The sequence below is a fragment of the Astatotilapia calliptera genome, chromosome 18 (assembly GCF_900246225.1).
Source record: "Astatotilapia calliptera chromosome 18, fAstCal1.2, whole genome shotgun sequence".
Taxonomy (NCBI): domain Eukaryota; kingdom Metazoa; phylum Chordata; class Actinopteri; order Cichliformes; family Cichlidae; genus Astatotilapia; species Astatotilapia calliptera.
The window spans coordinates 16,784,435-16,845,932 of NC_039319.1; the positions used below are offsets into that span (position 1 = coordinate 16,784,435).

The 61,498-nt window shown below is 38.6% G+C and overlaps 4 protein-coding genes across 7 annotated transcripts; 1 reads left to right on the forward strand and 3 right to left on the reverse strand.

Moving 5' to 3' along the window:
* Positions 1-20,434: 20,434 nt before the first annotated feature.
* Positions 20,435-26,903, reverse strand: irf4a (interferon regulatory factor 4a). Of its 2 annotated transcripts, none has more exons than XM_026149622.1 (9): positions 26,741-26,903; positions 25,857-26,063; positions 25,468-25,654; positions 24,593-24,678; positions 24,323-24,494; positions 23,717-23,764; positions 22,959-23,351; positions 21,441-21,553; positions 20,435-20,629 (listed from the first exon to the last, which is right to left on the reverse strand). In XM_026149622.1, exons 2-9 carry the CDS (start codon positions 26,052-26,054, stop codon positions 20,477-20,479), a joined length of 1,350 nt encoding a protein of 449 aa, XP_026005407.1. In that variant the 5' UTR covers positions 26,055-26,063; positions 26,741-26,903; the 3' UTR covers positions 20,435-20,476. The 2 variants fall into 2 exon arrangements, with proteins under 2 accessions (XP_026005407.1, XP_026005406.1); XM_026149621.1 differs by having other exon boundaries at positions 23,717-23,797.
* Positions 26,904-27,521: 618 nt separating this feature from the next.
* On the reverse strand, positions 27,522-32,522 carry dusp22b (dual specificity phosphatase 22b). Of its 2 annotated transcripts, XM_026150875.1 has the most exons (7): positions 32,310-32,522; positions 31,846-31,879; positions 31,659-31,741; positions 30,717-30,766; positions 29,182-29,256; positions 28,078-28,249; positions 27,522-27,929 (listed from the first exon to the last, which is right to left on the reverse strand). In XM_026150875.1, exons 1-7 carry the CDS (start codon positions 32,328-32,330, stop codon positions 27,789-27,791), a joined length of 576 nt encoding a protein of 191 aa, XP_026006660.1. In that variant the 5' UTR covers positions 32,331-32,522; the 3' UTR covers positions 27,522-27,788. The 2 variants fall into 2 exon arrangements, with proteins under 2 accessions (XP_026006660.1, XP_026006661.1); XM_026150876.1 differs by lacking the exon at positions 29,182-29,256.
* Positions 32,523-34,891: 2,369 nt separating this feature from the next.
* Positions 34,892-45,553, forward strand: ripk1l (receptor (TNFRSF)-interacting serine-threonine kinase 1, like). 2 transcript variants are annotated; one of them, XM_026150671.1, is made up of 11 exons: positions 34,892-35,130; positions 35,408-35,570; positions 36,689-36,845; positions 36,990-37,127; positions 37,209-37,440; positions 37,542-37,691; positions 38,450-38,526; positions 38,691-38,766; positions 38,922-39,518; positions 39,650-39,799; positions 43,220-45,553. In XM_026150671.1, exons 2-11 carry the CDS (start codon positions 35,410-35,412, stop codon positions 43,516-43,518), a joined length of 2,037 nt encoding a protein of 678 aa, XP_026006456.1. In that variant the 5' UTR covers positions 34,892-35,130; positions 35,408-35,409; the 3' UTR covers positions 43,519-45,553. The 2 variants fall into 2 exon arrangements, with proteins under 2 accessions (XP_026006456.1, XP_026006455.1); XM_026150670.1 differs by lacking the exon at positions 34,892-35,130 and adding an exon at positions 35,143-35,214.
* Positions 45,554-47,266: 1,713 nt separating this feature from the next.
* On the reverse strand, positions 47,267-56,208 carry opn7a (opsin 7, group member a). The gene is made up of 6 exons (XM_026150078.1): positions 56,156-56,208; positions 53,789-53,876; positions 52,157-52,319; positions 51,936-52,063; positions 50,398-50,732; positions 47,267-48,869 (listed from the first exon to the last, which is right to left on the reverse strand). The coding sequence occupies exons 2-6, from the start codon at positions 53,874-53,876 to the stop codon at positions 48,228-48,230; spliced, it is 1,356 nt and encodes a 451-aa protein (XP_026005863.1). The 5' UTR covers positions 56,156-56,208; the 3' UTR covers positions 47,267-48,227.
* Positions 56,209-61,498: the final 5,290 nt, after the last annotated feature.

Here is a 61,498-nt window from a genome sequence, read left to right on the forward strand (position 1 = left end):
AGGGTTTAGAGTCTGTTGCTTACCTTTGACCCAGACCTATGGGCCAAAAGAAGAGTGAGAGAACCCTGAGGCTTGGACAGAGAAATTAAACAGGCAGATGAAGACAAACAGCACATCTTTGTGATGTCGATGTTGTTCTTTATCTTAAATCTGTTAATATATTTACAAACAAGTAGTAAAATGTGCCTGTTCAACCTTTAAACAGGAAATCAGCGTTTTATAGTATTTATCATAACAAGACGTAAACATCATACCTCAAATTTGTAATAAATATTCAGTGATACTGCGCTCTTTACCTTATAATGATCTGGGAACTCCATCAAAAAGTGTGAAGCCCATAAACACAATGGAGGCCTAGAGTCAAAGAGGCACACACACGATGAAAGCATTTCCTGTCCATTGACCTCTTCTCATTCCCAGACTGCTGTGTTATGTAGGGAGATCAAAACAAACTTTGAAATCTGATCCTCATTTAGCATCAAAAAGCCACTACCAACAAAGAAACAAATGATGAAGTAAAAGGGTTCAAAAAATAGCTGGAGAAAGGGCCGTAGCACAATGCTATTGTAAGTAGTTAAAAAAAAAAGAGGGAGAGACTGGCATTTTGTTTGCTTTGTGGTCAGACACACCTTTGTTTTTTCACAAACACTGTTTTGATCATTTGGCAAACACTGAAATAACGCAGTCAAATATTCCCAACAGTGCAAAAATTTACATCTGGAAAACAACCCAGAGATCGAGTTACAAAGAAGCTAAGAAGCAATACTTGGAATAGCCGAAATTCCATAAACCACAGATGTAAAGTTAGTGTGAAAAAATCTACTCTCCTTAAATCGTCCTTTGACATATTCAAAATGTAATTTAAAAAGTATTAAATTACATGTGAAGTATGTTTGGTGATTTATAGCCCATGTGATCCATGACTCTGATTACTTTCTCTATAGCTAAACTTTGTAGCTTATACTCCTGACAGGTCAAAAGATTCCGTCTTTAATGATTGCAAAGGCCAGTGTTTACTTCAGGGCCAAACGAGTCCAGCTCCACCTCTCTGTGGTTTGCTCTAGGGTGGGGGTGTGAATGGAGTGAGAGACGGAGCCTGACTTGGCTGGTGTCTCAATCACAGTTTAAAAATCAGCAAGCACTCCCTGAAAATATCAGATGATGATGTACATTCGGAAAAAAAACATGAACGCCGTTTAAGTCACCATGACGCACGAGGTAACAGCAGAAAAACATTTTTCAGTTGCTTCCATTTGCTAGCAAGCCATTCAGAAATTATCAGGAAGACCACTGTTTTGAGACATGCTGTATAAAGAAAAAAACAAGAGCAACGTGAGCAGCATGATAAAAGGAGCGAAATATCAAGTCCTGATTATGCGAAGTGGGTGTATACAGATTGTAATTGTTAAGGTAACATAAAAGAAGTAACAGGCAGATAATACTACCTTGAAGAATCACAAGATAAGCCCAGTTTCAGAGTGTAGGCCAAAAGCGGGCCTGTTATACATGTCACATATGTTACATGGTGATATGAACCTAGAAAAATGCACTTTTTGAAGTTTTCTTCAGTGCTTGTTTGTGTTTCTCTATATTGGTGATGTCAAACTAATATAAACTAGACTGGCGAAAATCCCCCTTTAAAGAAGTTTAATTGCACATGAGAGGAAAAAAGTGCAATTTATACAACAACAAGTCTCAGGTTTAATACTCGATAAAGAAGTGCTGTGGTAGTAATGAAGGAAATGTATATGTATGTGTCTTTGAGCTTAAATTGTTAGAAATAAATGTGTAAAATCAGAGGGAAATTTATGAAAATACAGTCCAAATTTATGCTCTCCTTTACATTTTCCAAAAACATTTAGTAAACAACATTGGTATCTTTGCTGGGCCGATTCTGACCCCTGCTCTAGACTTTAAATCATTTACTTTGGCTATTGAAACAATGACCTCGCTCATGATATTTACGTTCACGTTTGGTCATTAAAAATAATTCCCAGCAAAGACAAGATTTTGGCTCAGATTGTGACACATGCAGTGATAATATGCCGAACTAAAAAGTTTAGACCCACACTTATTTTAAGGGCCTTCATATTGTGACCTTAAAATTTTGCATGTCTTCATTAAATATACAGGGTGGGCCATTTATATGGATACACCGTAAACATTACCAATAAGTTTGATATGTCACATGGCCCTCTTCCTATTGAAAAAACAAAAGTTGTATCCAAGATGGCCGACTTCTAAATGGCCACCATGGTCACCACCCATCTTGAGGAGTTTGCCCCCTCACATATACTAATGTGCCACAAACAGGACTTTAATATCACCAACCATTCCCATTTTACTACGGTGTATCCATATAAATGGCCCACCCTGTACTTCAGTTTAATTTAGCATTTTCTCTCTTTCTTAAATGGTATTTGGCGCTTCTTTGAAAAGTTGTTGTTGTTTTGTTTTGAGGTTTTATGATCGGCAACAACAGAAAGGTTTGCTGTGGTAGCATCACAGCTACTGATTAGCAGAGGCAGTTTATGTCCCAGGGGTATCATAAAAAATGCCGGTCATAGGACAGCAATCTCTCTGGCATACACCACAGGATGTTCTCAGCTGCTATCACATACAGTAACAGGTTATATTGTCTGCCAGTTATTTCTGCTGTGTCACCATACGATCTTTGAAAGGGTTTATGGTGACAAGACACTGTGTCAGAGGATACCATATTAACATATGAATATAAATAAATGTTGTTTTATAACTGAATTTTTTTGTACTTAAGAAAGACAACATTAGGGGTAGTTCTAAGCTCTATCTCCTTTATTACTCCTGTTATCGCTTTATTACTCCTGTTTTTAACACAGTTTTGTTTGTTTTCAAGGTGATATGTTCACAGTGACCCAGAATCATAAGGTGCATAAAATGTAATAAGTCTGACTCCTACTACTCCAACACTTTGCTTCATGCATCCCAACTTTTTCTTATTAATTTCCTAGTTCTCTCAACTGTAATTATTTAAGTAAATAAAGCAGAGAAAACTTTATTTTTTAAACAGCTGCATTAACTAGAAGAGGAGGACCATAAAGATGAACATTTGTTTCAATGTTTTTATGTCATTAAGGAGTTTTCTTTGTGTAGGCCTTTAAAGACATTTTGTGTGCACTTACTTTTTGGAAAAACTGCCCAACTGGTTCATTTTTACAGCCCCATTAGATTCATCTGTAATAACTGAGTCATGTTTGAAGGTCTTAGATCTGAGAGAGACACATCAAACCACTTTATAAACAAACTTTAAAAAGAAACCGAAAAAAGCATCATCAATGTCATATTTAATAAATGCAAAAAAATGCTTATTTGGTATCCAGATTTGTCAGATGTTCATGATACAGTCAAAATTATTTGTAAAATTGCCCCAAATTCAAAAAAAATCCAAAAGTTTTGTGCGATTTTTTCTCAGGAGGTAGAGCAGGTCATATACTAACCAGAAGGCTGGTGGTTTAATCCCCGGCATGCACTATGCCAAAGCATCCTTGGGTAAGATACTGAACCCCAGGTTGCTCCTGATGCATTCACCTAAATGTGAATGTTACAGAAGGTAGAAAGCATAGAAGACGCAGAAAAAAGTCTCGATGCATGCTCAATCATCCTGGTAAGTAAATCTCAAAAGGTTGATTCTGTTCATCTGGCTAGTCCAGCTCCTCGTAGTCTTAATATAAATATATAGATCTGCTTGTATGAAAAAAATCAATGGAATCAGTTTTCCCAGTGTGTATGAGACGCAGCATTTAATCACCATATGGTTGTCATTTGTAGAGCGATTATTAAAGAGTAAAATCTAGGATTATTGTTTTTTTCAATAAAAGGTGTGTATCCTTGGTTATATAATCACTGAGTATCAACTTCATATAGGCATATCTGTTTTAAAGGTTATATTATGTCTACTGCCCAGGGACAAAACAAAACATGCAAAACATTATTGCAAAACAGATGGATATGATAGCCAAGACTATGCAATGAGACCAAAGTTATAATAAACTGGAATTTTCCTTAAAAATAAAGAAACATGCAGTGCCACAATCACTAAATGTTTGATCGGTAATGCATGTTTATTTGGGAGAGTTAGAGTATGAGTATTTGGAAGGGAGAGTATTAATGAGTACTATACAAAGCATAGTATCAGGGTGGATGTTTTTTCTTTCCCGCACAGTAATGTGATGATTGTAATTGTACAACATCAGTGTCTGTGTAATAACGGCTCTTTGGAAACTTAAATCACTGCTATGTCTGAACAACAAATGATGTTTTATCACTGTTTTTAAAGACATACAAAGTTAAACATGAGCTACCAAGAGACAATGCTAAGTTGAACTTAAAAGACATTAGGTTAACTATAGTTATGAAAAACATCTTATTAACATTTTGGCAAAGGCTGACTGTAATAAACACACCCTTTTAGCATGCAAGGCTATATTTGGCGTGCCATGGTTACTAGTTTTATATTTATAGACTATAAAAAAGTAAAATTATTGTCCAATAAAATCCCTCAGGTGCAGATTTCAGCGGTAGAAGTTTGAAGTTTGCATGCCAGTCAGGAAAAATAAACCTGTCTTACACTTGAGCACTGACATGTGTGGTGACAGAGAAACACTTCAACAACAAAAGCAGCATTGCTTGAATGAGGGCTGTCAGTTGGGGTGAGGCCCAAATCTAAGCAATCGGATGAGAAGCAGTGAGGAACACATATACAAACAGCCCTAAAATTCCTCAGTGTTATTCTTCTAGGGATTTTAAAGCTTACTTAATAAGCTTACTGATGACTAAGACACACAGTAATGACACAAGCAGTGCCTATAGTAAACAGTAATGACTAATGTCTCTATGGAAGGGAATTCTAAGCTTTGGGTTTGGTGTTGACATGGATGACTGCTGTCTGGCACGCGATGTGGGATTAAGGACATAAACAAGTGTTGTCTGACTCTGCCCAGGACTCATAGGCCCAACTCTCTGGCAGGAATGATCTGCCAGGTCCACACAGAGATTGGTTCTGTGTACAGTTCACCTGACACCCCCACTAGTCCAAATGCTTTACTTTTATGGCCTTATCTTCATAGTTTCAGTTCACTGACCCTCCACTTCTCAACTGCCTTTAGCTCAAAAATCTCACTGTTTATCTGTTTAGTGACTCACTTGTTAACATAGTAAATCTTTTAACAGCAAGAGAGACAGATAGCATCTACAGATACTTATAGAGCACAGCTTACGTGCATGAATATTGGATTTACACACTCCAGGTAATGCAATAGTCATAGTATACAATATTATAATACATCAGTGTTTTAGTCAAATAATCAAATAATATATTAATAATATATTAATGATAATTAGCATAGTTAAATAGCATGACAGTGTGGTGGTCAGCACCATCATCTAACAGTTTTCCTCTTGTGTTCACGTGGGCTTTCTTCAGATGCCCCAGCTGCTTCCCACAGTCCAATGACAAGCACATAAAGTAAACTGGTGACTCTAAATTGGCCATAGATGTGAATATGAGTGTGAATAGTTGTTTGTTTCTCTGGGTATAATATAAAATATATATATACAATACATGTCTCCTATTTGTTGTTACCCAAAACCCAGAAGGGATCGCATATTTTCTATTTTAACCTCCTAGGACCTGGCGTCCACATATGTGGACATCACATTTTGGGTTATTTGGACCAAAATACTCAATTTTGCTCTACAAGGGCCTGATATCCACTTACGAGGACATTATACTGCAACTGTTCTACTGAAATTTTAAACGAATGTCCTCATTTGTGGATGTCATTTCTCTTAGAAACAAAAATTAGGTAAAAAAAATAAAATAAAATCTGATCTGGTAATTCTTTATTTTTACATTCATCGGGTCCCAATCAGCCCAAATATCAAAGAGAAATTAAAAATGCATGCCGTGGAAGAGTACGGGTCTTAGGAGGTTAATGATACCTGATATATAGTCATTCTTTCCGCTACTTCTTCCTTCCCTTCACATTGTATCATAATGTCGGGTAATGCTATCTTATCAAGCTGTTGAACTAAAATGGGCAGTGCCTTGGTTGAACATTAAGCACATTCACTTTATACTGGAAAGTAATTAGGGCGTTATTGCACTCTATGGTACAGCAGTTGGGAAACAATATTTCTTTTGTTGCCATGTGTGGGATTTTAACAAGACATGTCCTGGTTAAACTTTGGCTGTTATGTAAAGTGTTTCATTTATTCCCTTACATACAAGCGGTGACCCTACATAAGCAAAGAGCATTCATGTATTCAAACAGAGCCTTCACTGTTTTTTCCTTATTGCTGAATCCTAATCCTTTTTAGCTGCAGATTGAGGATAGTTTAATTTTCAGCTGCATTACCTCCACCAGTTTTGCATATTACACTGTGAACTTCTGTGTCATTTTATGCTTCCTGTTATCTTCTTTCTTATTCTTATGAAAGTAGCAAATGTTTTGCTCGGATGCATGTGATCGTTCTGTTTTTAAACACGATAGTGCAAATATTTTTCAATTCAGAGTGTGGTCATGTTAACAGTCAATTTAAACTTGGCTTACATCCATGAGGACTTAGAGGTCAACCTGATGATTTATTGGTCACAAACTGACCCAAAAGAAAAAAACAAACTAAACTTGTAACTTAGAAACTCTGATTCTTACATGTGGTGTGTATTCTGAACATACAGGAAGGGCCAGGTTTAAAGATTTAAAATATTGTGTCACAGTTGACCTTTGACCTCTCCTTCAAGGTCAATAGATTAATCTGAAGGTCAGTTTTTTGGGGGCAACACTTTGTCCGCTTCATATTTATTACTAAACAAATGTACTAAACAGTGAATGAATGCTACACATGCACCGTATCCACATAAAAAAATATATATCTATATATATTTTTCTCAAAAGTATGTCAAATATGTAAAAATGGGTTTTAACAAAGTAGATAACAAAAGCCTGCACTTTGCACTTAATTTTACTGTACAAACTTTTTAAAGTTAAATGAAAAAGAACAAAGAAAACAAGATGAATATGTAGAAAATGCAATGCTATTCCCTTAAAAGCAAATACTGCCCGGAGAGTGTGCTGCCTTGGTGGAGGTTTGTGGTTTTGAAGCACTTCTTGTTTTATTAAGCAAATGCAATAAGCTACAGCTAGTATCATGTTTCATACCCTTTTCAATTAGCTGTTGTCAATGTATATGTTAAGCAGACAGAAATAATAGTAACGATATTTAGGTTTTATGTTGTGGGCACCTGCTAAAATAGGCTCTGAATACATCAGGCTAATCTCATTTTATTAGACCATTAGTAATGTTTTGTGTTAAATACAACTTTTTATTGCAACCTGTTACATGATCAGGACTTATTCATTGACAGACAGAAGTCCCAAGATATAATATAGAAACAACTCTTTGTGTGTCTGCGATTGTTTGTGTGGATCTGTGTGTGTGTGCGTGTGTGTGTGTGTGTGTGGGTGTGTGTCTGTGTGTGTGTGTTAGTGTGTTTGTGTGCAGCCTCTTGCTAACTGTTTTTGCAGCTGATGACAGCAGAGAGGCCTTTCCACACATCTTGACAGCTGTGTTGTGCTCAGTCACGCTATAGAGGCACTGCAGTGGGCTGCACTTCTGACTACAGAGCCCTCTAGAGTTGGACATATAAATTAAGAGTCCCAGAATCTTGAACTAAATCCTGCAGATAGAATATTTAATAAAACCACAACAAGGTAAGGTGTAAACCTCACCTCTAACTTTGTTCTTTTGTTTCATTTATAAATGAAACACTGACAAGAAGCAAAACAGGACTGTTGGGATAATTAATGCATGGCTTAGATTGATATTTTAACAGGGAGGAGAGAACATTTTTGTCATTGTTATCAAGTTAAAACACTTGTTGAATTAATGATCCACCTACTGCATTTGATAACCCTATTAAAAGATACTTACTAGTTAAACCCAAGCCCGCTACTTTTTTTCTTACTATATTTTAAATACAATAGTATAGTTCTTATAGTACTATGAGAACTTTACATTAACAATGATTAATAATAAATGATTAATCAGGCTGCTTTAATCAAGACTGAAAAAGCAACAACAGAAGATAAAAACAGGGAGCTGTAGGCTGCAAACCTGGTTAAAAACTATGAAACAGTCAGTTCAATATATGACCAACAAGCACGTTTTGATGCTGTTTCACTTTTTTTCTTGGTCCTCTAAGGTCAAAGCTTCATGTAGAATGTCTCAGCAGAAATCACAAAAAAGTCTGAATCCCTGACGTTAATTTGGACTTTAAGAGTATAAATATTAAGGTAAGAAATGCTTTGAATGTTGTCAGAATATCAGAAAGATACAGCAGAAAAGTAAGACCAATGGTCAACAACCAAACAAACAAAACAAAAAAGAAAACGAACAGTAAATTGAGTCATAAGTCACGTGAGTTCATGATATTATTTACCATTGTGGGAGTTTTTGTTATAAAAGGGTGTGAGTTATTTAAACATTTATAGTACAATTGATATGGACAAAGGCAATTTAGTGACTAGTTAGTGCAGTATGAAGGTGAGGCTCAGAGATGCGTCATGGAGGATTTTATGTACATGTGGTTAAATGTTTTTGAATTGATGTTGCATAATGACTTTGACTTGACATTGGGTGACAATAGCAGCTCCTATTATTTGATCTACCACTGTAGTCAGTTTGATATGAAAGGCTGTTTGCACATTAGTTGTTCTGTTGTGGTCAGTATTCATCAGTCAGTTTATTTGTAGCTTGTTTAATTTGTTGTGAACAGAGTGAAATCAGTTAGTCAACCAATAAATCAATCAATCTCTGCTTCCAACCTCAGTACCTGAGGTTACATTTTTTCCAGTGCTAGTATCCCTAGAAACTGTCCATAGATCATACTCTATGGATGACTGTGTTACATTTCTATATTTACAAAGACGGGGTTCCTTCTAAATTCTGGTTTAGTTTAGTTTTTTGTTTTTTATCTTATCGTACATTATGTAAAGTTAACATGTGCACTAGTACAGCAACTAAACTCAAAAATGGATTGTCACTGTGGAAATGTGTTCTTACTCAATAAGATGAACACTTCATATAAAACTTGTAGTGTCATGTTGAACGCAATATGTGTTATAAAACTTATGTGCTCTAAAGACAGAGTTTCTTCCATTGCTTGCTTAAGAAGGGATTTGTTGAGCTAGCACAGGGGGATTTTTAAATTGACAATAACCAGGAGGCATTTGGAAAAACGAGAAATAGTGCACAAGAACTTTCACAGTAAATTCTGGAGTTTAGTCGATGTAAGTGTAAGGTTAGGGGGAGATTGTGACCCCAGTAGGGTACAGATAAGCTTTGTTTGTGCCACAGCAAGGCAGGCAGGGACACAGTGGGAAGATCAAAGGTCCAGTGTTGTGTCCAAACTGAAGTGGCATACTGACTCTGTCACACCCACACATACACTTGCACTCCCACCACTATGGAAAATTCATATGCTCTTTCGGCTCCATTTGTTTGTATGGGCAGGACAAACATCCCATATTTTGTGGTGTAGTGAACGTCATTTATTGTGTACATCTAATTAACGTCTGATATTCCATTGCCTGCTGTACCCAGAAATGGGGAAAAAAAACCAAAAACGTATGTCCATCCTTTTCAAGTAATTCTCTGAATGACATTCAGGGAATGAGGCAAAGAATATGTATGCCTATTTTTCGTGATTTAAAACCAAAATTATGCAGTATGTTAAATTCCATGTTTAAATAGTTTAAAATGATGTGTTAAAACATGCCCCCTGCTGGGCACAATGACAGCCTTGGAAACTGCATACAGTTGGTTTGTCTAGTTTAAGATCAAAAGTGTCCCTTGTTGTAGCTACCTTTACACTGCCTTATCTCACAAAGAGCCAAGAACAGCAGAAAGCAGTTTTTCAAAATTTACTGTAACTCAAATAATAGCTGATCTTGAAACAATCAAGTCAGACTGCATCAAAATGTTGCCATTGTACACATTATATATTAAAACAATAATAAAATGTAAACGAAAGAGCAATTTTTTACCCTTTTTGAAAATGTGTAACCATATACCTACGAAACAAAAAAGGAAAAATGTTATTTTGTCAAGTTTGTTATACTTCTGACTTGGAAAATTGTGAAATTTGGAAAAGTCTAACCACATAGCAGTTATTAGAATTATACAGTATAAACAGTCCACCTTAAGTTATGAACAGCCCAGAAGTAAAACAAGTTGCACAGTTCACCTGTTATTACAGTAAATGTCTCGTTTACTTTACTGAATTAAAAGAATAAACTGCCTTAATGCATTAACCAAAAATAAATATACATAACACTTCTATTCCAAATCTTACAAGTTAAAAATATATTAAAACTGCTATTGTTACCAGTAAGCAATCAAACCTGTATTTAGTCATGTAGGGTGAAAAAACAAACAAATTCTAAGTACAAAGGAAAAACTGTTAGTGTGTTTCATGGCAGACGTGTCAGTAAAGTATTTCTGCTTCTCTGGACTCTAAGTTGGCTGCATGATAATAATTTTTTTTTTCTCTTTTTAAGTGTAACTGAACCATTGTAGGTAACTTTGTGTGCATTAAATTGAATCAAGTAGAAACATTTTAATGAGAATCAATGCTGGCACTCACAGCTACTATGACCTAGATGACTAAGAACCTGCAAAGACACTGAATAAGAGGAAACATGTTTATTTATATTTATAGTGGGAAAAGTTGTTGTTTTTTTTTCAAATCTGAAAAAAAAAACCATTAACACTAAACAGCAATAAAACTTTTTTCATGTCAGTTGCTTTATAATATTTCTACTTTCAGTTATTAAGCTTTTTGCTTTTTTCTTCTACCAGGCAACCTAATAATAATTAATAGATAAATGTATAAATGGTATTAACAGTAAAACATGCATTACAGACTCACATTTAATAATTTCTATTTTTAAAATAGTTCTAAAGTTCTCAGCAGTAGCGGTTACATTTTACACTGGAAAAACAAGCTTTATTTTTGCATATATGGCCAAAACACACTTAATGTTTTTAATGTTTCTAAAGTGTTGCACTTACAGTGCACAAGGAGTGCACATTATGTCCAAAAAACCCATTAAAACTACTGTATACTGCTGTAAACTAGAGCACAAGAGCTCCGTTCATATTACACTGACAAACCAGCTTAACAGTAATCTTTATCATCACACAGCAAATGAATATTGTCTAGCTAAATACATTGCAATGTTGTTGCTGCTGATGTTCAGCAGGCCGTTTAATCCAACACCAGGGTGTTTCCCTGCTTTACCAATCTGCAGCATGTTGTTCTGACCGGGGTTGTTAAAACCACCACAATGCTGCTAAAAATACATTCCCCAAAGGGCTTTCAGAGGTCTAAATGTTAAAGCGGGCCAAAAAGCTGTAAGTATCATTTAATAAAAAATCAGTAACAGTGCAAAGATTTTAGCCTGTGCTTTTCATTTTTACACCTTGAAGAACATAACTGCAACAGTGCAGTTCTTCCTCAACAAAACAGCACTATTATAAGACATAACATAGAGAGTGATAATAGACTGTCTATTTAAGGAAATTATTATTTTCCATCTTTGCCTTATAGTTTACTTTATACAGTTCACTTCTAGTTTATCTTTGTTTTTTTTACATCTATCTATGGTGAGGCTAAAATACCTCAACAACTATTAATTTATACACTTACAATTATTTGAGAATAAATTGAAATGGCAATAGTTATTCCCTTGATTTTCCTCCTTTCGGCACAAGCAGGCCAAAAATTTTGGTTTTACAAATAAACATCTCAAAAGATTTTTGCTTATGGTTCCCAGAAAAAAAGAACTCCTTTCCTTTAGCATTCACTTTAGCACCTTTGGTTTTTAGCTAGTTACCCACAAAACGGACATTTCAATTAAACTTAACTGTTCTTCGTTTTTACTACTAATCATTAAATAATCATATACTTGTATATTAGATGCTGAATATGGTACAGTTATATAAACATCACCCTCCAAAGAGCTAAACATTAGAATGTGTTCTCACTGTGAGAAAATAACTTCTTGGTGTTTGTGCTTACAATTTTATGTTTGGAGTCCTAAAATTGAGTAGAAAGGCACAATATAAGCACCAGTCCATTTTTCATTTAGCATTTGGCTCAGTGCATGGAAGTATAGCCGCACAGAACACGAGTACTTCAGTTGTTTAATCTCCTAAGACCCGAACTCTTCCACGACATGCATTTTTAATTTCTCTTTGATATTTGGGCATATTGGGGCCCGATGAATGTAAAAACAAAGAATTACCAGATTTTTTTTTTAACCTTATTTTTGTTTTTAAGAAAAATAAGAGCCATATATGAGGATATTCATTTAAAATTTTGATAGAACAGTAGCAGTATAATGTCCTCGTAAGTGGATATCAGGCCGATGTAGAGCAAAATTGAGTATTTTGGTCTAAATAACCCAAAATGTGATGTCCACATATGTGGACGACAGGTCCTAGGAGGTTAAGTGTTTTGTTCTGCCTCATTAGAAAATACAAGAGAAATCAGTCAAATCCACGGCACGCTGTTTCGGAGAATTGCCTGCTGCATTTCACTGACACAAAAAGAAGAAACGCTGTCTCGGAATAATTTTCTGAAATCTCTTACTCTCACAAGGCACTGGTAAAATTTCTGCTTGAGCGATGGCTCATAGTTTTACAGACATTTTCAAAATGACTAGCCGGTGTCTCCATGTGTTTACATTGTGGTTCTGCAGCTCAGTCAAGGCAAGAGAGGATCTGCTGAGCACCGTGTTTATACTGCCTGTTTCCTGTGTGGCTGTTTGGGAGCCTGTGAGGGAAGAGACACTGCAGTCACAGACCAATCAAACATAAACACCGAACAATGGATGATGGACGCTGAAGGATTTGCTCCAACGACTGACTTTTCGGGTGTCTCTGTTGATGCCATCCAAGCAAGACTCAGTACAATTTTCTCAGACTCCCTAATTGAGCTCTGCCCATTCCGACTGAATTATAGCCATTAAGAAACAATGTGATGTGCTTTACAACCATATCTGGAGTGAAAGTGACTTTCATGACACAGCTCTTTGACTCTCTGGGGTAATTACACTAAGATGTGCTTATGTTAGCTAATAGGCCCCATGATGTTTGCTGACCGATAATTTGAGTTATCAAGAAAATCTCCACACTACCAAAGGACTATCCCTCCTTAGAAAAGGCCTGAATTTCTTATCACAATAAGGACCCTGCATCTGCCTTTCACAACTGGACCACATCTCCTGGGTGGTCTTTGGGTTCAGCTGCGTAATAACTGTGCCTTGCTCTTCCAAGAAGCTGTAGAAAACAGTGAGAATGCTTCATTTAAGCCAGATAGGAATCACCTCATAACCATGATGGGATTGATAAAACAAGCCGGGCGCAAAGCTTGGCTGTTCAATATGAAGTACATTAAATGTTTGCAAGGTGAAGACATGCGAACCAAGTAATCTTCCCTATTATCAAAATTAAGGCAATTTTACAGGCATGAGTGTCAAATCCCATCCCATATCTGAATTTTGTGGATGCTTAAGTGAGTCCCACCCTTAAGTAATAATGGGAAAAGGACTACAACAGACTGTGAGGAGGATGTGAAAAAAACAGGCTCAAGTGGAGGGTTGAATTTTGTGTTTCCAGAGGCGTCCATTCTGCCACTGCCCCATGTCTCTGACCTGGACCTGGACCTGGATCCATCTCGGGAGTGGAGGCTAGAAAAAGGAGGTGTGGTCTCCTCTTGTCTACCCCATTTCCTGCCTTCAACACAAGCACTAATTGGAAATTTGGGTGGCCTTGTTTATTTACATGGGTGAAATGCGGCGAGGTTGTATTTATATTTTCATGGCGCGTTCTCAGTGGTGCTGCATTACAAAGCATTCCCCTGAGATCTCTGTGGGAGAGGTGCATAGAGCTGTAGAGTAGCCCAGTGGTTGACTATGCTATGTGCATGTGTGTGTGTAGAGGTTTTACAAGGAAATTCCATCTCGTGATCAATAAAATCGGACTTATTTGTTTTGTCCTCTAAAAATAACACTCATGAGAAGAAGAACATGACAGCATTGATTTGTTTTTATTAAAAATAAAGCAGCATCCTATACTTCTCTGAATGTTAAAAACAGGGAATAAATAGAGGGTAAAAACCAGTTTGAATGACTTTTCTTGTAAACACCGCATGCAAAATCAAGTCTCATGCCAGGAAACTGATGTCCTACTTCGACAGGCTGAGCATAAATGCATGTGGGCATCACTTATCAGTGTGTGTATTGTTCTAAAAAATGCATGCATGTATACTACAGACCTGCTAACTTAAAGGTTTCTTAGGCCCCATAAGTGTACACACAGAAAAAAAGTGGTGGCAGTGTGTGTTTATCTTTCAGACCAGGACTACGAAGTGGTGGACGGCCCAGCTTTCTAGTCAAGCCATGGCTAAAGAGAGGCTGGTCCTGACTCTGGATAGTGTAAACATATGAGTGCACACACACAAATGCACACAGATAGAAAATCTACAGGGCTCTCCCGTCCTGCTCCCTGCCTGTCAGCTGGAGACCACACACCCAGACCACACAGAGTCTGAGAACAGCCTGGCTCACTCTCATGCAATAAGGCCTACTGTCACTCTGACCACCTCTGTCTCTCTGTCAGCAGTAGACCTGTTTGTCACTTGACACATAAAACAAAGAGTCTCTGCTCAGAGAGCAGGAACATATAAGTGCCTGAACATCAGTAGTTTGTTTTACAAGTTGGCATCAAATCCAGACAGCAGGATTTATTAATTAATCTAAATAAAGGGAGGAATTAGACACTTTTAAAAATGTGTACAGGAAATTAGTAATCCTGGATACAAATGCTTGCGCATTATAACAGAGTCTCAGGTCCTATAGCTCTATGCAGACAGCAATTAGACAACCAATGATATATCACTCCCTGCTGGTCATGTATTTTACTACACCGTCTTCAGTGCCCAATCATTTTGGAAGCCCCTGCTTTGTTTCAATTTGAAAACCTTCAGCTTTTCTGTTTATTCTGTGCCTCCGGAGATTACGTTGAAACTGCAGCATTTCTTACTTTGTCTAATGACATTTTAGTATGACATCCTTTGTATCCAAAGCCTTTGTAAGTTGCCAGCCAAACTAAATAGACAGAACAGTCTTTGCATCACCGCCAGATACACCACATTGTTCTGCTTATCCACACTTATCTGTCTGAAGTCATCAGATGATTGTTTTCCATTACTTTGCTGCTCCTTATCCGACAACTGTTATTGCTTTCCTGCCATCATAATATATTGGGTCAAGTGCGTTGTCTGAAGCAACTCACATAAACACAGGCATCTGAAAACAATTCAAACTGATTAATTGCACTGATAGAGATTTTATTGAGTGCCAATTCCCATGCCCTCTGTAGCTCAGATGCAAAAATTATTTTAACTATAATATGGTATAATAATTATAACACAAAGAAAAATAAATGGCATGGTAATAGTAACCAATAGCTATATAATCCTCCCCTAACACAGCTTTTCTGTCTTGTATTGTTCTGTGATAAAAGTGAGCAAATAATCATCTGTCAACAATTTATCAAAGTATTTGCTACCAACACCAACTGGTTGTTGGCTCGCAAGGGCTGTTTAACCCTTACACGCTTTTCATATCTCATGCCTTCACAGTATCACCCCAAGAATTCGCTCATAATAAGTGTATACACAAAATTTTTAACTACAGATTTATTTAGAATGTGGGTAATAGTTTATCTGTCATTAATAAATGGATGATTCATCTTAGTTAGGTTTCAGAGTTAGTTTCAGAGACCAGTGACGGGGTTTTTTGGGTCATTTATAGTATTTCTTTTTGGAGAAAAACATCTGCCCTGTTTAACCTGATATAAATATATAACAGACACAATGATTTAAATAGATTTGACTGAACATTCTGGGTCTGGAACTGGGGTTAATTATACAACCAATGTCTAATCACTAGCCACCAGGTTAAACACTGTTATATCATAAAAAAATAATATATTATTAATTACTATAATTATCAATATTAATTCAAAAGTAATTAACAGACCACAAAACTTGCTTATTCCAAACTCTCTGTACTTTTAAAGCTGTAGCGGTGGGACTGTGTGGGATTTGTGGGACTGTGTGGGGCTTGTACATGTGTTTCCCACACTCACTGAAATGGCAGTTCAGGCACATTTGCAGTCTTACAACCACTCTTCTGATTTGATCTGGATCTGATTCTGAATTTGAGCTGAATCTTAGGTTACTTAGCTTACTTACCTAGCATGGCTGCTTGTGCTTGCAGGCCCAAATGTAACATGGTTGCATTCATATAACACTTTTCTAGATCTTCTGTCCACTCAAAGTGTTTTTAACTAAAAGTCAAACTTCAGCTGTACATTTCAAGCACTTTATCTACCACATATCAATAGGTGGTGTACAATCCCCACTGTGATTAACCTACCTGTTGCACAGAGCCAGAAAAACTGAAACACATGCAGGCCCAGGGAGAATATTCTTACCATACATGGGGGGCCCCTGAGATTTGAAGCGGTGACTTTCTTGCTGTGAGGTAACAACACTAACCACTGAACCAACATATTTCAACACTGTCTGTGTCAAGGCACCACATCTATAGACACCCTCTGATTTTGGAATATTCTCTTTTCCTTACGTTCCCCATATATGATGATTGTTATTATTTCACTGTTTTGAGATTCCCCCACAATCCTTCAGCTAAACGGTGTCAATATCTGTCACCACTGTTCCATAAAAAATTTTACATTTAATCATTTTCCTTGATTTGACCGACATGTAGCTAATCTAAAATCAGTCTGAATATATAAAGGTAGAATTTGACCTAGAACAGTTTTGACAGTATCAAAAAATTATACATATTTACAAAAGTAAATACATATTTTAAAATATATATTTTTGAAAATAAATCTCAGAATTTCAGACTAAGGAAAAATTTGTTTTAGCCAAAACACACACACACACACACACACACACACACACACACACACACACACACACACACACACACACACAAAAGCCCGTTCAGCTATCTTAGTGAGGACCTTCATTGACATTATGGTTTCCCTAGCCCCTTACCCTAACCATAACCATTTAAAAATGAATGCCTAACCCTTACCCTAAACCTAACCATAACCTAATTGTAACCCTAACACTAAAACCACATTTTGAGCCTCAAAATAGCCTTCAAACTTGTGAGGACCGGTGAGTGTGTCCTCACAAGTGACTGTTGGTTCTCACAAGTATAGTAGAATGCAGATTTTTCGGTCCTCACAAAGATAGCTAGACAGGAACACACACACACACACACACACACACACACACACACAGAGATAGATAGATAGATAGATAGATAGATAGATAGATAGATAGATAGATAGATAGATAGATAGATAGATAGATAGATAGATAGATAGATAGATAGATAGATAGAGCGTGTGTGCGTGTGTGTGTTTGAATGTGTGTTCTGACTACAGCCACTCCTGGTGAGTAGCCTCATGTCTGCAGTTTGACAGGTGTTTAAAAGTTACATAGTAATGGAGTGAGATCAAATTGTATTCTTACAGTTTATTTGCTGATGTTATCTTTTGACTTTTCTGACACTAGTTCTTCAGAATAAACCAATAGCTTTTTTTTTTTAACTGAACCTACACCAACCAGCAGATGTCAGCAAAACATTGTTAACTTTTAATGGGAGCAGACCTATTTATTTGCCTTGACTAAATCATGTCTTTTTTCACATAAATTAATAAATAAACCCCAGCCGTTGTGACACAGCCAAATTTCTGTCACTCTGAATAACAGAATCAAAGGATGTCAGATACACACATGTATCATGGATAAATTCACAACAGTGTTACAATGATTGCTGTGATGTATTTTGCAATGTCATTTTTGAGGTTAAAAATATCAAGTATTAGTTTGTGTATATCGTGCTCATATTGCATTATTACCACAGTCAGATTCATCAAGTCACTGAGTCAAGACGGAACAAACAGAATCACTCTCTTTTGGAGAAAGTGTTGCAGCTGATGTGTTGCATGTGGTTTCATTTTCCTCTATAAAGTCTTTTAAACAATGTCGTGTGCATTAGCTGACTAAACTGTCAGCTCCAGAGCTTCAAGCTGCGAGTTTAGACAATGTCACTTGGAGTAACGGCTCATAAAGGCGGAAAAACTGAAGCCTGACTACAAATTATGTGGCTTCCTGCAAAGGGGGAAACACCATGGCAAATGTGTGAATGTGTTTTTCTTTTCTTTTCTTTTTTGTTTTTCTAACCAAATGTGACTTTTATTCATCCACCCTTTTTCTGCAAATGTGGGGAGCTCAAACATAAACCAAGCACAGTACACATGAGTAGTTAAAAAGTTTATTCCAAAATAAATTTGTTCTCATGGCAGTTTTATATTAAAATAATCTCCATGTTAATATCTGATTCTTATCCTTTTTTTTTTTTTTAATAAAAAACGTTTACAATAACAATTAAAGAAAATCGTGTGGTTTTAGCTGTAGTTTGCTTTTACTGTAACTGTAACCTGTGACGCGAAAAGGGTGTGTGTTTGTGTTTGAGTCACTGATGCTGTAGGTGGGGGAGTCACATGTTTTGTCCTGAGTCCATAAATGTCACTTCCAGATAACAGTAATTCTGCAACTGTGTGACACACACGTACACACCTACACACATGGACACATGTGCTTTGTCACACACACAACGGCACGTTGTACATTAAGCTGTCTGATTCTGATTATGTGACATTTCTGACTGTGAAGTAATGTGAAACACAATTTCATGCAGTGGACAATCGGGCAGTTTCAGGAGAGCGATCTTTAAGAGGGAAAATTATTTAAGATTCATGAAAAAAAACAAAAACATTTTGGTCAGACATTTGAAGCCATTGTGAAAGTAATGTGGTTTAAGTGTGAAGGAACTAAATGCAGAGATTGAAACTCTGGATCACAGAAGAAAAACATAACAAAACCTTTATCCCTCGTCCTTCAGCATTAACCTCTAGGGCTTCAGCAGCGTGAGGAATTCCACTCGACTCATTTTGGCATTATTCATCTTATACTGCCTAGCGATTCACAAAGTGCCATCTCGTGTCATGAATATCGTTCGTTGGCTACCTTGTGTGTCAGAATCTACCCTCAGGCATGGGAAACAGAGAACTCCTCCCTGTGTAAACCGGCACTTGGACCACAAAGGTAGTTTTCCTTCCTACTTATTAGGCCACTAGTTTCAGGTCAAGAGGAACAGGTATAGTTTCCCTACAACTTACGGGATGAGTGTGATTTTCCAGTCAGCTTCCGTCAGTTCACTTAGTTCAGTGCTAATCATGACCAGCAGTAGAACAGCTCATGGACAACAGCATGGTTTGTAAGCCCTGTAATGCAGAATGCTGTATCTCTCTACGTTTCAATAGGGGAAATGGGTCAAAATTATGTTTTGAATGCTTGACAAAGAAGACAGCGTCCATGGTTACAAAAAGGCTGTTTTGAAACTTTTTTAAAAAATTTCTGTAGAAACTCTAATATCAGTAATGAGCTTTTGACCCCTTAGATTATCTTGCAACATCTTGCAGGAGGGCTGCGTGAGAACCAGATTGAAATTGAGAACCAGTGTTCAAGGCTTTTTGTGCATCTGTATTATAATTTTCTCTCACTTTCTTCCAGCTCTATCAATAAAACTAAGAATTTGGGAAATACATTGGACTACACTATCTTATGATTCACTTCCCTATCTAGCAACTGTTATTTACCATATCATGTATTGTAGTCGAGTGTAGAAATACATTGTGCTAAGAAGTAGAGCTGGCTATTGTCTTCAGTGCCACTTAACTGCATAAGACCAAGAATCACATTTTCAGCTGTTACCTGTAAATAACTAACTAAATAACTATTCATTCATGTTGTTTTATCGCTTTAACATATCAGTGTTTGTCTTAGGGGCCATTCTTCCTGTGCACCTGTGCTAGTACTTCCTGTCTCAGTTGCCCTCCGCTCTCCTCATCCCCCTACCCACAAACCGCATCCTTCACACTGTCACAATAATATTTGTTGAAAAAAAAACTCCACAGTCACAGACACAAAGACTACGATGCATAGGTGTGCAAGTGAAAACAGGGTCTTCCCCATCTCTACCCCTAGCTAACGTGACAGTTTCTACCGCTTACTGTACACAGGACTGCAGTCACAAGCGATGATAAAAAGTTGAAGCATTACATTCACAGTCCTGTACATTTGTATGTATGTATGTATGTATGTATGTGTGTGTGTGTGTGTGTGTGTGTGTGTGTGTGTGTGTGTGTGTGTGTGTGTGTGTGTGTGTGTGTGTGTGTGTGTGTGTGTTTTGTATGCATGTCACTCCTGAATATGCTGCAGAGGTCTCTGGGAAGAGGGATAGTCAATTGTAGGAGAGGTGTTTTGTTCCTGGATGTGTTCATAGCTCCGTAGGTAGTGACCATTGTTCTGCTGGTAATAGTACACGAGTTTCCTGGCAAACAAAGGCTCCACCTAAAAGGAGAACATGACGATGTATGAAACATGTATGTTAACGTACCTATACAAGCAAAGACCAAACAACTAAAACAACCAGTGGAAAAAGGAGACTTTATGGCTTTTATTTCTGATTTTTCCCTCCCAAAAATCATGACTATAACCTCTAATTAATATCAAAAATGGCGAAATAATATATCAGTCTTGTTAGCTAACTAGTTCGCTAGCTTGAAAGAAAATTACATTTTTTCTTTTTTTTTTTTAAACAAATAATGGGAAATTAGGCCCATTTGTTATAAAACAAAATTAATGACTTAGGAAATTCTTTTTTTAATTATTAATTTTTAAATAGAATATCGCCTTTTCAGCCACCATCCATCCCTCTCTCCAGTAGCCGTTATGAATGTACATCTCTCACATAAAAACATGCTAATCAATCAACAGTAAAATCCATTTTCTGTTATTTTACGAATGACGAATGAAAGCTGCTGACCTTAGTTATACATCTAATGGTATAACTAACATGCAACTTCCAAGAAACAGACCGTTTTCAGTTACAAATAAAATCTAAGAAAGCAAGTGAAATATAGCTTTAAGTTTAGCTCCAGTATCATAAACAGCAGAGGCTCTTGTTTAACTACACTGATTCCAATTAAAGGATGGTATTCAGATCTCTTGTTTTCTGAAAATATGCATTTTCTAATATTAATACAGACTACTTTGATTGATCATTTAAAATCTGTTTTCATCGCCTACAGTTATTGTTCTTTTTGCTTTGTTTTTTGTTTTATTGGGTAAAGTTTTACAGTTTTAAGCGAGTTTTATGTACCTGTGCTGTGATCATCTTCCTAGGGCGTTGTGGGTCAGGATATTCGTCTCCAAAACATAGCACCACCTGGTGTCTTGGTACATGACGGCCATTATGGGCAAAATCTTGAAGTTCTGTTAGAAAAAAGAACAAGGTAAGAAAGTTTAACCAAAAAAAATGAGGTGTAATAAACACAAAACCCAATATGTACTCAGCCATGACATGGTTAGATTTCAGGTTACTAAAAAAGACATTAAAATCCCCTTCTTGCTAACGTGACATTTTCCTTAATCATGATGACTTTTCTGGAAACTACTGATGAGAATGACGCAAAATTTAACGTAAAATGGCACACCAAGCATTATCTTGCAGTGTGGTGGACCACAGGAGGTGGGTGGGGACTCCACATGCTTCGGCCCCCTGCTGAGAATGTGAGTGGCTTCTTAATGCTACCTCAAGACTTAAGAGGGACTTACCCAGACACACCACCTGCAGCTATCTCCACCTTCTTCATTGTCATCTCCATTATCAAAACCATTATCAATATGATCAAAAGCCATCGACATGCTTTAAGTAACTGAAGCTGTTTACCATTACAATGTTAATTATTCAAACCTGTCAAGGAATTTAATGACCGATTGTTTTTTTTCCATACGAGTATCCTCTACGCTAGGACAAAAGAAAAGATGGAGCAGAAGATATATTGGCTTAAATAGACAAAAATGTCTATTGAAAACAAGTGTGTGTGTAATCTGTATGATCTGAATAGCAAATTGAATGGAAACTCATGAAATCATTTTGTCCTTCAAGAAATATTGTAAAAGCTTGCAATACAATTCAGCATAATGGAATAAAAACACCTCAAATTATGAGTTTTAAATAAGAAAAATAACTAATTCGCAAGAATAACACATTTTACTAATATACTTCGGTATATATTTATAGCTCTTATATTTTAAAGGCAGTCAGTGTGTGCTATACGTTACGTCTAAATTGCCAACAGTTATGGGGAAATTCTACAGTATAAGGCAGGTTTAGTTACTTGTTTCTTTGACGATTCAGATTTTGGATCCGTAATATTGCTTCATTATAGACCAAACTACTAAACTATGGAGAAAGCCAGGATTTTACATGGTAACACTTTTACTTTAACCTTACCTATTTGGCATTTAAAAGCAGCTGTACAGTCCAGATCTGGGCATATGTTTGTTAAATGGATTTGTCAGTGGGCAACCAGTGTATAAGTATAGAAAATGTTTTTTCATCATGAAACTCAAGGTTAACATATTCTGTGCAAATTCTAAAGACTTTTTTTCCTATTTAAAAAAAAAAAAGACATTAATCAGTGAAAAGATTTTCTGACCTAACTAAAATAAAAGCCCTGAAAAGCACTTTCACCATTGTGGTCCACAAACAGAACAGAAAGTTAACATTTACAGTTTCACAAAAGCAGAAATATTGCATTGGACTGCATCACTTTTCTTGGGCGTTTTTGTGTGCTGTAGGTGGAAACACTGTAGCACAGCAGATATCACTTACCAATAAGGAATTGATGGGTGTCAAACAATTTGCATGACTGCTCCTTCTCCAACTTGTTGGGTTTATCCATATATGGAGCCAGAGGTCCTTCCCAATATACTCTGCCTTGGCACAGGCGCTTAGCATACAGCCCATCGGCTGCCATCCACAGAAGCACTCCCTTGTCTAGTATGTTAGGAAGCATCTCAGCACCCTGTCTCTGAGATTCAGGGTATGGGAATGGGAAAAGAATGACTTCTGCCCCACTGTGAAACTTGTCCTCTGGGCATGGAGAAGAAGGAGAGGAAGAGGAGGGAGAGGAGGAAGAAGTGATCCGGCATCCTTGCTGGCTGGTGGTGGTAACTTCCTTTACCAAAGTCTCTCTGTAGAATAGGGACACGTGCAGGCTAAGATCTGATGGAAAGAGAAAAGCATACATCAGGAACATAAAAATTTGAGCCTTACTGTATGATAAAATGTAGGTCTCGAAAATTGCTAAACTTAAATAAAACTTTTATTTTCGCAGTCTTTGCATATAGAGTATTGCTTATTTCCTTCTAACCTTTCCCCAAATATTCTCAACCCTGAGTTTTTGTCTATTTTAAATAGACATGTTTCATGTTCTGAGATTTAAAAAATGGAAATACTAAATGCGTAATGTGTTTGTAGTTTCTTACCTAGCCACACAAATAGATGTAGTGTAGATTAGTGAATATTTAGAAACAAGCATAGGAGTTAGTAAGAGTATCTGTTTAAATGGGCCTGAAACAGTTCTTTACCTGTTATGGCATTGTTATGGTCCACTGCATACATGGGCGGTTGAGACTCTGAAAAGTAGGTGTGGAAGGAGAGCTGAATACCTGCATGAAATTAATGAAATAAAATAAATGCGTGCAATGATTAGAAGGGGAGCATGCAAAAATTTAAAAGGGCAGGAAGAATAATTTTAAACTCTTATTTTTAACAAAGGAAGTATGAAGAATGTATCTCATCTAGCGCACCATAGCATGAGTGTGGAACTGTGGATAATCACTCTTAAAGCCAGGTTTGCCTACAGGTGGTAACATCAAATATATATCATGATTTGTAAGGAAGATACTGCAGCTAAATAGTTGTTTATATGTTATTTAAGATTTGCTTTTGATTAACAGGATATTGACATACTTAAAATATAACGTTCTGACTGAAAGTAAATAAACTCCTACAACTACGACTGGATAAAAGCATTACATTACAAAATAAAAAGACATGATTGGAAGTTCCCTTTATACTTAATCTTTTACATCATTCAGTCTGGAACAGAAATCACTGAAACTTTTGAAAAATGCTAGCCCATTCTGAATGTCATATCTGTAAAGCGTAACATGTATAGGTGAATATTGTACCGTTTTCTGAGTGTGACCCTGGCCAGGCCCGACTGATTGATGATGGATAGTGGCACTGACTATACTGCAGCTCTGGAAGTGGCCCGTGGTGATGTGGAAGAGGCTGTTGTTCTGGAGGTGCGTGGTAATCTCTCCAGTCCCTTCTCTCCTGAGAAACCATAAAACCAGGTACCTGAAAGATCAAACGAGTGGTCACTCAGAAAGTATGTCATTAAACCGAAACATTTCGTTCCCATGTATGTGCTAGGCTCAGCCACAAAATCTGCTGACCTGATTGTGCAGGGATGTATATGGAGGAATATAGCTAAGGTTATTTGCATGTGGTGAGGTCTCCTCCACACTGGTCATCTTCATTCCTGTAAAAAAAAAAAAAAAAAACAACCCAAAAATGATTTCCCAAATAATCAATTTAAAAATAAAGGAGAAATAGTGTGAAAAGAAAGATTCAGAACAACAATGCTTTATTGCACAGAGTTGTAAAAATATGTGAGGTGCAATATGTCACAAACCACACTAATCAAATTTATTTTGGCAGGGCTGAACTGTGAATACGTTTTGCACACTTGTGAAGCTGTGCTATTTTAATTTGAGTGACAGGGTTATTTTCAAAGCTAGTGCAACAGATGATTGAGTTCATCTGAATCTTGTTTATTTGGAGAATAAAGTGTTAGTACAGATAGCAAGAATTGCTCTGGTGTGACAAAAAGCGTTGTATGATGGCAGAGACTTAGTTATGCAAGGCTGGAGGTCGTCTGGTTGTGTTATGTGCACCCTGCACTTAGTAACCGAAGCCCTCTAAAAAAAGCACTACGGCCTTTTTGGTACATGCTTTGGCTTCCTTTGTGCTTCCTGCCTCATCACAACTGCAGTGGTGCATATGTATGTAAAAAAAAATGCCATAGACTATAAACAATATAAGTTGCTGTGTGAAATGTGTCAGTATTCTGTATGTGCAGGTGAATCAATGCTATGGCTATGGCATGCTTGTAGCCTGTACTACTTGCACAGGAATCCAAATACAACCATTTTACTCCAAGCTACATGTGACATGTCCTACACAGGTTGTTAAAAGTGGTGCTTCATGTAATTCTACACAGCTTTAGAGTATTTTGCATGAACAATATCTAACTATATGTAATACTTACCTTTTTTGGCTCCCTCTGGAATGATTCTGTACACTTTGTACGGCTCAGAGATGTCCAGCTGGCTTCTTTCAACTATTTCATCAAAGTCATTGCTTTTATTAAGGGCACAGCGTAGTCTGGTTTTCCATGTAGGGGGATCTGGTTTATCTACACCTTCCTTATATTTTCCCTTGAACATCGCCCATGCCTGCATTAATCAGTGAAGAGATTTTTCTTTAAACTTCCTCTTTAGTCATGCCAAAGCAAGTCAGGAATTTGGAATGAAATAGCACATGTTTAGTAGCTTACATTTTTCATACTTTTTGCTGCAATAATTCATGCAAAGCGTTCAAAATGCAATTGTCAGATGTTTTAGGTGCACTGTGAGGAGAAAGACGGGATGGTCTGACCTTAAAGAGTGCAGCATCCTCGTCTCTGTTATAGTCTTGTTTTCCTGCATGCTTCCACGGAATCCTAAAGATGCTTTTTTCATCGTTCTCCCAAACCAGGCCAGGATATCTCCCGCTGTCAATCTGATCGATGAGCCACTGTCTCAGTTTGCCATTGCCGCAACTGACTGACAGGCCACTGTCTTCATCCAGGTTCATCTGTGCAAACTGAGATAAAATGAGATCAAACTCAACACATATAAGACCTGTGGGCGCAGTAAACGTTCTAGCTTATTTATTATTTTTGATTCTAAGTTTTAGTCCTCGCCCCAAATCTGATATTATTAATTTGCCGATTCGACCACTTACAACATGTTTGGTTGCAATTTTAAACCGAAAAGTCATCGTTTTTTTAATTAATGAAAGATTTGCCCTGTTAGTGAGCTCAAGCTCGCAGAGAATTTCCTCATGCAGTCACGCCGTTAGTAAAGGACGTGATCTGGCTCAAGTGAGTAAATATAACAATCACGTTTGGCTCAATTTCCTTTTTCTGTCAGAGAAGTGTGACTTATATGAGACGCGTGCATAAATTAAAAAGAAAGAAAGTGTTATGATTCATCCGCAAGAGTTTAATCCCAGGTTTACAGAGGTGTGTAGCGGGGTTTTTTTTTAATGCTGTATTGTTTAGGAGCTATAACTCTAATTTAATGCCAAAATTACACAAACTAGTTCATGTTTTTGCCCGTGTAGTTAAATGCTGACATTTTCACCTGACTGAAACTTGTGGGGTCTCATAAGAATATTAAATATTTACATGTATTTTTTTTTATAATGAAAGAATATATAGAGAGCGAGACAGAGAGGTTGTGTGAATTTTCTTTATAAAATGCGCTGATCTGGCTTACCTTTGAATATGTCAGGTCCACCGTTGAAATCTGTTTTGAAGCTTTCGGGTTCCAATTCTTCAACGTTATCACATCTTAATTTGTTAAAGGGAGGAGCCTATCGGGCTCTGAGAAGTTCAAGAGGAGATGTTAAGCGCTCGGGCGCTCATTTCTGTGAAACTCGGCGCCCACACAGCGCTGCGGTGGGGAATCCCTTTAGAGACACCCTGAGCAGACACCGGGACGGAATGGAACAATTACCTGTAAGCTACGCTCACAAAAATATTTCCCCACCAATTTATTCTTGCAAAAGTCCGCACGTCCAACCTATTTTCCACAAATAAAACTGCTGATGGAAACGCCTTTAAAGTCTTTCATGTGCTATTTGTTAGCAGAGGTAGATGATGACAGGGTTTAATTAATTATCGTCAAAAGAAAAGCCATGGTTGAATTCAAAAAGCTTCTCATTATAGGAGGGCTTTGTTAGTAATACCGCCATCAAGTGGCTGCCCATGCTCCTCCCCAGCTATCTGAAGTGTGTATAGGAGACTGCTGCATACAAAATCTCATAATGGTAAAACAAAAGTGATGTATTTTAGTTTCTTTTAGTCTCTGCGACACCTGCAAAAAAGACCGATTAAAAGAACTCTATCTTGGTGTTTTTGATGCCACCATGCATGACCTCCCCCCGGAACACAGACAAACAGGAAGACAACCAGGAAACAGAGCTGTAAACTGAGCACAGAGTGTGTCTTATCACCTTCAACATGACAGCCCACTGACCAGAAACCTCACAAAACACTTGAATTCATTACTTTTATTGGACAATATGAAATCATAACAGCACACAGTTCAGAACATTTATAAGTTAAGAAAACAGTACCAGGAACATCAAGTAATCAACACTAAAAATGACTGTGGACTGTACACAATAATGAATAGTCTTTTGCAGTATTTTATGTCCATGATATTTAAAGAATCCTTCCATTTGCGATACAAACACAGACTTCCAGATGGGTCTGTAACTTGTCTTTCCATAATCTTCCAAAGACCTCATCAAAACAGCTCATCAGATACCTCCAGGTGGGGTGTTTGCAAGTTCTTCTATTGCTTCAGCCTTGACTTTGGATGCCTGATCAAGCAAGTCACGTATATCAGCTTCATCATTAAAAGGATTCTCCTTGTATTCCGTCCGTAGCCACTCTCTGAACTATAGGAAGAAAAGGTTAAGTCTGTTAAAAGCAACGTAGGCAATTTTACTACATATAAAACAACAATGATGTCAGTTTGAATTGCAAGGGTATACTTCCTGTCTTTTCATGCTTCATTTTCAATATGCTCGCTTTGTTACCACCAACCTGTTCAGCTTCAGTTTTTTCAAATTCCTGGAGCTGCCGCTGGAAGCCCAGGTTTGGGCCAGCGCACGGCCGGACCACCTTCACCGCAGCCAGGGCTTCCTGCCAGCCCAATCCTGTCACCGTCATTATGTAAGCTACAACCAGCGTGACACTACGGGACACACCAGCCAAACTGTATGAAGAGCGGGATGGAAAACAAACACTACAAGATTTAGCAATTATGAATAAATCATTGTCAGTATTCACCCATGACACATTTACTGTAGATAGCAAATGACTCGTGTTACATTTGTACAAGCAAGCGCAATGTCCTGGTTTGAGCAATTTGTCCTCATTTAGAAAAATGTAGATGAATATTCAGAGTGTGCAGATGTTTATTAATAACACAAGCAAATAAAACTATCATGCAAAGAAGTAGTGGTGGTAATAAGGTGGAATGAAAGTCCAATTCTGACAGTAATCACTGCATTTAACACGGCGCATCTTGTTTAAAAAGGAAGATAAGTTCAGGAAGTCCAGTCCAGCAACTGGAAAAAAAGATTTGTTACCAGGAATATTTATAATTCAGTATTCTGTGCACACAATTTATTGCACAATTATACTGCAAGCAAAGGTAAAGGTGAGATACATAAAATAAATGAATAAGTTTTGGCCTTTGCAATGAACAAGGGACTAAGCATTCATAATTAGAGAAGGCATTGTAAAAGCAGCTCTTAAAAATAGCCACTTGTATTTCTGAGAAGACCCTCTGTCTAGCCAAATATAACTTTACCCTGTGAACACTTGGTCAGCTACCCTAGTACACGAACACAATGCAGTCAGACTTGTTACTGTACTCTGTTTTAGGAAGTTCAAGAATAGGTTTTTATCACTTAATCTCTTCTGCAAAGCAGTCACACATGAGTTCATTTGTGCACTTGTTTGTTGTGATCTGGGGTTTTTTTCCAGCTTTAAATTAACTACATTTAAATTTCACCATGTCTGCAACTGTTTGAGACAGACAGAGTGAATCTATGTAGGTCCGTTATTCAAATTTCACCTCTCAAGCTTGAGTGAACCTAAATTCTAGCTTGCAGGTAAAGATACAAGTAATCTAGGTCTCACCAGTGAACTAGGCAGCCTTCTCCTTTTAGGCGGGACTCGTGCATGAAAACAATACTTTGTTTGAAGTACTGAGATCTGTGGGGTACAAAAAAAGGAATGTAAAAATGGCTCCTGACTACCTAAAAACTGCTATGCCAACACAAAATCGCAGACTATATGCTGTTATTTTATCTTTGCCATGTTTTTGTGAAAGGCATGGGAATGTTTTTGTAACTGGCATGTGAAACTATTGCTCATCCTCTCCCCATGAGGATCAGGGTGTGTTCATCTCAAGTAGCTGGTGTCATATTTCATGCAACAGGTCTCGAACAGCAAATGTCATGTTCTCAAAACCTTAGAGGTATGAGACATATGGGGGTGCTAAAGATGGCAGGTGCACATGTGTGCATATTTGTAGCATATCACATGTACAGCTCTGTGAAAAGATTTCCTCCCTTCCTGAGTTCCTTTGTGTGTTTTTGTCATACTTATGTGTTTCAGATTTTTTGAATTTCACTCCACATCCAGCCTGGATTACTGCCAGACATGTTAAATTTGTTACATCTGGTGTAAAACTAACAAAAGCATCTCATAAAAAGAATATCATAGCAACAGTCAAACATGATGGTGGTAGTGTGATGGTCTGGGACTGCTTTGCTGCTTCAGGACCTGAACGACAAGTCATAATTGACAGAAACATGAATTCTGCTCTCCACCAAAAAGTCATGAAGGAGAATGACTTTTTGGGTGTCAGTTCTTGAAGTTTAAGCACGTTTGAGTTATGCACACACCAGCAAGTCCACCTCTGAAGGGGTCAAAATGAAGGGTTTGGAGTGGCCTAGTGAAATCAGACTGAGATGCTTTGGTATGACCTTAAACAGGCCTTTCATGCTGGAAAACCCGCCAATGTGGATGAATTAAAACAATTCTGCAAAGATGAGTGGGCCAACATTTCTCCACAGTGATGCTAAAGGGTGGCAACACCAGTGATTAGTTTTAGGGGCAGTTATTTTTTCAATAGGGCGAGGTGGGTTTGGATAACTTTTTCCCTTAATAAATGAAACTATCATTTATAAAAATAAGAAATCAGGAAGAGGGCAAACACTTTTTCACAGCACTGAACATGTCTAGGTGTGTTTGTATACCTCTGCTAGCTAGCCAGCATACCATTTGCCAATAATCGTGCTATAATTCAAGGACTTAGCTGCAAGACATTGGTCATTGCTTTTAGTGTGAATATAATTAAAGACTATTGTAACACAAGCACCACCCTTGGCCATCTTCTCTAGTTTCACATAGAAATAACTGCGTGTATTTGAACGTCACACATACCTACCAAAATAAGAGCCAAGAGCTCAGTCCATTTGTGTTACTGTGCTCTTGTCAGAAAATAAATGTTTAGCTTGGGAAAGCATATCATTTACACTTTATCTTGGAGAAAATGAACCTTAGACACCCACACAAAGAAGCCTCAAATGGATGTAGTACTCTCTCACTCTGCCTCAGCTTTTCATTGTTCTGTGCCGTGCTGCTGTGCTGCACAATTTGGTACTTACAGGTTTTGTGTGGGAAGGTCAGCTGCTGAAATGCAGAGATAGGTCATCTCCTGGTGGACAGAGTATACTAGTCAAATGTCACGTTCTCCTAAATATTTAACACAGATCAGCTAACAGAATGAAGAATATAATAAATGTCACCAACACACCAACACAATCAGTGATTCACGATGTGTGTTGCTTATGGTGAGGGCAGGCTGTGTAACTAAAGCTGATTAGCCACTATACTAAAAACGCCAGCCTAATTGTTCTGTTGTCCCATTAAATTAGCTCTGAGCTGTCAGGTCATGGACCTGGGAACTCTTTGATGTCCTGCGGCAACCACAGCTGTTCCAACTTATCCCGCTGATGCTTGATGGGATCTTGGAAGTTCAGAAACCATGACAAGACCAACCTCGGGCTCTCTGTTGCATTTCTCTCTTTGTAAATAGTTTGTGCTCTCTATCCCTGCTGTTCAGGAGGTACCATTGGCAGGGTGGGGGGTGTCTTTACATGTTAAAGCGTCAAAATCAATAATCCAGAAAAAAAAGAATAATGAAGAGAGACCGCATAGTCCGAGCTGGTTGAGACAAGAACAACCGCCTACTCTGAAACCCACGCAGGCACACAACTCAGCACACTGACAAACCAACTGCTGTTGACTGGCATTTTACATGATACTCTAAAGAATCACATGAGTAAAAGAAAGTCCCCTGTGTATGTTTTACTCGCACGGAAATGAGAGCTGTTTGCTCAAGGAAAAGAGCTACTGATACACAGTGGTTCCTGAACAACCTGACAGACCGGGTCAACTGTGGAGGGTGTCTGACTGCTCTCAGCCAATCAATCTGCTCAGCTTGTTTGCTGGATGACTCTATTTAAAAATTTATTAGAAATTCAATATGTGTACCTCTATGATACACCTGGGTGCTGAGACATTATAAGGCAAAGGGAGCTTCTCACCTGGAGGATAGGAGCTGCACTGTCATGAATCGACAGGATGTGTGTAATGTTGTTTCTGGCTAAGTGTTCTCTGTCCCTTGCATCTGACAGAAACGCATAACAGCACAGTCGAACAGCGTTATTATATCTGCACACATATAAGAAGTCAATTTAAAAATAATAATAATAAAGAGAAAATGAGACACACCTTTGAAATTTCCCAGGTATAAATCAGGAAGGACCTATAAGGAAAAAGAATACCGATTGCTATATCAAAAACCAATGATTGATACTGAGGTGGTGCAAACTGATTAAAGACCAGTCAGCTACAAAGATAAATGAAACCCTAAAATATGAAGTTATAATTACAAATTGTGTCATTTGATGGTCTGAATAGATAAATATTCAGGCACTAAATGATAATAACTAAAACAACAACAACAACAAAAACAATAACTATGCCAAAAATAATTCTAGTTTGATCACTGAACTGTGCTGTGATTAAGTATTCTAACAGCGATGCTACATTTTCTAATATTGCAAAGTTAACGAGGAACCAAACTTTTTATTCTATGAAACGTCCAAAAATGACCAGCACCTATCTTCAAAACACTGAGCACCGCTCACACAATAATTCCAACCTGAGGAGCACGGAAGAGAGGAAAATCGTACCTTGTTGATGCCATTACCCATGCTGAAAGACCCGCCTCACAGGAGAAGAGTTGGAACAAATGTCACACGCTGCAGCCTCGGCGCTGGAAAACGCGTATCCGGCGTCTCGATGCCTTCCCAAACCCGCTGAAGGGGAGCAAACGCAGTAGGTCTGCGTCCGAGCGAGCCGAGCACTGCTGCCCGAGGTTCCCGAGGTGGATGCTGGGAGCTGTAGTTTCCTAACGCAAAGGGCGTTGCAGACCTGTAGTAGATGTGTGTGGAGGAGTTAAACAGCCCCACATAAAAATATAATTATCGAAATCAACGAAAAGCTCAGTAATTTAATCAATATTGATCATTTTGCATGTAAAGATAGATAGATAGATAGATAGATAGATAGATAGATAGATAGATAGATAGATAGATAGATAGATAGATAGATAGATAGATAGATAGATAGATAGATAGATAGATAGATAGATAGATAGATAGATAGATAGATAGATAGATAGATAGAGCCAGGACAGACAGGAATGGATCTTCTCACCTTCAACCAAAACCTCACAAAATACTTGTCTTTATTTCCTTTGATGTCATTATAACAACACAGTGCAATAACACTGAAGATCGCGGTTTCTAACAAAGCAAAACACAAAGTATCCACAGGTTGTTTGTTCTGTTCCATACAGACGACCCAGTTTGGATGCCATCACCACCACCAGCAGAATGATGGCACCTGTGGAAAGGCTTTTAAGCAGGACAAACAGGAAACAGAATCTGCAAGCTGAGTATAGAATGTGACTTATCACCCTCAACCAAGAGAACCTTGACTTTATTCCTTTTATCTAACAGGTTGAAGTAACTAAAATAAATTGAAAACACAGCGAAAACCACTGTTTGCAACAAAGTGAATTATAAAATATTTACTGATTTATTTATTAAAAAAATCAGTAAATATTACTGATTTCCCCTACAGACCAGCCAGTGTGGATGCCCTCTCCACCAACAACACAACTTTTATTGTGACACCTTTGAAAAGGCTCTTCCAGAAATCGCGCTTATCCAAATGATTTTTCAAACAACATATGAAGGCACGTTTGGTTAGAAAAAAACTTTAATCTATGCTGCAGACACAATCAACTAGATGCATTCTGGCAGTTAACCAGTCTGAACAGAAATAGAGTGTGACTGCTGAAGGAGGCACTGAGAAACCAACGACAGGCTCGGGACTCTACAGTGCTGCTATTACAGAGAAATGATGGCATATGTCAGATCTCTACTGATAATTACTGTGATAAAGACATCAACAGGAAGTGCTGCTACCCACTGCCCAACATTGACAGCACATTTACACCGCAGACACCAGTTCACTTAACTTCCTGGTAATGTGTTGTTTTGCTATGTGGGGCAGCTTGTGACTGCCAGCCTCTACTCTACAGCTTGAATGGGAGGAAAGCATCTGCGACAGAGATGTGATGCACTTACTACACAGAGTAATGCGAGCTGGTTATCAGTCCACCCATCCGGTTTATGCATGAGGGTATGTATACTTTTCCCCTAGTTTTATTGCTTTTAAGAGCTCTGCACACTGGTGAATGTACTCTAATAGTAATCAATCAATCTAAAATGTTACTTGGATTCACAAGAAAACTGGGCAGGAGACAACATCAGATATTTTTATCACTTCTTGTAGTTTTGCCATAAAGTAAGTTGAGTTTATAGAGAGAGTCAACACACTATTGGACCTAAACTCATTTGTAAACTGCCAAAACTGAATGAGAACGCTGCCCGATACTGTGCCACTAAACAAGGTCATCTATGTGAATCTCCAAGCAGTCATAAGTAGGTGGAATTTAAGCTTGAATTCAGTCATTTCACTCACCAGTTTGTTTTTGTCTTTTAATTGTTGGTAAGAGCACTCCATTTCTCCTCAAGTGTCAATTACCACCAATAAATGTAATTAACAGAAAAAAGTTGAAGAAAAAAACTTGCAAGGCAATAAAATGGAGACAATATGAGCCAGGTAAATATGATACTGCTTTGATGTGGCTTTGGTGTGCAAAAGGAGGAATTTATAGTGTGGGCGTTCACAGATAGGCTGCCCAAAATGTAGGCCTACTTGTAGTACATCGCCCACATTGTCAGTGGCTACAATTCAGGTGGTTTCCCGCTCTAGTTTCGCATAAATATTCAATTTATCAATGAACTTGTTTTTTTTTCGGTCAGTGCTTCATTTTAATTACTCCATCATATTAACTTGTCTTTTGGGGTTTTTTGTTATTATTAAAAAAAATAAAATAAAACGTCAAAGTCCTCATCTTAACTTAGCTTAGCTTACACCTTAATTTTTTAATTCGATGAGAACGTTGTTTTTCCCTCCTATGACAACTGCCGTTTAGATCCAGCTAGAGCGATTCATCAGTGTCACCATCATGAAATATGAACAGGCCTCTCCTTCAAAGAGTTTCACCACTAGGTGGCACCAACGTGACACTCAACGATTTACAGCGATCGGCAAAAATTGCAGTGTTGCCCCCCCCCCAAAAAAAAAAAAAAGAAAGAGAAAGAGAAAAAACAATGTGAACACAACAGATAAGACAAGACAAACGCACACAAAGATTAATAATCTTATCCCGTATTTCTGCTTTGTGTTAAAGGCATCTCCGACAGTACATAGTTGAATCTACTAGCACCCCTGGATTGTTTCTGTCATCGATTTATAAGCCTGCTTGTAGTTTTTTTTTCTTTTTATCTTGCGCTTTTCACTTTTGAAGTAGGTCGTCGAGGAAATCCCGGAAATAGAAATAAACTGCTTTACTTGGACCTTTCCAGCACATTTTCGGTAACTGTTTTGTTTGATACTGGAAGTGAATGGATGTGTTCCCCCTACAGTTTTGTTTCCCGAGTAATTCATTTAGTTATGGAAGTAAGTCAGTTAAAGATGCCGACACTTTGGGATAGCCTGTGTTGTTAGCTGACCTCTGTCACAGTGTTGTGATTGTTACGGATGTTGATTAGCCGATTCACTAATTAAACTGTGTCCTGTGCGCTTTGTCACGGCTTTGTTTGAGCTGTAGGTTTTTTGTTTTTTCCGATGTGACACTGTGAATTCTTCCCAGGGATGGCCACCGCGCCGGAGTCCTCACTTCACATGAGGTCGACGGATCTCATTATAAAAGAACCCCTGGATTACGGAGGTTTTGGAGAAGTTTACTTATGTTATCATGTGACGCTGGGCCAGGTGGTGTTAAAGACTATGTACACTGGACGTCTGCGCAACGAGTAAGTTGTTGTAGTTGTTGTAATATGTTACTGCATGTGCTACCCAAGGGTATTCCCCTTCGTCCAACGATAACTTGAATCATGTGTCCTGGGAAGTTTTCCACGCAACCAAGCGAGACACTTTTAGAGCGTGCAGAAAGTATAATAACACAGATGAATACACACGTATGTAAATGAATGTACTCGTTATTACGGTTGTCTATACCAAGGTAGTGTGCTGTGAAAAGGGACACTACCTTGGACACTACCACTTCCCTTTTGAACAAGGAAATGGAGACAGGTTGATTCAGCTCAATGCCGAAGAAGTCCAAAATCAGTTTTTATATCCGGATATACACGAATTTAAAGAAAACTCGTTCCTATAAAGGGTAAAGTTTTAAAGTTAGGGATAATACTCAGTCTAGCACTAAGAACACAGACTAAATTAGCTACTAGATCCAAGGCCATAAGATTTCTTGTGAGACATGCCTGGACTGTACAAAAACAAAACGGTTCTTTCCCATGAATTAATTATTCTATTAATTATTGACTATTTAGTTTTTTTTTTTAAATTGTGAAGAATATCTGTTCACTTTTTATCTTTTGAGACAAAATTTCAAATGTAGTGCGTTGTCCCCATAACAGTCTGCATGTAAATAAATACAAAATGAATTTATAATTGTATTTATGTATTTATAAATACAAAATATAAACAGTGATTATAAAAATTGTTGCTTATATTTTTACTTGTCAGCTTATTGTTTGTATCTCAGATGCGCTGTGAGGCACGTGCCAATCCAAAGTCTTGCCTCAGTACTTTCAATCAGCTCCACCAAATACCAAAAAAATGTTTAACATAATTTAAAAAAATGTTGTCTTTATCTTAATCCCTATCAGTATAAGATGATAAATGTATTTCTGTAGCACTAGAAACAGAATCACTGCTCTGGCTTGTCTGTATGATTATAAATGGTAACAGAAACACAGAATTAAAGACTATATTTCTTACTTATCTGTTACTGCACACCCACACATGCTTAGATATCAGAATTGGGTTGTTGAAGTCGGTAAGAATATGCTCGCATTGTCAGTTTTCCTATGCAAAAGCTTTCTCTTATTACATTTAACAAACTTTCCAGGGAGAGTAAAAAATCGCTACTGGAGGAGGGAAAGATCATGGCGAGCCTGAACCATGAGCGAGTGGTCAAGTTGCTGGGTGTGATTATGGAGGATCGAGATTGCTCTCTTGTCATGGAACTCATCCCCAGAGGCAACCTTCTGGACATGCTGGAGACCGTTAGTAGGCTTAAATCAATAAATACCTGTAACAAACACAGCTTTTGTGGTTTTCATCGATAGCGTGTCGCCTTAAAGAGTTCCACTTTTGTCAGTTTATCATGAACTGGAGCATTATTACACTATAATCTCTGTGTTCTTCAGGTCAGTGTGCCGATATCTATCAAGGGAAGAATCATTCTAGAGATTTTGGAGGGAATGATGTACCTCACAGAAAAGAGTATCATACACAAGGACATCAAGCCAGAAAACATCTTAGTGGACAAGGATTTTCACATCAAGGTACATTACACTCTCTGGGTCATGACACATGTAGGATTCTGTCTGCTGGCATTCACAGTCATGGTGAAGGATTTCTTGCAGATTGCAGATCTTGGTCTGGCCACCTGCCAGACGTGGAGTAAACTCACCAAGGAGGAATCTCGCAGGAAGAGCCGTATGGGGCGATCGACTGGTGTGAGAGGAGCTGGCACACTGAGCTACATGGCCCCGGAGCACCTGGAGAGTATTCATAATCCCTCCACTGAGAAGTCTGACGTGTACAGTTTTGCCATCGTGGTGTGGGTCATTCTCACAGGGGAAGAGCCATATGCAAGTGAGCTGTGATATCATGACATGCCAAAGTTTGCCAAAGATTACCAGATGTAGCATATCCACTGCATACAGCATTTAAAGAAAGCATCTTTTTATGCCCAGATGCCAGGAGTGAAGACCAAATCAGCCAGTGTGTTCGTAACGGTGACCGACCGGCAGAGGATCTTATTCCAGAAGACACACCTTCTGAAATAATTCAGCTCATGAAAAGATGCTGGGATCGCAATCCTGAGGAACGGCCGACTTTTAAAGGTTTCCTTTTTGTATTTGTGAATTATAAGCAAAATAGCACTCATTGATGAAACCACGTACACTCATTAGGTACATTTCCCAGAAATTTTGGTCCATATCAACACGATAGGATCACACAGTTGCTGCAGATTTGTCAGCAGCACATCCAAGATGCAAATCTCCTGTTCCACCACATCCAACAAATGCTCTGTCTGACTGAGATCTGGCAGTTTGAGTGCAGTGAACTCAGTCTGTGGTCTTATGCTGCTCTAACACATCTGCCACAAGACTCGACTTGTTGCGCATTCAGATAAGATGCTCTTCTGTAATGAGTGGTTATGTGAATTAATCTTGCTGTTGAGTAATTGTTGCCTTCCTGTCAGCTCAAAGCAGTCTGTCCATTGTCCTCTGAGGTCTAGTATCAATAGTATACAATACAATAACAATATTTTCTCTTTGTTTAGATCATGTTCATATGTAAATCTTAGAGTTGGTCGTGTATGAAAATTCCCGTAGATCAGCAGTTTCTGGAATAAACAGACTTTGGCACCAACAAACACACTAGATTTAAAGTCACTTAAATCATCCTCAGTTTGAACTTCAGGTCATTTTGACCATGTCTACACATCTAAATGCATCGAGTTGCTTGTTGGTGTTCACGAGCAGTCGAACAGATGTATCTAATAAAATGGCCAGTGAGTGTATAAAGTGAATGCAACACTTTTGTTTGTTGAGTTTTGTTGAGTCAGTTTTCTTTCCTCTTATTTAATGTCTCGCAGAGGCCTACAACATCTTCCATCCTTTCTACATGGAAAACCTTGAACCGCTTGTAGAGGAAGATTTACTTCACCTGAAGGTTGAATAAATATTTTCTATATGTGATCTTTTTTTTAAAATAATCACAGACATTAAGCAGTATTTTAATAAAAACAAACATTATATATATAGTGTAACATATCTTCCTAATGACAGTGTTATTAAAATTTTAGTTTTTTAAAATTTATTTATTTATTATTGCAGAATTCATACGAAGGCCCAGATGATCTTGTTGAGAAGATGAAGTCTTTATCAGTGAGCCCTGAAAGTTTTTCAGGAGGTGAGTGTGCTCCGTAAACCCGGTCGTCAGAAAAAAAACGCATTGTATATTTTCTGATCCCCTCCTTTGCATTCTGTGCTACATTTAATGCTGTTTAGAAATCCTGAAAACCTTTGAGCAGCTTTATTGTTTTACTGTCTCTCCTCAACTTGTAGATTGCCCCGCTCCGTTGATAAGTTCAGACAGAAGTGTGTCCGTGCCAGTTGAAGCCAGTATCGAGGATCTGCATGGCAACCAATATGAACAATGTCCAGGGCATCTTCAGACAGATGCTAAGGCAAGTAACAGCCCTTCAGAGTTGCAGGAGAAGCTGGATCGGGAGCTTCAGTACCACAAACACGGCAGTTATAACTGTGAGAACCACTCCGATGCTGGCAACTCCTTCCATACCGCAAATCCTTTCCTGCGAAGCAACGTCAGCATTTCGGATCACTCTGCACGGCAACCAGAACAAGAAAAATCTTCTGTACTCTCCTGGACAAAAGCTGAGCCGTTGCGGCCCGCAAACCAGGAAGAGCCTTGGTATCGTCCCTCTGCAGGTGCCTTTGAGACCTCTTCCACACCTACTCCATTCCCCTTACCTATATCTTCGAGCACACCCTCTCTGTCAGTGTTTAACCAGCAACATCCCCACTCCCACTTCGACCGGCAGCAGTCCTGGCCAACTTACCCAGTGTCTGATACGTCTGCCCCTGACCTCACCTCTGGACATCTTTTGACCACTTCAAAGAGTTGCCAGATGCACGATCAGGGTACTATTAAAACATAAGTGTTTGAAGAAATTCTGAATCTAATCCCTGAGGGGTGTCTCCAGCTTTTTGTGTTATCTCCTTGTTTTTGGATCAGTTGTGTTTACGTGTGTTTGTTTTTGTTTTCTGACCAGGACCCCTTTACATTCAGAATGCCAGCGGGATTCAGATTGGAAGCAACAACACAATGAGCATCAGAGGTTATGACCCCTCTCTTAGCTTGTCATCTGTATCTGCTAACAGCTCAACTAACTCTCCCATCAAAGAAGGCATTCAGAAATATGGTAAAACATAACATTTCTGTCTGTTTATGAACTTTTCATGCCTGAAGATCACAAATGCACTTTTAATTTACTAGAGCTGTAGTTGAACACGTTGTTGTGATTTTTATTTTTATTGGCTCATCTTTCCAAACCCCGGAGATAGTTTGGTCACATATAGGGATGGGTACCGGTGTCCGGTGCCATCTGACATAAACGGTAGTAACCAGACCGAAAAGCAGCGCACATTTCGGTGCTTTATTTCGGTGCTTTTTTTTCCTGAGCTGTGATACACTTTAGATTCTAGCCAATCATTTTACGTTTCCGAGGATAGTAGGCGGGGCCAGGTACGTACGTTCTGTTAGAGCAGAGCTACAGATTAAAAATGTCCAAGGCGAAGCGGTCAAAAGTCTGGCTGTACTTCATAGCAAAATATGCAAACTCAGCAGCCTGCAACAAGTGCTTTAAGCTGATACTGTGATACTGTCAAAGGAGGTAACACCTCAAATCCGATGAAACACCTGGCGACGCATAGCGTTTTTTTTAAAAGCCCAGAAATGCGCCGTATTTGATAGCTTGCTGCGAGACCTCACACCGAGCACATCTACTGCGGGTGGGTTGCCTGTTATGCAACATCCCCCAAAAACACGAAGAGGAGAGTCCTGGCCCCTAGCCCTGCCAGTGTAGCAGAAATGATGACGGATGATGGTGGCAGCAGCAGCAGTTCTTCTCTGCGTGAGTAGCTAATTTACGTTGAGTAGGCTAACCACGTTATTACATTAATGCAGGTAAGGTGAACTAGCAAACATCATCATAGCTACATGCGGCTGTCTTCTTGTTTGATGGCAGATACTCCCTTCACCCTGGCCAAAAAGGCTAAAATGACCAAAGAAAAAGTGGAAAACAGTTAAACATGAGAGGTTTAGGACAAAGTTTGTGTTTTTTCCATTGTTTAAGCACTGCTTCCAGCCAAGAGTGATACCATATATGCCCCATAGCTGCAGAAAAGGCTAACATTGTTATCTTTTTACAAAAAACAGCTGAACATGAGAGGTTTTTGGACCAATTTTGTGTTCTCCATTCTTTAAGCACCGGTTTGAGCACCGGCACCGTTTCAAAAGTACCGATTTGGCACCGGTATCGGATAAAACCTAAACGATACCCATCCCTAGTCACATATGACCATTAGAAACCCATAAGCTTTAATTTGCCCTTCTAAGTTTTTCTGTGAGCAATGAAATATTTTTGCATATAGTGTTACAGTGTTGTGCAAAAGTCTTCAACCACTCTTCATTTCTTCATGGTTTGCTAGAAAAAAATGGTAAATAGGTGCAGAAATTTATTGAAACGTGCAAACATCAAAGGAAATCCAGTATATAAGGCAATAATAGAGTTTGTACAAGGTCAGTATTTGGTATTACCATCTTTATTCTTCTGACTGAGCTCTTTCAGTAGTCTTGAGGAGTAGTTCTCCAGGGTTCTCGAAGTACATTCAAAGCTCTTCTTTGGATGTTTGCTGCCTTTTCTTCTGTTCTCAAGATGATCCCACACTGCCTCAATCCATGACAGTGTTTTTCTATCCAGGTAGGCCTATACTGCAGTAATGCATTGTCATGCTGAAAATTCAGGCTGTTGCAAATTAAGCTGTTGCTTTCCAGATGGTATTGAATGGCAGATCAAAATCTGAATTAAAACTTTAACATTTGAATTCATCACTCCATATGAGTGTTGTCACTGGTTTCCAGTAAGTTCTTGTGTAATTTGGAATACCTCAGCCTCGTCTCCTGGTTTTCCTTCATTGAGAATGGCTCTAATATATCTCTATCTCTAATATATCTTAAATTAAACTAACCTTAATGCCAAGATATGCCAACGTTTTAGAGAATAGGTCTTTAGGAAACATCTTTTTGTGCAAAAATACTGTTTGTTGGCATTTTTCATCAATTCGACTGGAGAAAATGTGAACAAATGATGTGTTTTTGGAACAGACTGCTAGTAACAAAGAACCTAGAAATACAATTTGAAATAAGCTTTGTGGAGACTAGGGCTGCCACGATTTGTCGACTAGTCACGATTACGTCGACTATCAAAATCGTCGACAACTGATTTAATAGTCGACGTGTCGTTTGAAGCTTTGTAAGATCGCAAAAGACGCAGGAATAATAGCAGGATTTAAGAGTGTAATAACGGACTGAAACAGAAGATGGCAGCACAGCATGTACAAGGATGCCAGCTGCCGTTAAACCCCGAAGAAGAAGAAGCAGCTGTGTCCCAGAATTCATAGCGCGGCCCAGCTTAGTTTCCAACAATGGCGGTAGCTAGTTAGTTTTAATATTACTCTTATTATTCTTTCTGGGTCACAAAATAAACGTTTAACATATTTTCAGGCGAGAATGTAGCTGTGTAAACCTCAAATGTCGGCTCAGTTTATCAGGACACCACATATTTTCAAAAGCGCTCCGACGTTTTCGGAGACGTCTGTTACCCACTAGCTCGATAGCTAGCCGGGGGCTAGGTCACTAGCGCCGTGAGAACACCGGACTCCCGGCAAATTGTTTTCAAACCCACCTCCGTCTTTTGCGACTCAGGTTAAATATATATGAGTCACTTAGATAAATTAAAAATGTTGTTGTTTGGCTTTTTTTTTTTTTTTTGTATTTTATTTGTTCCTGAGTAAATCGGTTTGGCTGAGATTAAAGTTATAGTTTTTACACAGCTGAATAAATGTCAAGCAGACAGCTGATTATCAGAAGTGTGAGATGCTGGAGAATATACTCCGTTGTCCTGTTATATTTTAGATAGCAAGGAGTTTATTAAACTTTACCGAAACAATCTGCAAATTTCATTAAAATTGAATAAACTATCATCTTGTCTTTATTTTTAGTTAGCACCTTAAAAGCTTAAAGCTGTAAGCTAATGATAGTTATATAAGAGCAGATGCTGCTGGTGCAATAAGCTGTAGTTTTACGTCCAGTGGATGATGATCTGATTAGTCGACTAATCGCATAAATAATCGGTGACTAGTCAACTATCAAAATAATCGTTTGTGGCAGCCCTAGTGGAGACACAGCACTGGTTCATTTAAAGAAAAAAGATTCCTCTGACAACGGTCAGGTACAAGGAATGCAATGAAAATCTGTGAAAAAAGCAGCCAGTGTCCAAAGAAAAACTTTGAAAGACTGTCAGAAAGCCTGGAGAACTATTGATCAAGACCACTTTTTAAAAATGACTCCTGGCTCCTTGGAAGCAAGATACAAATAAAAGAGTGGTGGCTCAAGACTTTTGCACAGTACTGTATTCACCAAAACGCATTTTGTGTTTCCTTGAGTTCTAACAAACATATTGCATTTCCTTCCTCATAAAACTTTACTTTCTTTCGCTGGATGCAGCATATTCTGTTGCTGCTGGCACCTCTGTAATATATTTATCTTGTGTTTCCGTTAGAGGACCATCCTGTGATGGAGGAGCACCTGGACGTGCTGAGAGAAAACATTGGGACCAAGTGGAAGCGCTGTGCGCGGCGTTTGGGTCTGACCAATGTGGATATAGAGACCATAGAGCATGATTGCTATCGTGATGGCCTGCCAGAAATGGTGCACCAGATGCTGGAGCGCTGGAAAATGAAGGAGGGCTGTATTGGGTGTACAGTTGGGAAGCTTTGCCGAGCTCTAGACGGAAACATAAAGGTAGATGTCATCCAGAAAATACTAGACCTCTGCAATTCGTCTTCCTCACTGGGATAAACCTTACAGCAACTGACGTGTCTCATGTTCTCTGATTGATTTATCATCTACGGTGGCCGCAATTATAAACTCTGCTCATGGCTCTGAGCCTGAAGGATCATTTTAGTAGAGGTGGACACACTGAAAACTTATCACCTCATCTGAAATACATTTCTCTGCTTTTCAAAAATGATAAACATAGAGCTTAATGTCAGTTTTCTGTGAGCAAAGAAAACTGTCATTAAGTTTTCTTTAAACTTTCTTAGGAAATAGTCTTTGACAAGTTACTAAACACTGTTTCGATGAAATTGAATGCCTTTGTGATATAGCTTCGCCTGCTAAGAAGATATTAACATGAAATTGTGGATTTTTGTATTGCTCTATATGGTGACAAGTCTCTAAATATTCATTTCAGGCTAAGGTTTAAATTTGAATATGAACTGTTTCGAGGTTGTTGGGTTTTGGTTGGTATGAAGAAGCCAGTGGGTTTGTGCACATTAACAGAATAATGAATTCATGTACAGGGACTGTCAAATGGTGTGTGGCACACGTTTATTCCAGTCCAACACAAACATAATGACTACAATCACAGAACAGGTAAGGCCAATGAGCCTGTGACAAGCTGAAAACATCATCAGCAAAACGTCATAAGGAACAATGAAATACAAATGAAAACGTTTGCTGTCACGAGTAAGCCAAACTGCTACCATTAATCTGATGACGGTAAAGCAAAAGTACGCGTGAGTTGGTGATTCAATTCTTTTAATGTTAATGAAGTGATTCATTCAAACATAATAAGCATTTTGGATTGAAACGTTACTTTCTCTCCGTCAGAATTATAGCGTCTTGCCAAAGACAGTGTGTGTGTGTGTGTGTGTGTGTATAGTTAGAGACAGTATTGAGGGTCTGTATGTCAAATGTCTTTTCTTCATCTTCATGCAAACTACATTTCAGCATTACAAAAGAACTCCATGTATGAAAAAACCCTCCTTTTTTTCAAACTTTGAATGATTTTTTTAGTCTAGCAGAGTCTTCATCATATTCATTACAGCTGTTATCCTCTGACAAATATGTTTATGAAGTTAGTTACTGATAACTAGTCCCGAGCGGTCACTATATCATATGTTTTAAAACAGCAACAGGCTTTAATTTCTAAGTGTGTCGTTCTCCAGTGCAGTACTGTGCAATATTCTTGAGCCACTCTTCATATTGTGCGTGAAAAGATTTGTCCTGAGCTGTAGCTCTCCAGGCTTTCTGAAAGTCTTATTATGTGTTTCTTTTGCCATGGGCTGTTTTTCACTCATTTTCAGTTCAGTCATTGTAGCCGACCACTTTCAGAGGAATGTTTTTCTTGTTTTTTAAGTCACCTGACTCTACAGAATGAATAATTCAAGCAAAAGAAATGCACCTAACACAAGGGACGAGCAAGTGTTGTGTCTACACATAACAGACACCCTAGGAAAGAAACTATTTTTAGTTGTATCTTTAGGCACATGTGCTTTTTTTTACTTGCAACAAAAACAAATTCTTGTTTTTCACATTTTAGCTGGGTCTGTGAAAAAGACCAAAGATAAAGCAGTTAGACAGGCATAAAATAGCTTTTTGCACCAACAAGGGGATTTCCAAAGAGCAGTTAGCTGAAAACTTACATCTCAGTATGATGTGGCGTCTGTCCTTAAAAAAATATGAGCAAACTAAATAAATGGAGGACAAACACTGTGGCACGCCTAAAAAATATGCATTTACACCAGATGAATGGGGAGAAAAGGCTGAGGTATGACACAAGAAACACAAGAACTGGGTTGAAAATCAGTGGGTAACCAAATTTAAAATTTGTGGCTCAAATCAATATGTACCAAGTGAGATGTTTACAGATGTTTACAGCAATCTATCTCAGTCATGGTTTTAAGATCATTAGAATTGTATAAACTCTGTTTTTGCCTCCTATACTGTATTTCCATGTTTGCACGTTTCAGTAAATCGCTCTACACTGTTCTCTTGTTTCTAGCAAAATGTAAAGAATTGACAGGTGGCTTGAGACTTTTGCACAATACTTTATGTCACCGAAAAACACATTTTCCTTCCAAGTAAATATTGTGTAAATGGCCTGTATTTGTATAGTGCTTTACTAGTCCCTAAGGACCCCAAAGCGCTTTACACATCCAGTCATCCACCCATTCACACACTGGTGATGGCAAGCTACACTGTAGCCACAGCCACCCTGGGGCGCACTGACAGAGGCGAGGCTGCCGGATATTAGCGCCACTGGGCCCTCTGACCACCACCAGTAGGCAACGGGTGAAGTGTCTTGCCCAAGGACACAATGACCGAGACTGTCGGAGCCGGGGCTCAAACCAGCAACCTTCTGATTACAAGACGAACTGCCAACTCTTGAGCCACGATCGCCCCCAGTGTGTGTTTATTTTTCCGTCATACCCGATATCAATGCCAGTTATATGGCAAACTGCCAGGATACATGGTGAGATGTGAGACACAGGTCATTTTTTTAACAATAAAAAATTGTGAGACAAATCATTGGAGCTGAGTGATCTCTGAGTGAACTGAGCAATCCAGACTATAAAAAGCCAAAAGAAATTCAAACTCGTGTTTTGATGGACTTTTTAATGAATTACCGACATGGTGCTAGTGTACTTTTGCAAATCAGAATTTTTTTCTATGGGGAGTTTATTAGATAAAGAACATCAGTCCTTGAAGTTGATGGTTTAGTGATAACGCTCTGAGCTACAAAGGCACATATACATACTTATATTACATACAAATGCAGATTTAGTTTCAGATTTGATGATGTTTAAATAGTGCTCTCTGGGTCTGTAGACTATCTGATTATGTACTTATGTACACAGGACATAAAAGGAAAAACATGGGAGGGAGCAAAAGAACCCAACAACAATATTTTATTTAGATGAAGTTGTTGTAGAGTCCTTGGATGACCTCATGTAAAGGAACATCAGCCATGAATCTAAAAACGAAGCTTTATGTAAATGGTCTGTTTGGTCCTGAGTAACTGTCCAGATTCAGATTCACATTACCTTTACAGAAAAGATTCAACCACATCCCAAAGGTGCTCTACTGGATTGGGATCTGGTGATTACGGAGGTCATTTGAATACAGTGAATTCACTGTCATGTTCAAGAAACCAGCTTGAGATGATCTGGGCTTTTTAACATGGTGCATCAGGAGATGGGTTCACTGTGCTCATAAATGGATGCATTTTTTAATTTAGGTGAGCCTGTGTGAATTGTAGCCTGTTTTCTGTTCTTAGCTGGAGTGACACACAGTATGATAAGGCCATCTGCTTCAGTGTTCAGAGATGCTCTTCTGCATACCTTGGTTTTAACAAGAAGTCACTGTTACCATAATGTCAGCTCATAGCAGACCAGCTATTTTCCTCTGACAAGGCATTCTCACCCAAACGACTGCAGCTCACTGGATACTTTCTCTTTTTCAGACCGTACTCTGTAAACCAAATAAAATCACCTGTCTCTCCTATTCTCAAGCTCAGTTTAAACTTCAGCACGTTGACTTGACCATGTATTGAATAGCTGCCATGTGACTGGCTTATTGGGTATTTGCATGACAGAGCAGTTGAATACATATACACCGAATGAAGTGGCTCATGAGTATATACAAGTAAAAAAAAATATTGTTGCATAAAATATTGAGTATTGAGTATTCTCTACTCAGACTGATTTGAAGTTTGTGTTATTGAGTTAGACTGTATAATAACTTAAAAACAGTATTATGCACAAATATTTCATTTTCTAGATCACATACATAGATAATTCACAAAGCACCATCCACTATTACAGTACCTGCAAGTGGTCAGTGTAAACACTGTTTGTAATGTTACAGTAAAGGAAGTGCTGACTCTCAGTTTCTATCTATACACAGGGGTGTGCTGCTGTGATAAATAATCAAAGGAAAAACGATTACCTTGCAAATCACAAAATACCTTTTATACACAAAGCCATGATTATAAATAGCTTAACTCAATATTGCTATGGGATAATGATACGTAGTATAATATAATAAATGCCTCCCAAACATGCTAAAGTAATAAGTTGGGTGTGTCATACATGCTGAATCTCCAAAGGTCAAACTAAAGTTTTTCTTCTACCTGGAACAAATGACTAATATTTTAATAGTAAAAGGCTGGCAGCTATTTGCATAGCACTTCTCTTAGAGTGCATAATTTCACCTTTAACTGGAGGGCACTGTTAGCCAGAAGAATAGTCAAATATGAACAACAAATCCTAGATATGTAAAGCCTAGAAAGTAGAAATGAATTAATGATGATTTTGAACATTTACAGAGAGACTCCACTCGTCTGACCTAGCCAATGTGGAATCGAAATGTAGGCGTGTTTTTTCCATCAGTGCTTGGAAGAGTGTTTGAGGTGGAGGAATATTTTAATGTATTTTACATATTTAGCTGCACTGAAACCCAGAGCAACACCTAAAAAGTGAATACCTTCAAAGTATCTGATAAATTTCCCTGGGAAGTTATTTCAGTTGGTGGAATCCCCCCAAGAAAGTCATCCGAGCCATGCAACTTGGCACATTTTTCATGAATAGGAAGAGAAGTTAAAGAAGCATAAATAAATAAATAAATATATGACATGGTTGTTGCTCAAACACTTCAGGTATGTATCATTAATGCCTGAAAATATTGATACAGTTTGTGAATAAGCTCACAAATCTAAACAAATATCAGGGCCAGGCCACTTTTGCATGCCTTTGAACCATCTCCAGATTGATACAGAAATTATTCGTTTCTAAAGTTCTTTTCCCCCATGAGGTGGCTATAAGGGATTTCTCTTTTCGGCACTCACTTTTTGCGTTCTGCACGTGCGTTAGAGGAACTGGAATGTCTCGATCTTGTGATAACTCTCTACTGGCAGCTGGCTTAGTGACACCAAATATTTGAGGGCTGTGTTTGAAGCACTCAAACACATCCTTGCCCTTCTCACAGCTCTGACCCTTTAATGTCACTATTGGTGGTTGAGCAGCAGAGTTGGATGAAGCAAAGTGAATGGTCTGTCTGTGGACTGCACGAAGTCTGACCCTGATCTTTGGCTTTAAGCAGCACTTTACTTGGCACTGGCTGCAGATGCAGCCCTTCATAGAGACCTGGCATAGTGCACCCAGATCGCTGCATACCATCCTGCGGAAGTTTGGTCTTAGCATCAGGTAGATGATCGGGTTGTAGATGGTGGAGGACTTTGCAAACATGGCTGGCATGGCAAATGCCATGGGAGGAATGTTTTCGATGTGTCCGAAGGCAGCCCACATGGATACGACAGCATATGGACTCCATGCCGCAAAGAAACCAATGCAGACAGCCACACTCAGCTAGCAGGAGAAAGAACACAGAAAGTGTAATTCAACATTTCTTTTCACCAAATCCAATTAATAAAAAAAAACAAACACAACTGTAACACTTGTCAACTTTCCCAACTATCTGAAAAACATTACCTTATGTCAGAATACTGGATGAAGAAATCACTTAAATACAGGTTGTATCACTTAAATATAATATGTGTGACAGAGTGAAGCAGGCTAAAAGATCCTGAAAGGGTTACAAAGTTCATGATTTAACAATTAGAAAGAGACTGGGCAAAAATGGCATCAATGGGATAGTTCCAAGTTTAAAACCACTACTGACCAAAAAGAACACAAAGACTCGTCTCATATTTGCCAACAAACATCTCGTTGGTCCCCAAGACTTTAAGGAAAACTGGACTGTGGGCTGATGAGACAAAAGCTAAGCTTTCTTGAAGGTTTGAGTCGTATTACTGCATAAGAGTAACCCAGCATGTCAGAAAAGGAAGACAGTAACAACAGTAAAATATGGTTTAGTTTTGTATTGTTTACTTCCCCTTTCTGTAAATAAAGCTGTTTTTTGAGTTACGTCCCATTTCCGTGAGTCTGCTTCTGGGTTCTCTCCTGCCTGCACACAGCTGGTTTCATGACACTAAGTATGACAAATACTTACAAAAACCTACAAAATCATGAGGAGCAAATACTATTTCACAGCACTGGAAACAAACGGCTATTTGTTGTAAAAACAAATTTGAATAATGGTGTCCTTGGAAGAAAATGAAGACACACTTTTACATTTTGAGATTTTCTTCCATGTGTTTTTGTGAGCCTGTGCAATCACTGCTGGCCTTCCCTGTATTTAATTTTGTGCTTTTGACACCCCCTGCCATTCTCTCTAGACTGTGGTGGAAGAAAAACAAAAAACAAATTTAAAGAAAAAAGCTGGGTGAGGAGATCTACCACTATACCCCCATATGAACAGTTTGTATTTAAAAGAGAACATGCAGAGGCCACAAAGATTTAAAAAGCATTCTTCTCACTCCTCATGATGAGTTTTTAAAAAAAAAAAAAAGAATCTCAGATGTTCTTACAGAGAAGAGAATATGATGATTAATCAGCAAAGGCAGCAGTATCCATCACAGTGAAAACAGAACTTCTCTCTTAATGAGAAACTGCATCATGAGGGAGATATATTGAGGTCACTGTCAATTTCTACAACAAATCGAGGCGAGGAACTCTAAACAGGACTCTTCTCTCTAAGGCAGTGTTTTTATAAGCTACCCATAAACCCTGGCCTTTCCACCAATAACTGGGTGATCACACTATGCACGTTTTTTTGTCTTCCTGCACTTTAATTTAAAATTGAAAGTGCAGGTGAAAAAAAACTGCAGGTATGAATAAATTGACTACATCTTTAATTTTTTACTTATTACTTAGTGATTGGCGAGCACTGTATAATCATTCAGTATAACATATTTAAACACATAAACACACATTATGGGGAGAACATGGTAAAGCAGTCCACAGAAGTGTTTAAGTGAAGTTTACCTTAACCCACCTTAACAATAACTATCTGGATGCTGCTCATGTGAGTCGGCCTCAATGCATGTTGCTCCATAGTTCTGCGAGATGCATGCACTGCGACCAGGATTCCTGTGTAAGATGCTAAGATAGCACAGCATGGAAGGATGTAGCAGAAGATGAACAGTGCCACAGTATAAGATCGTGCTGTGCTGAGTTGATTGGACAGGCGCCAGTCAATGCAACAGGCAGTGCCGTAAGGCTCTGGTCCATACTCCCCCCAGTGGGCCAGTGGGGAGCATGCAAACAGCAGGGCGTAGACCCAAGCACAGGCAATAAGCAGACGGCCATGAACAGAGTTAAACCTGTTTCCTGTAAAAACAGACTGTGTTAATATTTTATGATGTGAATGTGAGTTATTCTTTATGACACACAACTGCATTTGTGGATCAGTGCATTTTTATACTTTAAATGATAGTATGGTAAATGATGCTTTACCATGTGAAAAATACTCTGTGTGCTCTAAGATGCTTATACTCCATAATCTAGTTAATATACAGCATAGTGCTGAAGAACTGCATCTGAATTCACAAGTGTTTAGCTTTTCCCAATGGCTTTTTTGGACTTCCAAGAAAGGTGTTTTTATTATGTTGCATTCCTTTGCATTCTGCAACTGACAGACAGTGATTGGACTACTGTTAAAAGATAACATAAGGCAACCTGAAGAAGTTCAAATTTTTGCAATCTCTACACAGGCTTGTAAGCCAGTCTGCTGAAAGAGCGCCTCACAGGAATGCCAGTTCTCCTTCCAGGAGGCTAATTATGCCTATTCTCATTCATTGGCAATGGCCTGTTTCTTAAGAAGTGAAAATGGTTAAACATTTTTCAGAGAGAGCTCAGTCCCCAGAGAAGGTTCTGTGCATATCCACAGCATTTTACAGGTCTTTTTTTTAATTTTAGTTTGGTGATAAGTAGGCTGTACCAGTTTCACTGGAGTAGTAAAAGTACATTGGGTAATTATACAGACTGCTAATTTCCACAGGAGCTCAGGTAGAACATAAAGAGGTTAGGTGACTCGAGGCCTCATTAAGCTGCAGCAGAAGACAAAAGATGAGCCCTCTAAAGCAATCTAAGTTCATCAAATGACGAGTGATGTTACGTCAGCCTTATATACTACGCAGATATTATGTCTGTCAGTGCTGAAAATAAAATAAGCACTTATTTAAATATGCAAGGTTAAATATTACAATTTTAAAGCAATTTATGTGAATATCTCTATTTGTAGGCTCATACTTTAAAATTTAAAATTACTTTTGTCCCAGCACTGAAAGAAATGCACTTTTTTGGGATGGGGACCAAATAGAAAACCCAGCTGCGCAGTGTTAACCAACATCACAAGCAGTACTTATTGAGCACAGCCCTTTGACTTGTCACTTAACAAAGAAAAGCTAATGTGCAGTGCTTTACAGAGGGCTCATTTCCTTCCACAGATAAATCAACACTCAGCCACTTGGGGATAGGGTAGTTAATCCCGTGTCATTTCACTGAGCAAAAACAGCCTCTTTGAAGACTTACCGTAGAGCGGATAACATACTTTCACAAAGCACACCATGCTTAGCAGGGTTAGAGTGGTCAGACTGCAGATGCCAAACAACATGCCACAAAATGCGTATACGGAGCACACCGTTTTCCCATACAGCCACCTGTGTGGGAGGGCGTGAGAAAGAGGACAGCTCAAAGCAAAGATATAGCTCAAAGATCAATGATTGAGAAGGAGTAGGCGCCAAGTTTTGTACCTGTGGTAGAAACTTGAAGTTATCGCCATGGGGTAGAGGGACAGAGTCAGGCCCAAGTCGCTAACAGCAAGGTTGATGATGAAGTACTCAGCGGGTTTCAGGACGTTCTTTTTCTTGTAAGAGATGTACAACAGTGTGCTGTTGCCAAATAGTGAACATACTCCTGCAAAAATAAACCAGAACAAAAACCCTGAATGTGAATAAAATACTGATTTGATGGTGACAATGGGAGGGATTTTGTTTTGACTTTTCAGAAATTGCTTCATCAAATTCGCTGTCCGTTTAAAACAAGACAAACATACTGGATAATATGCTTTTTGCCTAGAATACATTAGATATGACTTTTATATCTGTCCAAAAAACATAAAGCCACATAATAAAGTAAATACATAAAGTGCATTAATACAAACACAACACAAAGTGTACTAGATAAAGTGTACTACAACGAAGCACCAGCATGATGTGCTCAAACCTCCCATTCAATCACATCCCAAAGGTGCTCTACTAGTTTGATCGCATTGGAGGATATTTCAGTACAGAAAGCTCAGATCATGTCCAAGAAACCAGTTTGACATGATCTGAGCTTTCTGACATGGCAGTTTATCCGCCTGAAAGCAGCCATCAGGAAATGTGCTCATAACGGGATGGACATGGTCGGCAACAATACTCAGGTAGGCTGTGAAGTTTAAACGATGGCCAGTTGGTACTGAGAGGCCCAAGAACAAAATCTCCCACCCCATTACACCACCTCCAGTATCTAATACAAGCCAGGATGGATCCATGCTTTCATGTTCTTTATGCTAAATTGTGACCCATCCATGCCATCTGAATGTTGCAGCGGAAAGCAAGACTTATCAGATCAGGCAGTGTTCCTGTTCTTAGCTGACAGGAGTGACGGTGCGGTCTTCTGCTTCTGTAGCCCATCTGCTTCAAGGTTCAACATGCCGTGTATTCTTCATAAACCATAGAGGTGGTTGTGTGGGTTGTGTCCCAGTAGATCAGCAGTTTGTGAAATACTCAGACTAGCCTGTCCAGCACCAACAACCATGTGATATTCAAAACCATTTAAAACAACTTTCTTCCTCATTCTGATGGTTGGTCTGAATTTCAGCCGTTCATCTTCATCTTCATCATGTCTACATGCACGAACAAGCACATGAACAGTAGTGGCCACAAAGTGTATATATAACTTTCAAAGTATTATGGATCTACAGAATAATAAGAAACTCACACTTCTACTGTCTTACAGGCATAACACTGGATACTGCTTTATCATATTTACCTAGCAACATATACAAATACATAGAATTGCTGATGATTCTGTAAAATATTAAATGTAGAGTATCTTCATTAATACTGACAAAATCACTGGTTCTATATATATATAAAAAACACACACACCATGTATGACATCTGTGATACAAACAGTAAATGCAGATGGATGAGTACACAGTGGGTGTGGGTATATATAGGTGGAAGTGGAATGCATAACACACAGTAACACAGTTAAAAATAAAAGTGTACTTGCAAGGCTTCGCTGCAGGATGCCTTGCTTCATGCTGCTATTCATTTCAGCTTGAGCAGAACTCAGAGAAAACTCATTGATAGTATTGTAAACTAGATTTAACTCACCAAAAACAGAGTAGACCACGGCCACGGTTATATCCAGTGGTGCCGGTATGCTAGAGTGGAATGCAATGTCTTCATTTAACAACCCCATCTGTAAACAGATTTTAGAAACTTTTCTGTTAACTGTTCTCACATATTGCATGTGCGAAATTTCAGACCTTCTGATTGTGTCTTATGAAAAATGTATCCAAAACTGTGATGTTTTTGTAGAACTTCACATCAAATATTTTAGTCTTTCAATGCAATAAGTAGATGGTTTTCACACATTACCTTAAAGTAGCTCTTACACTAACTGCTCAGAGCAGACGGGCCCAGGTAGAAAGAGCCATGTCAACACAGGGGAGCTTTTAGCACATTGGACTAATTACTATATAGCTCCACAGACCACCAGTGATGGAATGGAACCAGGTACATTTACTGTAATTCCATAATGTGAGGTATTGCAGTTTCATAGCTCTTTATACTTACCACCCTACACAGGCAAGTGTACTTTTTATCTCATTATATTCATCTGATTATTTACATTTTTCATTATTTCATTTGAAAATTAAAAAAATATTCAATACTTTTTTTTTACTATTTTGAAGTATTTCACTATTTAAGTTTTAAAAAGCTCATAGAAGAAAAACAAGCAATTGGTATAATTAGTACATGTTTTGATTAAACATCTGGATGTAAAGTAGATAGATTTCAAACAAATGATGACATTTGATGTGTAAATAAGGAACTTAAACAGTAACATGGAATAAATCTAGAGAGAGACCCTGAATTTTGTCACATTAAAACATTGACAATGATTTATATTATAAATGTAAGATTAATTATACACATGTAATGTTCTTCAACTGAAAAAAAAAGCTGTTTCATATACATATATGGAATTATGTCTTTCATAAGCTTGTGTCAGAGGGGACTAATAAAACAATAACAAAATGCATGGCTGTGTAATTCTTTTCAGCATCGTAAAATATTTGGAGGACCTGTGTATTTACATGCCTGTATAAGCTGCCAGTATCATCAGCACTCCCATTTTTCATGCATCCATTCTGCTTCAGCAACGAAAATCAGATAGTGACCGACAGGTCTAAATCAATAGATGAAATCAGGGTCAATAAATAAGGTGTATCAGGAAAATACATCTCCAACAGACCCGTGAACAACACTGCAGAACTGCTCTACTTTTCTCTGCGAACCTTAATATGTGCAATTAAAACAATCTCAATAATAATAGTGGTTGTGTTCATGCAATCCTGATGTTTACTGTTCATGTCAAGCACAACAGTCTGACGCTAGATGGCAGTTGTGCTACAAAAACCTACAGTGTGTAACGTTTAAGGTTTACATCAGGTTATTCGAAAATAAAATAAAAATAATTAATGTCCATAAACTATTCATTAATTATTATTTTAATATGAATGCAGTGACAATACATAATTTGGCGTGTGTACCTTTCATTTGTGAAACTGCAAACGGCTGGAACACGTGAAAAGACAAATTTAGCGATGGATCAGCAGAGATTCATCAAATCCAAAGTACATCAAAATAACATCATCAAAATATAGCCGCCTCCTGCAGCTCAAGTATTGCTCAAGTTACTGTCCTTAACAGATCACAGATGTGCCTGAGGCACGGCCGGATAAAAGCAGTAATTATAATCCAGCTCCGTGCGTAAAGGCGCAAACCTCACAGAGGCGCACCGTTATATACGCTTTATTAGCTCACAAAACTGCAAACCCGTCTTGTTTATCACTGATTTTTTGGGAGCTTCAAACGATCACCTCCCACACATTTACTCACCTAAGAACAGAGAGGAGTTTGCACTGTTAAACTTCTCCATGCTTCCCCCCTTTTTCTTCTCTCAGAGATAAGGCAGGTGGTTTGAACAAACACGGATAGCATCATTTAGAAGCACTAAGGGTAATTAATTAGGGTAAATTAGGTAAGTTTAAATGGAGTGTAGCCTGTAGAATTATATCCATTTATGTTTTTATCGCTTATCTAAGCAGGACGGCGGTGGGATGGAATATGTCCTAACCGAAATCAGATAAAAGGAAAATGCACCCCTAACGAGTGATGAAAAGCTGAATCTTTGTGATATTAGTGTTGAAAAATCATCCAGTCTTTCTGTATGAATTTCACCATTTTTCAGTTTCACTTAAACTTTTGCATGCTATTCAAATGCTATTCAAAGAGCATCTAAAGATCGTTCAGCGCCTGTCTCCCAGCCCAGCAGGTCAACCAGTTGCAAATAAACTTTTACAGGTTTGGTGGTTTTCATAACAAATGGAAGTCAACATTGTCACAATTTAGACTTACATTTCTGAGAATTTTGTCTTTCGTTTGAGCTAATTACAATACATTTCGTCTTACCTTGTGCGTTATCACACAGGCTGGAAATGAGTAGTCAGTGAAACGATACCAGCTTCATTCACTACAACAGGCTGCAGCGCCAGTCCTCAAAACTGCACCAATCAATGACGTCAATACGGTGGGTATATCCTCAAGGGGGCAAAGGGGGCACTGGTCACTAAAGCTGAGAATCCTCCCACCTGCAAAAAATTATTTCTCAGTGTAAAAGAAAAAAATCTTGCAGGAAGTGAAAAAAACATGTGAGTAGACTATACTGAGGCAGATGACGCATCAGGTGGTTAGGTCCAGAGACCGCAAAGGAAACAGAACTGCAGTAAGGGGGTGCTAACAGTTTTGGAGCAATATGTTGGGCCATTATTATTAGAATTATATTATATGTTACATCTCCAGCCAGCACACACTGCACCTGATCCATACAGCACCTCCTGCAGGTGGTGGGCATACAGGAGGTTGAGCCAGTGTCCCTTTTTCGGGATGTGCCAGGTCGGGCTCTATTGACTAAGGACCGCCCATCATACTCTCGGTAATTGGCATCCTCCTTGGGCACCCTCCCTGGGCCTGGCTCATGCTTTTAGGTGCTCCACCTGGGGACTCTATCATCTTACTCAGAGACTTTTGTACAAACCACAGTTTGCCCATAACAAACACCATATTTGAACATAAGGGTGTCCATTAGTGCTCGAGTCGATGATTGATTTAGTAATTGTATCATCAGATCTGCGGCCATATGTTCTGGACGCTCAGGCGAAGAGAGGTGCTGAGCTGTCAACTGATGACCACGTGGTGGTGTTCAGCACCTGCATTCTTGAAGCTTCTGCACTGAGATGCAGCTGCAAGGTGGTTGGTGCCTGTCATGGTGTTCTGCTTGTAGACAAAACAAAGGTGGCACAGCTTGTGCACATACAATTTGGTGATCAGCACTTTCAGCCAGCCAGACTTTCTAAGAAGTGGTTAACTTCTTTAAGTCCTAATTTCCATCCTTGTTTCCTTGCACAAAGCTGTAAACTTTTGGGGGTGAGTAGGTTAAATCAGAATCTTTATTGTTCCAGCACTGTAGTTATTTTGTGGTATTAGCTTCATTTAAAGTCTGTGAAATTCACTTTAAAAGTTAATAGTTGCCAATTTCAGCAATAGTATGCTGCTTTTAATTAGAAATCAATATTGCATGCCCCCCAGAAAAGGAAACTTTTTTTTCCACATCTTAAAGGCAGGAATAAATTATCCTCAAAAGAATTACACTCAGTGAAAATGTTGCCTTGGGTGCCACTAGTTCTTCTTTTTTCTCACATGAATTCTCTCTCTCACACACACACACACACACACACACACACACACACACACACACACACACACACACACACACACACACACACACACACACACACACAAAAAAAAAAGCTGGAGATGAAAGCTCCATTCGAGGTATAACTGTGTTCTAAAAGAATTAATTGAGATGGCCACTGAGGGTAGGGAGAAATTAATGTCCATGATGGGATACAACAAGCCAACATGGACATCAAAGTAGTGAAGAAAGATTACAAAAGAACCACTTAACACAAACTTTACCTGATCACGTAAAGCCATACTCTGCATCCACATTCACTGACTGCAGAGGACTGGGTAGAATATATTAGGACATTTTGATAATGATGCTGTGTGACTCAAAATGAAATTTTTTCATAGTTAAACAACATTTGAGATGTCACACCACATGGATACTTTATTTGTTTTTCCAATCTTTTATTGTCCAGTTTTAGTGAGCTGTGTGATTATAGCTTCAGTTTCCTGTTCTTAGCTGAAAGGAGTGGCTGCTGTTGCCCATCTGCTCCAAGCTTTGATGCACTGTGTATTCAGAGATGCTCTTCTGCATACCTTGTAACAAGTGGTTATATGAATTACTGTTGCCGTTCCTCTGCTCAAAGCCATTTACCCATTTATCTTTGACCTGTGGCATTTTGAACTTTCTTTGTAAACACCAGTGAGGGTTGTGCGGGAAAATCTCAGCAGATCAGCAGTTTCCAAAACAGTGAGAGCAGCCCATCTGACGAAAACAACTATGATTATTATTCTTTTTTTTTTTTCTTTTTTAGCCATCAGGGCTGGGGGGCTGGGAGGAGGTGCTGGCTGTCAGACTGGGGTCTGGGATGCGGGGCCTCCCTGCTACTGCAGATAAGGAGGTGGTCCGCTTGCCTCCACCCCAGAGAGAAGGGTTACGCCTGTGGCCCGGCTGGGCCCCTTTCGGGGGGTGGGATGCCCTCAGGCCTCTGGGCCTGAAGCTCGGACCTCTCTGGCACAGCTGGCTGCCGGCAGAGCCCGCGGGCACGCCACTGCAACCCCCTCTGGCCTCTGCTCCGTAGCTGCGGGGTGACCTCTCCTTTGGGGCTCTACTCAGCTCTTCCCAGGAGGGTGGCACGGTTCCCCCCCCCCCCCCCCCCCCTTTGGTGGTCCTCCTCGGGTCCTTGTACTCTGGGGCCTCTGGATATCTGGGGCCTGGATCTCCTCCATACCTGCTTCATACCCTGGTGGACGGGGCTGTGGCTCCCCACACTCCCTAGAAGATCATTACATGGAGAAACCTTTGGAATACAAGCATGCTGATCCACACAGGTATGCACACAGGTGTACACACGGGTGTTCACAGACGCGGACTACAGCTTTCTTGGCTGCTGCCTCAAAGCACATTGTGCGCTGTCTATCTTGCGTGCTGCACAATATCGTTTATTATTTAGTATCTACTGTTATCTACTGCTAGCTAGTTTATTGTGATGGTGCCGTTTTTTTATTATGTTGCTCTTTGTTGTTTGCTTTCTCTTCTGGTTTTTTTTTCTCCATACAGGTGATCCAGGTGTTTGGTTTTTTGGGGGGTTTTTTGGGGGTTTTTTTCTTTTTCTTTCTTCCCCCCCTTCTCACCGTCTCTTCTCCCCTTTGGTTTTCTTTCTCTCCCTCTCTTTCTTTCATTCTTTCTCCCTGTCCTATCCCCCAGTCATGTCTGTCCCGTTTGTAGCAACTGAAAATAAAATAAATTCATAATTATAATAAAGGTCAATCAAATGGACCAATATGGCAAGGCCATGATGATCCACTTGGTAAAATAAATCCACTTGGCATCTTTCTTAGCCTTAAGACAACAATTCTGATGGCTAAAGATCCAAACGGGACACACACAAAAAAAAACTATGATTATTATTCAATTATTCAAAGTAATTTAAGTCACTTATCTTCCTCATTCTGACACTGGGTTTGAACTTCAGCAGGTTGTTTTGGTCATGTCTATACACGTCTAAATGCACTTAGTAACTGCCACCTGATTATATATTTGTTAATGAAGAGCTAAACAGGTGCACCAAATAAAGTAGTTGGTGAGTCTACATGCAGCAAATATAGATTCTATTCAGGCTTTACAGATGCATTATGTATGGGCAGAAAGCTTAACTTCATTCAAATTTATAAACATAGAATCTTCTTTATGACAGACAAGAATTTACCACAAAAGACAACTCATACAGTAAACTTTTTTTAACAGTGCTGTGCAGATACCTCCCACATGAGTGGATACACATGAGCCTTTTCCACACAACCAAGAAGCTGTCCACATACCATCATCTATTGTCTTAATGTCACAAATTAGGCATTTTCTGAGATGTAATACAGTGCTAAAATCATCTGTGGGAATTGACAGCGCTGCAGACTTCTGTGTTATTATTGTTAATTTTCTGCATCCGGGAATATTTTTTGCATATAAAATATTACCTCTTTGCTGCCTGTAAGTCACAGGACAAATATGGCCAGAGTCGGAGGTGCATCAGTTCAGCTCCATTAGTTCTATCTAACCCACAAACTCCTCTTTTAAGTAATATAAAGCAGCAGCCAAGAAATATCAATATGTAATCACCATAGCTGAAAACTACCAAAGCACACAAAGGCTGCATGAGTGTGACAGCTTTGTGATTGCCTGGCCCTGTTTGGCCTAGTTCCACTGCAATCAAGGACAGTGAAATGCACTCGAAAAGAAACGACCCTTATCAAGGACACATGAATGTGTATGTCCGTACAGCAATTTCTTTGCTCAAAAGTGGTAAAGAAAAACTTTCATTTGGAAATTGCCAAAGTATGTATGTTTTCTTAATGCAAGGAACCACGGTGATCCGAGCAAGGGGCCTTTAGCTTGCTATATTGCCATCTGCAGGATGGTGCAAGTAAAACACCCGAGTCCTCTAGTACAACTTGCATCCTTGATTGAACAAAATAAAGCAATCTTGCAGTTTGACCTGCACATACAATTGTAAATATTCCATTTAAAGGTGATGAAATGAATGATTTCTGCCATTTTCATAACTGTTACAATAACTGTGGCAATAGCATTCATTTTTAGTGGTCTGGAAAAGTAATTTTGCAAAAGAAGTGAGATCTTTATGCTTTCTGATAACAATGCAGCACAAAATGATTGTATAATAGGTTAATGTGACTGTACAACTAATGATGTGGCAATACCGGGTTTCAGTCACATATTTTAAGAATTTAACTAAACATATACAAAAGTATTACAGCAGCTATTAGAAAGGGAGAAGAAGAAAAAAGGACTGCATTTGTGACGGTTATTTTCAAAGTTGCACATTACTGCTTTAAATGTTACCAGTGTTTGCATTTATCACTATAATTTCCATATTTTAAAAGGGAAAGTGAAAACTATTCATGATTAAACAGTTTGATCTGGTGCAGAAAACACAGCTCGCTGAATATGAAAGAGTGGGCTTATCACTGGTTGCAGACGGTTACGTGAGGTTTCATGCATCTTGCTTCTTCACAGCAAAAGCTGCAGACTTTGATCATGACAATAGCTTGCCTGTTCTTACTGGGTCTTTGCGGGTTTTCTTTAGGCTGGTCCGGTTTCCATTCTAGCGAATGGGAAACTTTCAGCGCTTGCAAATGTTTGTCTGTTTAGTCTTGAGATAGGCTGATGATCTGCAGAGCATGTCAGCTGTCACTGATGCACACTGTAGTTGGGTTTTCCTTGACTAAGAACAGGAAAAATTGTGTAGAGTATGCTTCTTATGCTTAAGAATGCTTATTTATTGTTGAACAGTGGACAAATTATGGAGGTTACTGTTGTTTGAATTGATCTAACCAGTGTGTACCCATTCCAGAATAAGGGTTTAGATTTTGCCACCACACCTAAGAATGAATATATATCTGATGTATCAGCTTAAAGGGAGTGGTCTCTTAGAATAATTATAGTTTTGAACCAGAACACTTGCTTCAGTTCATTCAGTGGATGATAACACGTATTAGGTGTAGACAGTCCATACTGGTTTATATCTATGGGGCTAATTACTGTTGACAACA

What these genes read in the sequence shown, in the direction of transcription:
- irf4a (XM_026149621.1), bottom strand. Translation starts at nt 26,054, where the DNA reads ATGAACCTGGATGAAGACAGTGGCCTGTCAGTCAGTTGCGGCAATGGC. An exon ending in TCCAGAGGGAGCCAAAAAAG is followed by an intron (nt 24,679 to 25,467) that starts GTAAGTATTACA and finishes TTTTTTTTACAG; the next exon opens with GAATGAAGATGACCAGTGTG. An exon ending in ATACATCCCTGCACAATCAG is followed by an intron (nt 24,495 to 24,592) that starts GTCAGCAGATTT and finishes TTGATCTTTCAG; the next exon opens with GTACCTGGTTTTATGGTTTC.
- dusp22b (XM_026150875.1), bottom strand. Translation starts at nt 32,330, where the DNA reads ATGGGTAATGGCATCAACAAG. An exon ending in ATACCTGGGAAATTTCAAAG is followed by an intron (nt 31,742 to 31,845) that starts GTGTGTCTCATT and finishes CGTTTCTGTCAG; the next exon opens with ATGCAAGGGACAGAGAACAC. An exon ending in GAAGGCTGCCTAGTTCACTG is followed by an intron (nt 28,250 to 29,181) that starts GTGAGACCTAGA and finishes CTCTTCATACAG; the next exon opens with TTTGGCTGGTGTGTCCCGTA.
- ripk1l (XM_026150670.1), top strand. Translation starts at nt 35,160, where the DNA reads ATGGATGTGTTCCCCCTACAGTTTTGTTTCCCGAGTAATTCATTTAGT. An exon ending in TAATTCATTTAGTTATGGAA is followed by an intron (nt 35,215 to 35,407) that starts GTAAGTCAGTTA and finishes AATTCTTCCCAG; the next exon opens with GGATGGCCACCGCGCCGGAG. An exon ending in TTCTGGACATGCTGGAGACC is followed by an intron (nt 36,846 to 36,989) that starts GTTAGTAGGCTT and finishes TGTGTTCTTCAG; the next exon opens with GTCAGTGTGCCGATATCTAT.
- opn7a (XM_026150078.1), bottom strand. Translation starts at nt 53,876, where the DNA reads ATGGGGTTGTTAAATGAAGACATTGCATTCCACTCTAGCATACCGGCA. An exon ending in ACTTCAAGTTTCTACCACAG is followed by an intron (nt 52,064 to 52,156) that starts GTACAAAACTTG and finishes CCTCCCACACAG; the next exon opens with GTGGCTGTATGGGAAAACGG. An exon ending in AGTATGTTATCCGCTCTACG is followed by an intron (nt 50,733 to 51,935) that starts GTAAGTCTTCAA and finishes CTGTTTTTACAG; the next exon opens with GAAACAGGTTTAACTCTGTT.